This window comes from Falco biarmicus, chromosome 15, assembly GCF_023638135.1.
Source record: "Falco biarmicus isolate bFalBia1 chromosome 15, bFalBia1.pri, whole genome shotgun sequence".
NCBI lineage: Eukaryota > Metazoa > Chordata > Aves > Falconiformes > Falconidae > Falco > Falco biarmicus.
Window position 1 is genome coordinate 15,339,422 of NC_079302.1, and position 71,315 is coordinate 15,410,736.

Below are 71,315 nucleotides of genomic sequence, written 5' to 3' on the forward strand. Positions count from 1 at the left end.
GGGGGCGCGCCCCGCCCGCGGGCGGCGGCGGGCAATGCGGGACGGCGGGGCGGCCCGGGGAGGCCTGTGGGTGCGGTAGTTCCCTGCCCATCACCTGACGCTGTGGGCAGGCGCAGCCCCGGCGCTGCAGGAACTACAAAGCCCGCCAGGCAGCGCGGCCGGCCGGCGGCTGCTGCAATCCGCACCTTCGCACGCCTCGGGGGGGCCGGGGTGAGCGCTGGCAGGGGCGGCCGCCGCCGCTGGCTCGGGAAGGATGGTTGTACCCGGGACTCCGCCGGAACACTAGCGCGGGCACTTCTGTCGGGGACGGGGGTCTGCAGCGGGGCTCTGATGCAATGGTGGGACCTATTGCTCCTGTGGTGGCATCGCAACACTGCGAGATCATTTGTGCCCATCGCAATTAAGTTTGCAGGATCTGGACATGGGAGGATCGAGCGTGTACGTGTGACTGTGCCTGCTCCTCGGCATTTCTCCTGACTGCATCTCTTGCTCGTGCGCGGCTTGCTAGCTCCCGGTTCTGGCTACAGGGTACGCCGATCCTCAGCACTAGTATCCTTATTCTTGCTTCGGGAACTACCTGGAAGACCATGCATCGTTTTGTCTCGGTTGCCAAGCAAACTGCGGCAAGCCTGGGCTGCGAAGGGCCGGGGGTCTGCCGCGGCGGAAGGAAAGCCATGGCTCTGCGCTGCGCCGCTTCGCTGGCGGCCGGGCGTCAGCCGCGGTGTCCCTGTCCCCGGCTCCCGCGGCCGGCGCGGGCGGGCACGGTGCGCTGGAGCAGCGCTGCCAAGGCCTCCGCGGTGAAGATCAACGAGAAGGCGAGCAGGGAGAAGATCCTGACGCTGGAGTCCATGAACCCGCAAGTGAAGGCGGTGGAATACGCGGTACGGGGCCCCATCGTCCTTAAAGCCGGCGAGATCGAGAAGGAGCTGCGGAAGGTGAGGCGGGGGCGGCCGGGGTGCGGGCAGGGCAGGGCGGGCAGGGCAGGGCGGGCAGGCAGGGCAGGGCGGGCAGGCAGGGCGGGCAGGCAGGGCAGGGCAGGCAGGGCACATCAGGCAGGGCACGGCGGGCAGGGCAGGGCACATCAAGCAGGGCACAGCGGGCCGGGCAGGGCGGGCAGGGCAGGGCACATCAAGCAGGGCACAGCAGGCAGGGCACAGCGGGCAGGGCAGGGCACAGCAGGCAGGGCAGGGCGGGCAGGCAGGGCACAGCGGGCAGGGCAGGGCAGGGCGCACTCCCCGCCGCTCCGCTCCGCGCCGCCCGCTCCCGCGGCGTGCCCGCCGCCGCCCGCGCTGGCCCTGCCCCCGGGGCACTCCTCCGCCGCCGCCGCTCCTGATTGGGGCGCCGGGGGGCTCGGCGGGGCCGCGGCCGGCGGTGGGGCCGACGTGGCAGGCAGTGGGGCCGGCGGCGCCGCCCACGCCCCGCGGGGCCGAGACGCGACCCCGTGGAAGCCTCGGGAAGGCGGGCGGGCGGCCGGGGGCGGCCCGGGGCGGCGGCGCGGCGAGTGCCGGTGTAGCGCCTCCCTGCCAAGTTACGAACTCGCAGACCAGGAGCGGCGTCTCCCCCCGTCCCTGCCGCTGCCCGAAGCCGTGGCCGGCCGCGCTTTCCCCGCGGGGGGCTGCGGGAACGGGGCCGGGGCGTGCAGCCGCCCCCCGCCCCTGCGCTGCCCACCCCGGCCCCACTGCGCTGTGCTGCGGGACGCCCCCCCCGCGCCCCTCACACGGGAGGCGGGAGAGGCACAAAACAAAGAAACCCGCCCTCCGGCTACTGTTTATCTGCTGTCACGGATTGCGTAAGGCAAATACGGTATAGCCCCGTAGAGCAGTGTTTACATTTCTTCAGCCACTGTGACCCCCCCGGTCCTTTCTGGTACACGACCACCTCGCACCATCACAGAGCGCTTGGAGGCCCGCGGGGATGGCAGCGGTACCCCCTGGCCGGCCCGGGACCCTTTTGAAGCCGGGAGCCTCCTGCCCCCCACGCGAGAGGGACCCGGCTCTTCCCAGCGCTCCCGTCCCTGCCCCTGGGCTCTCCGGAGCCGGGGATGCTGTCCGAGGGGGCGCCGGTACTGTGCTGCTCCTGTTGGACTGCAGGCGCCGAGGTGCTTCAGGACAAGCCGCCAGAGCACAAACCCGCTGTAGCGCTGCGCAAAGTTTTTGGTGCTTGTAGGAGCTCAGGCAATGCGGCCTGACACGGGATGCTCCCGAGAGCTTGGGCCAAAATGTGCTAAATAAAGCATCCAAGTCAGTCTGCGCTTACATTCGGTTCTTCCTAATATTATTTTTTCTTATTCCTTACCTTAATACTAAGACTTCACATTGGAAAAAAAATCCCAAACACCTCCCCCTCCCAAGCCCTTAGCAATTCAGGCATGGCTTTTTACTTGTACTGCTCACATCGCAGCTTCCCCTGCCAGCACCAGGGCTCGCTTGTTTTTGTTCTGAATAAAGCATCTGGCACGGTTACTCTTCTATGATTTCAAATATCATTCCTTGCCTTCACTGCTTTAGCAAGTCTTGCTAATATGTTATTACAGGTACTGCAAGACCATTTTGGTTAGTGTATGTAAAGTGCTTTGATCAAAACCAATGCCATAGCAATGCTAACAAGAAACAAGAAGAGATTATTCTTTGGACTTTTGTGTTAATTGGTTCCCCTTGTTTTAGAAGGTGAATAATGTTTTTATCTCACTGTGTATTACATACAGCGATTACTTATGTCTACCGCAATAATTGTTAGAAACAGCTCCTTTTTTAGAATCCTACTTAAAAACTTCAGAGTGGTGATGGAGATTTCATTTCCGAACATTTGGTTTGATTTTTGCCTTATAACTTGCTTATAAAGGTGTCATTGTCTTCATGCAACTAGGTTCCCTGGTGGGGTGCATTTTCCAGAGGATGAAATCTCCCAGTGTTCTGACTGAATGTGTTGTTTTTCAAGTTAACCTCACAGGGCAGGAGATACTACTTGACAAAACAAACATAATGTGGTCCTCACTAACCCCTCCCAACTCCCCTGCTTCCTTCAATTACCAGCTGAGTCACTGGCAGAGAGTCATCTTCTGTGCACTTTTTAAAATACGCAACAGCGAGCCATTGCCAATTGCTTTATTAAAAGATTGTTATGGCAGGTTTCGTGCCCACTGAGGCGACATTTTCCATTTTAAAGGTTTTTTCTTGCACCAGTCTCATGGAATTGTGGTAGCCATTATCAATGGCTACCAGCATTCATAGACATGTGACTATGCTCTGGGATGACTAAAGCAAACAAAACCTTCCCAGTTGGCAGGGGAGGAGGAGGGATTACTGCAAAAGTTGAGACAATGTGTCTGCAGAGAACCCTAATCAAGGAACCAGCTGAAAGCCTTCATTTTCTTCCCTACTGCTCAAGTTACTCAATCCTCTTTGCCTTTCTGATAAAAATACTCTTCCTTCTATTGTTTAATCAAACTGGTAAAGTAGCCTTGTATAACGCCTACGTTCCTTATCACTGAAACATTACAGATTATCTAAATGAGGGGTTTTGGTCTAAAATTTACCTCTGTGAGATCACAGGTCAATGGCACTTAATTGTTCCCTTTTCATTAAAACTGGACAACTACTTTTTTCATCTTTCTCAACCTTGGCTCACAGAGTTAGGTCAGCCACTGCTGGCAGAATTGACACTGCCTGGTGAAGTAAAGAGGCTGAAGCAGTTGCCAGAGAAAGGTGATGCCCCACAGCTTCTCTAGATCAATGATTACTCTTCACTGACAGCAAAAGGGTTGCCCCATAGCAACTTTATTACATATGATGGGGAAGGAGCTCTGCGCGGGCATGAAAGCATGGACTCTGTAGTATGTCAAGGAAGCGCCGCACTGGCTAGTGGTAGCAAGAGCAGGCAGAGGTGAAGCAATAATAGTAAATCTGCATTCGTCCCATTCTGCCAAGATGCTTTTGGGTCATTTGTCTCTATAAACTAAAAGCATCTTAAATGCAGACGTTGTCTAATCAGGTGCAATAGAGGCTCTCCCTCTTTAAACTTGGTTCAATTCAGTTAAGAGTTCACACTTGCGTAACTTAGACAGCTTGTTATGTAGACTATAAAATAGCTAATTGAAGCTGCTTGCACAGTGTAAGCTTTCATCTTCTCCAAGTTTTGTTCTGCTGCCTCAGATTCTGAATAGCAGTCCCTCTCTTATTCTATCTGGCACTTGCTTCTTTTGTATATTAACTGCAAATGATTACAACTCCACAGTGCACAGCAAAATAAGGACTAAAATGTTACTTGGGAAGTCTCTGACTAGGCCACTGAAGGGATAGTTCTTTAAAAAAGTAAATAAAAATGAGGCATTAATTAAGCAGTAATTTTAGCTAATGTGCCAGCGTAAGACAAGTTAGAATACTCTATTAAAGGAGAATAAGATTGATCACTTAGGATTACAGATAGGGCATGCTGTACTTGGACTTTTCAAGTCTTGTTGGCCTGTGATCTGTATTTATCTAGGTGGAAAAATGAGGTTTTCATCCATATTAAGTCTTTCCAACTGGAAGTCTTTATGCAAAGTCACTTACTTGAATCCCCTCTCTGAATATTTTTTTAAAAATAATTTTGAAATTACATCATGCTTCAAAAGTGAAAACCTGGTTTCTCTTCCCCTTTGCTAATATCCATAATCAGCTGATTCTGACTTACTAAGGTGATATAGGGAGAAGGAATTAACTCCAGCCATTTTCCTTGGTGTTTCTGGAAACTTTTTAAAGCAAGGTAGATCAAGAGGTATATCTTAATAAATGATTGTGCTCTCAACAGAACTCAAAACAAATAAGACCTTTTTTCTGTCCCCGTTTTTTAGACTTGCTAGCAGATGGCCACCATATCAAGTACTGACTTTAATTACATTTCAGACTAGAAATTTTAGCCTGCACATGGATTCAATGCAAGAATAATGTAATCTCTGGACAAAGCCCTTCTCTTTACTTAACTAGTAATAAACAACCTAGCTTTATCTTTACACAGGCAGCATGCATGCCTGATTTGTTACTTTGCACTTATGCGAATTTTAACTGACCTTGTTGTGGGAAGTTCCTTCATATCTGTTACTCTGACATCTCTCCCCACTTACAGTCTCCCTTTTTCCCCATTTCCTACTTAGGTTTTACACAATGTCAAATTGTATTTCAGGTTAAGTTGGCTTACATGCACTTGCAAAGCATGTACATATTAAACAGCATTTTAGGATCCACAAGTCAACTTGTGTAACATTGGAACCTGTGCCTGGGTTAGTGTAAGTGGGACAACATTGGGTCCCTGTTCAAAACTTTCAAATGACAAGAAAGAGGACAGAAGGGGGTAGAGGGATGGTATGCAGAGGTGCATTGGTACCTTGTAGAAAGTTCCCTCAGATCAGCACAGGTGGTTAGCATATTCCACCACTGGGTCTGAACTATGTGCCTTTAATGGCAATATGCAGTCTCTACACACTGAAGCTCTTTGGTTTTTTTGAACAGCCACTGTAGTCTGACTTACTTTTACAGTAAAAGGGTTCTACGCTCATCTCCTGTTCCCATGCTTTTCATTTGCATAAACTACTCCAAATAGGTTCCTGTTGCACATTTGTTCTTCAAGTCACTGGTTCACTCCCTAAATTTCTGTTTAGATAATAAAACTACCAAAATCCCTTCTGCTTATGGACCTATAGTCTCAGGTGGCTTCTGCTGAAGTATTTTGGTTAAAAGACTCTTGAGCTTTTCTTTTTCTTTTCTAATTCTTCAGGCTTTTAAATTGAATTTAAAAAAATCTGACTTAGAATCCAGACTTATTTGTAAATGTGAGTTGACTGTATCCCTGGGAGTTGTAGAAAGATAAAACACAGTTTGGACAATGACATGAAGAAATATAATTTGACATGCCAAGAGAAAGATACAAGATTGACTGGTACACCCAGTAATGAAAGATGTTAAGCTTAAATTACCATCCTATAATTTTCTGCTTTGAATACGTGACTGTGTGCACACTAAGAAAGTATCTTCCAGGCAAGAGCATCTGACCTCATTAAGACAGAATGGTTGTTCCTCAGCTGCCTGTACATGTTGCATATGGAAGGGAATCTGTCGTAGATGTTTTTTAACAGAGTGAAAACTTCTGCAGATGAAGATGAAAGAAAACAAGTTTTAAGAGTATGATTACCAAAATCATATGTTCAGAAGCACACAGTTCACAAGATCCAGTTATTTGATCTTTTCTTGTTGAATACACTAGCAAAATCTGTTCCAAAATAGCCCTTTTCCAATAGGTCTTCAAGTTAAGAGGGCACTGATGTCTAATCTCCTTCTAATGAGCATTATTTTAATTCCGTCATTTACAGTCACATTAAAATCTAGGACTTCATTCATACAGGCAAAATTTCTGGATGCAAATGCACTTTGAACAATGTATAAGGCAAAAGTAACTTGGCGACAACTCCTGTTCTGTAATCCCTGAATCAGATCTGCCAATTAATGGTGATTGTCCCATCTGATCCTAGGGAGCGTGCAAGTCATCACTGCCATATCAAGTCAAAATCCAGAATTTGCCTTCTCTTTCCTTCCAACAACAGTTCATGTCAGCTTGAATTACACATGCATAGCACAAACTCAAAGCCTTACTCTGTGGTAAGCAGGTCAGGTTTATTTTTTTGCTGTGAGCTGTTTTAATAAAAAGATTGGAATGCTAATTCAGGCCTTCAAGTCGCTATTAGTTAAGGCCCTCTGGGTAGTGCTTTCTCGGCCCTTTGAGAGAGGAGCGGGGGAAAAAAGCAACTTGGCTACTACAACATAGATCTCAACTATGCTGAAATGTTTGGTTTTTCTGGCTCTCTTATTATATAGCTTGTTTGTGCAAGTCACGGCAAAACCAGACTCAGCTTGCACTAGGGAAATAGCACAATGTTTCACAGTGTGATGTTACTGCCTGATAACCGCCAAGAGGAGACACAATGCAATGGCCTTGAAAATGAAACAATGAGGAGCAGTCAAAAGTCAAAAGTCAGATTCTGAAATTCAAAAGTAGTTGAAATACCATGTTGCTTTTCTGGGATTACAAGCACCTCACATTTTCATGGCCTCCTCAAGGGAACCCTTTTCAGTTGTCTCCTACCACCATTACCAAATCCAAATCATGCAGACGTCTTTACAGACTGAGGGTTTTCCTTTGAAATTTGCCGAAGACTTTAGCAAAGACGGCTTTAGGTCAGTTTTCACCCTTCTTTTTCTGGGCACGGTGTTATTTTGCAATTTGCCATCATTCTCAGATGGCACCATCATAAAGGGAACCTCCAGGCATGCTAAAATTTCTAAGAGACAAACCAGCTCCTGGCAGTGTACGCCTTCTGGTTAGTTCTTTGGGACAGTGTATGTTCTGGCATCATATAGTTTCCTTAATCAAACAATTCTCCCAACACTTCTCACATGGCGACTTTCTCCTTGAGAGACAGCTCATCATTTCATGCTGTACTCCTTACTGCTGGGTTTCTCGAGGCTGTGGGGATGTCTAGGGGAAAAGGAAGGTTCTCTAAACCTGGTGAACTACACAGAGATTTGTATTGACTCTGCACCAATGAATTCAGTTCATATATGAAAATCCATTCTCCCAACTCTGAATGATACTTAGAACACTGATACAGTTGTTAGAACAATCCTGTCTGACCTGCGTCAGGTTTCAGGGGCTTTTTATCTGGTCTCTTAAAAAGACTGCATTTCCTTTAAGAGGAGAGTGACAGAAGTACCAGTTTCCGAAGAGCTTATTCTAAACCTGGGAAGATACTTTTGTTCCATCCAAATCCCTTCATTATCAAGAAGACAGCAGCTGAGACAAAAAGCACACATTTTTATATTTTCTGATTCACATCTGAATTTGAAAGTGCAAGATGGCTTCTTCAGCTTTAAACATGGTTACTACAATGAGTCCCTTTGCCAACAGTTTCAAAAGAACGGCAGAAGATTGGCTTTGTTCCCAAGATCAAGATGAATCATGTTACAGTGGTTGTTTTGTAGGGCTGGGGATTGGTTTTCCCCCTTGATGTGGTTCATACCCTCTTCAGCAGACATGAGGATCTATCTATCTGGTACTTACTGCTCAAGAGTTTGTTATTAGAGCTCCTGTTCTGCAAGCTTCACTTCTCCAAATTTCTGACTGCTGGCAGAGGCCAGTTACAGCCCAGTCAGACTGCCTCTAGAACACACCTTGAGAACCTGCACATACGGAGAGAGAAAGAATATGAGAGAGAAAATGAAAGCATGAATGAGAAAGCAAGAGCGAGAGTATGAGAGAGAGAATATGAGAGAGAAGCAGGGTGGGGGGCAGTTCTCCATCTAGAAGAAAGCAAAACGATTCCATTGGCCTACTTTCTGCTCCCCTTGTATGTTCCTTGTTTTGCCAGGGACTTACATTGTCTCAGCACAGGCATGTTGCTGACATTGTCAAAAGACTGCTTAGCCTTCTGCAGTGAAATAAGTCTTGCCCTAACAAACTATGTCCTGTTGCAGCACTTTTCCTTCAGTTCTGCAACCTGATGCTGAGGTTATCAACTTCACACTCACATGTCCTCCTTTTATACAGATCTTTTAACAGACTTTCCAAAAAGTATTTGACATTAATCTTCCCTTGGATACCCATGTGCACCAGTGCCATCACCACAGGAGAAACCTTGACACAAGTAATCAGTGATTAATGCCACGCTGTCTTAAGGATTTGAATAGAATTCCACCTTGAACTCATCTGCAGAGTCATAGGCACTGTCTAGAATTCCCTTGATGCCAGCTTCTGATATCCTTGCTTTGAAACTTTGACTCATTAGCATTCGACATTTCTTCTTGCCTGTTACTGCTCCTGTTCCTTCTTTCTGAAATGGTAAGATGGGAGTTTTTGTTTCTGGAAGAATCAAAACTAAATCTGAACAACTTCTGATATTCCTTCTTTCAATAGGAAAACTTGAAATCAAGTAATAGAAAGTGATGATAAAACCCCTAAGTAGTCATAATAACTTTTTCTAGATTTCACTTGGAGGGGATACAGTGAATCTCGTGAAGACAGTTCTAAATAATTGCTGATATTAACTCATTGTCAGGGAAGGCAAAGGCCCCAGTTAACTAAAGGCATCTCTCTTTTGAAAGACAAAAAGAGCAACAGCTCTTGTGACTGAGAACAAGAAATATAAGTTAGTCAGGAGGACCACAGGCCTTTAAGCAGATATGTGAGAAGAGTGTTGTACAACACAGAAAACCTACTTGCTCCTTCTCTACCAAGTTTCACGGTAAGGTGACTGTTACGTATGGTTTGCTGTTTTCTCCAGATCAATTATTTTAGTAGCAAAGGTAGAGTGTGGTTTACGGAGTAGGTGATGATTATACACGCACTTGCAGTTGATGCCCAAAGGCAGTGATGGCATAAATGCTGAGTTTGGTGCTAGGAAGAGATCTGGATGCTCTCAATACTAATAAGCTGCAACATTATTTACAATAAATCTGACACAGACACCAAAAAGTTCTGTTACCTTTGTTGTAAAGGCCGTAGCACTACAAAAACTCCCAAGGTACATTATGAAATGCAGGGTATCTTTCAGCATTTCACTAACCTAAGAAGCAACTATTTTTTTATTGCAGAACACAATAGTATTTGTGTGAAAACCCCATCTAAATTGTCTTAACAGAATGTATCTATGCTGTTAGGGCTCTTGTTTGTTCTGGTTTTAATCTGGTAAAACAGGGTATTTCTATTTCATCTTACTGCTGAGAACTGCTATGTTGTTTTAGACTGCCTGACTTAAGGCAAAGAAAGTATCATCCCTTATTCTTTAAGAAATCTGTATTACTGTGCAAATCTAGTGAGACTGAATCAGTTTGCTGTAAGAAGGACTGAATGCAACCAAAATCTGTGGGAATTTTTCTTAATTTCAAGCTGGATTTGTTCTCCTTCTACATGCATCTTTCTTTTCCTGCTTATCTGTAAATTAGAATGAAACCATCTTGTGCTATCAGCAGACCCCAGAGAGTTTGAAGAGCATTTTCTAGCTATTTGTATTACTCACAGATTGCTAAATTTCAGCCTCAGGTACCTGTAATCTTTATCCGATATCCCCTTACCCTAATTCTTTATTTAAGGTCAAAATACTACTTTTATTGAGGCACTCACTTAGATCAGTAAACATGAGGAAATGACTTGATGGAGTCAGTGTGTCACTTTCAATTCTAAGCGAACATTTTTTTGAATTCCTGCTAAATTTAAGGCTGTATGAAATTGACCCTTTTGAGTCGGAATCAGCTGAGTCCAATTGTCTTGCCATTTCTACCTACCTATTTAATTTCAAAAGAAATAAATAAATGCTATCAGTTATATGATGGAATGGGTCTGTAGTGGGGATCTGAATCACATCCCATAACCTGCCAGCCACGTTGTGCAGCTGTAAACCTTGAAATCGTGGCATAGCTGGGCATTTATGTCCCTGGTGACTACTAACATTTTGGTCATTGTTATCTTTGCACATCTGGGTTCCGGTCTGTCGTTGAGGTCCAATACATAATCCATTGTAGAAAAGCAAAAATTAGTTAAGGCTTGCCAGCCACATATTCTATATCCAAATCCAGTAAATTGCTGTAAATGTATAGGCCAGGAAGAGGCTTTGTGAGTCCACAGTCCACAGCCAGAGCAGGTTGTTATGGGTAATTCTGTACAGAAAACTAATTGGTCTAATTTTGCAGTTCATTAGTCCACGTGAAAATCCTGTCACTATTTGAAGGCCGTTGTTAGAAGGCCACTGCTATATAGTAGGGACTGCTGTCTCTTACACTTAAATATACATTAGAAAAGCTATAAATTAGTTCTTGCCTACCTCATTTATTCTTCTTGTTATGTTGGCTTTTACTTTCAGTTAATCTCTTTTATTTAAATCAATGGTGTTTTTTTCCTAGCAATCAGTTCCTTGGCTTTTTTCCCTTATTTTATTTTGCTTTTTAAAGAGCTGTGATTGCTAATCAACATTCATCAACTGTTTTCCCTCTGTTCTCATGATGTATTCAGCTTCTGACAGAAAAAATGGCTGGCTGTTCAGATTTCAGAGATTAGGAAGCTTTTAAATATTCATGGTGATTATTTAGCACTTCTGCTGTTTATCGTATAGAACCTCACTACGATATACTTTGTAAAACATCTGTAGATGGAAAAGTGGGGTCATCACACAATGAATATTTAATCTAAATAGAAAATAAATAAGCAAGCAGTACTTTTACAGTTTTTACTCTAAAAAGTATTGAAGGTCTTGAGGTTTGTTTTGTTAGTGGATTTCTCAAATATCCTCAAACCTTTTTTAGCTTCTTGACTGATCCATCCCTCCCTTAGGTGTCTCAAACATGTTGCTCTAATACTGACAATTCAAAACGCCTTTTTAATCTTTTGTACTTCAACACATAGTTTCTGGGCAAGTCAATCTCTTACTTGTAGCTAGCAGAAGAAAAAAGCCAGACTATTATTTAAGAATGTGTCATAGTCAGCATAATTTCTGTAAATCATTTAAGATTTACTCGCCGTATTGTAGAAGAAATGCATGAAGCTTTACATTAAACACTCTATCTGTTCTAAACAGAGATTAGGCACTGTTTAGTTACAGCCGTATGACAGATACCAAAAAAGAGGAATTCCTTATCACCTACTTCAGCCTTAAGAATACATTGTGAATTATCTCTTTTTAGGGAATCAAAAAACCTTTTACTGAAGTAATTAAAGCCAACATTGGAGATGCACATGCAATGGGACAGAGGCCAATCACTTTCCTCCGTCAGGTAAGAATATTGTAAAATGTTATTCTTGATTTTTTATTAGATTACCAAGAATGCCTTAAAATCTGTCTGATGTGTGTATTAGTATAAATGATTCCCCAGATGCACTAAGACTTAAAATAATTATTTTGTAAAGAACTGCCAATTTTGATTTCTGAGCCAAAGTCCTATACCTTGCTTGTTAAGTGTGTTCTTTTTCAACACAGTAGATTTCCTTACTTTTCATATCATTCCCCATCCATAATTTTTCCTGCCACTTTTCCTCTACTGTCAATAATGCACTTCAAAAAAGAAAGTGGTTGTCTTCAAAGAAAAAAGCAAATGCCTTTCTTCATCTGACAGTATACTTTAAGATCTGCACCAGTTGGGTGTAACTAGTTATACTGTTGCCGATTTTGCACATTCTACCTTTGAGAAAACTAATTGGTAGGTTAACTTTCAGAAAAGACTACAACAAAATCCACATTTGTATATTATTCCTAAAACACAAACAAGGTTTAAAACTAGTGTGACACTATTTACTGAGCATCCCTTGTAATCATCCCTTTACACGTGTACACACATGTAAAATCCTCAGTCTATAATAATGTAAATTCAGAGTTCCAGGACAACCCAAAGCCATATCAAACTGGGGGTCCACGTCACAAGATTATAAAATTGAGCTATACAGCAAACGGTCAGCAAACTAGGAGGACTGGAGCTTCTTAGAAATTATTCAGACCCAATGTTATTAAAGAAAATACTGGGTAAATGGGAAATCTTTTCTCCCCATGACTGTGTGCACACATGGATTAATTCTTTAGTCATTGTCCCACAAGATGACAACAGCCTATCCATATTACACCATGTAAGCATAAAAATGAGAGACTGGGACAAATTAAGCTGATCTCAAGCAAGACCTCTAGATTCTTTGCGTCTTACTTTCCTTCATAAACTTAATTCTGCTAGGTCATCTTTCTACTTTTACTATGTTCTATATCACCACTTCTTTTTTAATTAAATATTTCCCACAAATTCAAATTAGTAATAGCTATAAGTTATTTTTGGGAAGGATTATTAGAACATGCAACTGGGACTTCAAAATTTGATGATATTTCTCAGTTCTGCTCCATATTTAAACTCTTGATTTCTTGTCAATAAAGTGGGCTAGTAATACACAGAGACTGTATAACATACGAGTAATTAACTGTGTTTTACTGTGTTTGCAGTGCATAGCTTACTTGGACTCCAATCTTCACTGTCCATAATACAAATAGTTAATAATTCTATAACTGTTTTTATCAGCAGAACTTGGAACACAGTAAGACTTCTGTACGTCACTTCTGTAAGCACTAACCTTAAAAAAACAACTGCAAACTCTTCATCAATAATCTTTGGTTTAGATTTGTGATCTTCATTTCCAAGGAAAGTTAACAGTAATATAACCAACTTAAAATAAACATTGAGAAGTGGCCAATTTACATTTTCTTGGCACTCTAGGTAGTGGCACTGTGTACATACCCAAACCTGTTGGACAGCCCAAGTTTTCCAGAGGATGCCAAAAAGCGAGCCAGACGGATCTTGCAGGGTTGTGGAGGAAACAGCTTAGGTAAGCACGTGTTTCAGTTGCTCCTGTTGATATGAGAATCAACAAAGATAGTTTCAGTTATCTGCAGTGCTGAAATTTCTTAATCAAGTTTTTTTATATGATTCCAGGTCAAATGGGAGCTGGCCTAGGGCAAAATGATCGGGGCAGGATTCAATTGTGTCCTACCAAGCAGTGACAAATGATGTGAATTTTGGATGAGGCTTGTCACAGGAAAGGACACAATGGGCATTATTAGAAAGCTATGGAGGCCTCTCCACAATAACACCTAGGCGGAACCCTAAAGAGAATGCTGAGCTCTTTTATATTAGAAAAATGAGTGGCAGAGAGTGCTAGTGAGGCTTTGTTACTGTTCTTACAACATCTGTTAATCCTCGACTCTGTGTCTCTTGCTAAATCTAGGTGGGGCTGTTTACAATTTTATCATCTTTAGGATGTTTCCCTGCCAAGGAGTCTATGTCCCTGTAACGATGGTATCAGCAAACAACAGATGTCCATCTCAGCTGATCCAGTTCACAGTCCTGTATCTCAGTTTTGAACCATCAGTCCAAGTATCTTTGTCAGGATGTGAACTGGCATATCAGAAACTCAGGTACCAAGACAATAAAGCTCTGCAAAGGGAAAGCTACACAGCTGAAAGGTGGTAGCTTTTTACTTATCCAAGATAGTTTTAACTGAAGGTGTCAAAACCCTGAAATAACCCTTGAGAGAATTAAAGAACTCTGTTTTCAACCACCATTCCTCCAAGAGTATACATACACTATACATGTAAGGAAGTACAGACTTTATGTAGTCAGTAGGGGGGAAATGGAAGAGACAAATTCTTTATTGTGTGGCAACTGTACTGCCTGCTTCTAATTGGGAATGCCACTAGGATTTCTACTCTGCAGATAGTGTTACAGCTGCTGGGTACAGCAAAGAATCTGGCACACTTAATCACCTTCTTTTAGGTAGGCTCACAGTGACATATTCAGAGTATGCATTAGAGTAATTGGCATATTTCTTAAGCTTTGTGGTTGCAGTGCCTGTTTGCACTGGCATATTTTGAAAGTAGGCTCTGTGAAACTTAGTAAGATAAACAAAACCTAAACAGTGGTTATGTTAGCGGTATTTCAGCCTTGGACTATTCCTAACAACACAGCCTAATACAGAACGTATTTTATCTTCACCTTTTTTTTGCATTGGTTTTGCTTCTATATGTAAAACATTAAATGCACATTTATCAAAACTGAGAAGTTCCTCTAGCTCCATTAACTCCTCTTCTGGCTTACTTTTGAACAATAATTTGTCATGTAGAGTTACTGGGAACATGTTTGAATTTTGCCTCAATCTTCCTTTGTAGCGATTTTCACATCCAGGGACATGGTAAGGGTGCTCAGAATGCTAGGTCTCAGCCGCATGCTGCAGTGAAATGTAAGGAATTCAGCCTTGCATGATATTTCAGAAATATGTTGACTGTACAAAATCCCTTTTCAGCAGATCACGTATTTCAAGTAATTTGCATTAGCTCAGTAGGCGCTGAGGAAGTAGGACTGAAACAGTTGCAATATTCAAGTAAGATGATCACTCTGAATACACCCTTTTAATTTCAGTAGAGAAAATGCAGTTCTGTAAGTAACTGGAGTCTAAATTATTTTTTTTCCTGATACGATATGTACCAAAACCAACTGTCCCTTTAAATTCCTGAAAACTAAAACCACTGTAGACCTTACCAATCTGCTGTACTGGTTTATACTTTCTCTCCACCCTCCCTGTCCCCAGTATCATATATCAGCCCCTTCTCTTGGCCTCAGTTGCTCCTCAGCCTCTGTACACCATCCCATAAACACACAGCGTGCGGCAAGTGGATGTGCAGCTGAACAGAAGTTACTCCTATCACTTTGCTGGTAGTTTGACAACTTACTGCTGTTCTTTTCGTGGCTGAGAAGGAGAAACTGGCTTTCTTGGGAAAAAGCAAAGGTCAAAACCCGATGCCTCCATGTAGCTTTAAGTGCAGTGTTGTGTTTTAATAAAACCTTATTTTCCAAACATTTGTCAATCCAACACAGAAGCGGCTTCACCACATACGATCGAGCCCTTTGAAGTGTTGTACCCGCATCTATGCCAGCCTATTTAAATGTATTAATTGCAAAGCTAATACGACCTTCTTGACCTGTGGACATGAACTAGAATAACCTTACTTCCAATAAACGTCCATTTGGCAAAACCCTACTCATAGTATTGAGTCTTGTTACTCCCAGACCAAGTATGAAGGCTCAGATATGTCCTCAACTTCTGTTGTGTTCAAATACTCTGAGATTCCTTTGACGTCACTTACTTTGCATGTGGGATAACTGTCACATCCTTCCAGGCAGCTGAGAAATTTACCTCTCTGCTACATTTGAAAATACCTAATACATGCACATGCGGCTTTTTGGGTTGGGTTTGCTTATTTGCATTACACAGTGCAAACAGATGGGTTCTAGTCAAAGCTATCAGTTGAGTACAATTAAGTGTAGAAGTCCTGAAAATGGAATTCTGGCCTTCTGCATCTCCTCACCGAGTCACGCAACTGAGTCCCCGGTGGAGCACAAGACAGAATGACAGCTTGGGTTTGTTCTAGTTTAACAACAGCTTCCTAGCTGTGGTCAAAAACCCATGTATAGACCCAAAATACCTTTTAGTCCTGTAAAAGTAAATGTTTAGGATGTCAGGGAACTTTGTGCCTGGAATTACCATCTTGTCCCATGCAATTATACAGTACTTGCAAAGGTTCTTTGTCTTTATAGATTACACTTCCACAGAAGTATTATCAGGTAGACCACCAGCATGTAACTGAGTGCTGAGAGTTAAGTCAGGCACAATTATTCCACTCCACCCAACAAGCAAAGAAGATTCTGCAGCTTCATGACAGTGTTCTAAATTAGATGTACACTTGTCACTTCATTGTCCATCAGTCTTAGGCTTCATAGCTTGAATCCATTCCTGATTTTGGCTTAGGCTTATTTTTACTCTTTATTTGTTGCACACGCTCAGGAATAATGCACACAGGCATCTAATACCTTACTTTATTTATTATTAGTTGTGCTCTGTAAACTGCACATAAGGCTTATGGATTGGGGTGACCCTAGATGTTTCTGCTGCAAGTAACTGAAAAGCAGTTGTGGGAGATGCTGTGGGGAGAGAGAAGCAGTTTAAAATTTTGGGGGTTTCAGACAGTGGGAGAAAATGGCATGGTATTATTTTCATATTGGAAATAGTAACCTTATTTTTGTCATGGATTTGAAGAAGTTATTTTCCTTTCTATTGCACATGCCACCTCAGTACTTAAATAGGTGTTGGTTGACATTCTGAAGTGGTTTTCAACATAAAGCAAGCAACTGGAAGATAGTCAAAATGGGATTGCTGCCCCAGTTTGCAAAGTAGCCTTTAAATCCTACTTTTTAACAATCCAGTATTTTTTTTTTTTTGTATTATAGTAATACTTATGATATTTGTCTAATTCCAAATGAATTCTTTTGCTCAATGAACAAACCAACTCTTTCTTACTCCCCCAGTTCTGGGGATCCAAAGCCCTCAGCTATAGAAACACATTCAGACAATACTCAGGAGTTTTGCTACCGAACAGAAAATCTGATGTTCGTTTTACTCAATTCTCATCTCATTCTCTATTTGTCACAGGATCTTACAGTGCCAGTCAAGGTATAAATTGCATCCGTGAAGATGTTGCTTCATATATTGAACGAAGAGATGGAGGTGTTCCTGCAGATCCAGATAACATATATCTTACCACGGGGGCAAGTGATGGTATTGCTGTAAGTGTTAAAATTAAACCTGTCTTTTCTTGGTATAAACTATAATTTATCAGTTACCTTTGGAAATACAGATCTCTTGTCGAACATCTGGTCTCAGAAACTCCTGCAAATTTGATCTAACAGATACTGAAGTCACACGAAGTGGATATCCGATACCCAGAATTATGTGGATGTGAGATGCCAGCTAAGAAACAGGTGTATGGAGACAAAGTCTCTTAATATACATTAACTTGTATCTTTTGTAAAGGCCGTATAAACTACATAGGTGCCTAAATATAAATCTAGGAGATTCAGACCATTCAGACTAAATAATGGTGTCCTCAGTGGTTGAGACACATTAGCACTGCAGGTCAGAGGGTATGAATCAGTGGCAGAGGGAAAAGGGAATGACCTCAGAGGCGAGAAGGATCAGCAGGTCTTCTTCCTAGCAAACTCTCTGCTAGCGCAGATTAATGCCAGTGAAAACCCCAAAGATCTATTTCAGTAACCAGCTTGTCTGGGAAAAACTTCAGGTTTTGGCTTCAACCAAGGTGCGAAGATGGCCTTCAGTTAAGACAGGAATAACTGTCTCTATTAGATTTTTCCTTTACACAGACACATTTACTGATATTACAAGCACCAAAAGTTCTTTGCGTTTATTAAGGCAGCCTTTCATAGCTTGTTTGTAAAAGGTTGGTTTTTTTTTTTTTTTAAATGACATCTAGTGGCAGAGTTCAGAATGACAATGTTTGCCATGAACAGCTCTCCAGGTGTCTTTAGCGAACTGGCTTTCCAGAGTTTATGATGCCAAGCGGTTGGTGTACTGGTAGCTTGTCAGGAATGGCAGCGTAGCATATCAAATCTGTACCATGCTTATTTGCTTTCACCAGTGATGAAAAGTCAGCAGTACAAGTCTCATTATTTGGCACTTCCAAGGATAAAACAACTTTTGTTTCCTAACTTGGGGGACAGAAGGCGTTAAAGTTTTTAAATTTGCATTTGGTCCTGATTATACATTTTGGATGCTTGGTATTTTTAAACTAGTGGTGGGTACAAAATTATGCTGATTATAAATCATTAGCTTAGCAGCTGAGTTAGTATGTGATGAGAGGCACAGAAAGGCAGATTTTGTTCTAGAACAAATGAGAAACTTAAAAGGATACCGCTGTTATACTTGCAGAGATGTTTTTGGTTTGGCACTATCAATTACACGTTGATAAGGATGCTGCTTTGATTGCATCTGTACTTCTGTACTGCAGAGTTCTCCCTTGATTATTTGCCAAGAAATCCATCCACTTCCTGCACCAAATGCACTCTTTCATTTAATTCACGTGTAAAAAGCCTACACATAGACACACACAGACACACAGCTGCTGGGCACAGGTAAACCCTCTGGACTGACCTTAGCACAAGCATTACATTTCTCTCTGTATCTTCTGGGAATAAATTACATAATTAGATTTCCATCCCAAGACATGGAGACTTTTGGTCTCTTCTGTTACTTGAAAATGAAACCATCATGTGAGTCTCTAGCTTTGTTCCACCTGGCCACAGTTTCTCCTAATCTAAAATAGGTCTTTCTGTTCCAAAGGAGAACCTCCACAGGCCCCAGTTTCTAGCGTCTGGTTTTATTTGTTGGCCTCTTGTGTTTAGTGAGATAAATGAGTGGAAGGCAACAAGCAACAACAAGCTGAGGCTTCTTTGCTTACAGCTGGGTGCAGTAGAAAAATCATTATCTTGATATTCCTGTTTCCAGCTTTCCCTCTAGCTTTGTGCTTAGAATGTTTTTTTGTAAGTTTTGCAGGTGATCAGACATGATCTCCAGAAGCCGTGACACGCAGAGGAATTCCATTAAGCTGAGTTAGACCATCCTCACTCAGCCAGTAACTTAATAATGTGAAATAAATAAATGCCCTTTGATATGAGAAGATGACTGTATTCTTCTGGAATAGAAATCTACCTTAACTCTAGATTTTTAAAGAAGGAAGATCAGTAACTTATTCTAGCATATACTATTAATGCTGGTGTGTGACTTTTTTTTTTTTTTTTAAATTCCTACTTTTTCCCCAGACAATTTTAAAGATCCTGGTCTCAGGAGGTGGAAAATCCCGAACAGGAGTGATGATCCCTATACCACAATATCCCTTATATTCAGCAGCCATATCTGAACTAGATGCTATCCAGGTGAACTACTATTTGGACGAAGAAAATTGCTGGGCTCTAGATGTGAATGAACTTCGCCGTTCCTTGAATGAAGCTAAGGCATATTGCAATCCAAAAGTCCTCTGCATCATCAACCCTGGAAATCCCACAGGTATATAGCAATTTTATTTAATTGTTGGGCTTTAAGACGGATTTTTTCCCCAAATTTTTTCATTCATTTGACATTGCAGGCAAATCCTAAATACGTACCAAATATGTAAAGCTGAATTCTAGAGATCAGTGCTCTAAGTAGGACAGTATGTCAAACTTTTTGACACTTATTTTCAGTATCATGGAACTCCAGGGATTTGGGAAGAGAGGAGGGAGCAGGTTCACTTCACTGGATCCCATTTGAAGCCACAGCTTCCACCGAACTTTTGCAGACTTGTGGAATGACTTTCAGTCACTTCTGGTCTTTGTCACAGATCTTGTCTCTGACACGGCCTGTAGCCTCTGAGAGGCAATGCCTGCAGATACACTGAGGGGCAACCACTGCCTCCCTCAGAAGAATCTAGTTTTTCAAGCAGTTGAGGGTGATGAGTGGGATAATAGCTCACACTTAGCCATCATGCATGTGAGTATTTGCCATGATCTGTTACACACAGAGTACTTTTAGTAAGTTACGGATTGATTACTGTATCTCACACTTCCTTTGCTTGAGATAGACTAAGTTACCTTGAACCGTAATTCTTCCCAAAATGTTCCTTTATGTCACACTTAATGAATTAAATTCTAAAATCCAATGGCACTTTTTTGAGGACGAGCGTTAGCTTATTGAAAAGCTAGTAGCCTGACTAGGTCTGGGCAAAAAGATTTGTATATATAATGTTCCACTAACTTTCTTCTTGCTTTAAAAATCAAACTATAGGACAGGTCCAAAACAGAAAGTGCATTGAAGATGTGATACACTTTGCTTGGGAAGAGAAACTTTTTCTTCTGGCTGATGAGGTAATGGAATACTCTGTTCTCTCAAAAGCACAGCTGAAAGTACACATACGAGGTGTAATTTTGTTCCATGTCTGGTATTGATATTTTTTCAGTACCGGGAACAGATTCTTTAGTATCATATTAAGACATGAACAAACAGGCAAGATTCTTAATGTCAGAGGATTAATATGAGAGGTGGCTTGATCTGGATTTGAACTAGGGAGAAAGTGTAGGGAACACAAGCAAGGAGACACAAGGAGGAGCTTTTCTGGAACCGACTTAAAAACCTGTGCGATACTCAGACCACTTCAAATGAAAGAAACAAAAGGGAAAATCAATTTAAACATAAAAGTAAAGCTTAAATTACACAAAGAAGATCGCTTTCTTCCAAAGGCTAAACTATTAATTATGGCCGCATGAGATAAAATGTATCATTACAGTAACTATTACTTAACAAAGCAACTTGTGTCTTCTAAGGGCTTTAAGTTTTGAGTGTTGCCACTGTTTCTTCAGTTCAGATCTGGCTCTCTAAAAGGCCATCTTTTATCCTTAGTTGAGGGAACAGAGCACATTAATGTCTTCTGACTGTTCAGGTTTACCAGGACAATGTGTACTCTGAAGGATGCCAGTTTCATTCTTTCAAAAAGATTCTGTATGAGATGGGACCCGAGTACTATAACAATGTTGAGCTGGCCTCTTTTCACTCCACCTCTAAGGGATACATGGGCGAGTAAGTCTGCTTTAGTTTTTTTTTTTATCTCATCTTCCTCATTAATCTGGTTGGACAGCCGTTTCATGCTAGTGACCTGAAGGTAATCCACTGTCTTCTATGAGTTTTCACTAAAAATTATTAAGAAAAGGAAAACGAGCATTTAAAGCACAGAGTAATGGATTAGCTCAGTGGTTTTCAAACTACCAAATAATAAGTGTGTTTATTTCAGACACTTAATGCCTCAGTTCCACAAAGGTGAAATCCTACAGTCCTAAAATACTGTCTCCAACATTCAAGGGAACAGCTCAAGAATCACTGGGATGTCTGATATTACAAATGTTTGGGTTTGGTTGTTTTGGGGAGGAAGAGATGGAAGAAGAATAATTTTCTGATGAAATGAATGCCATTACAGCCATATGCTCTTGCTCTGAAGAGCACACAATCCAAGCTAATTGTTAACTTGCCTGAAGGGAAGCTGCATGTACACCTTTTTCCCTGTATAGGATACTAGGGCTTAATGACATAGCATTTAGCTCCATCTTAAAACGTTATCAGTATAGCAGCTGTTTCAACAAGCTGTACGTTATATATTGTAAGATGCTCATTAATTGTCTTTCCACTTCTGCAGTCATTTTCATTGCTTTTCCAGTGTTTATACACTTGAGGTTAACCAGTCTTTTCTGTTCACTTTAATCACAGATGTGGCTACAGAGGAGGTTACATGGAGGTCATTAACTTGCACCCAGAAATTAAAGGACAGCTTGTTAAGCTGCTTTCTGTTCGCCTTTGTCCTCCAGTCTCAGGACAAGCAGCAATGGATATTGTAGTGAATCCTCCAATACCTGGAGAAGAATCTTATTCACAGTTCATAAAGGTCAGCAATAACAAGCTTGTTCTTTCGTGCTTTTCCTAAACCTAAATATTGGGAACTCAAAATATGCACAGAGACCAGTCTTCTTCCCTTTCTTCTCGGACAGTCCTGTAATAACACCAGTTTACAGAACTATGCAGGGTATTTTAAATTAACTCAATATGACTACCTTTAAAAATATTTTTTATCCCTTTTATGGCTCCTTTGTTTAAGAGCCAAAAAAAGCTAAGGCGGCATTACCAAGTCAGCTTTCCTGCTGATAAATTCCTTTTCTCCTGTTTTAGCACGACATAAGAAATCAATAAGTTTTGCTTTTACTAAAATCTAAACAGGACTGTAAATTCAAATACAGTTATAAAAGCAGCCTTGCTCTTAGGTATCCAGTGCCTCTGTATTCTGAACAACATGGTAGTCTGTATTAAAGTATACATATAGTTTCTCACTTGTAAAAATGAATTTGGCTTAAGAAATTACAGTATTGAGTTAGATCAAAGGTTCAGCTACCACGATCTCTAAAGACAGACAAGAGCACATGCTCAGAAGAATGTAAGAAGAGGACATGCAGACAGAGACTTCTGCAGGGTATTGTCTAGCTACACCACTTTGCAGTTGTATCCTGCTGATGCCTTTTTGCATTGCTGTCTTTAAGGGTATGACTGGAGTTGGGAACCTCATTTGTTCCAATCGCTCAGCAAAGCCTTCAAAGTGCTTAATGCGGGCAAGGCTTCTTGAAGCGTCATAGTTTCCTCTGACGTTTTTATTGCCACTTCAAATACCTCAAACTGAACACCTTTCCTTTTAAACAGGAGAAGGAGTCTGTTTTGAACAATCTTGCCAAAAAAGCCAAACTAACAGAAGACATGTTCAACAAAGTACCAGGAATTCACTGCAATCCACTTCAAGGAGCTATGTATGCTTTCCCACGGATCTTTATTCCTTCCAAAGCCATTGAGGAAGCAAAGGTCAGTCAGTCAGTTTTACCCCAATCCATTTTAACTTTCACACACTTGTGCCTGCCACTTGTAATAATGAACTTTTATCCAGAGATAGAGTAAGCTCATGTAGTTACACAAGTGGTACTTCATTGACTATGTATGATCTTAAATACAACATGATCTTTCTTTTAAGAGAGGAAAACAAAATAGAGCGTGCTGTCCCAGTGGTAAGGCTTCCAGGTTGAGAATGTTACCCAAGGACATTGGTGTTAAATAGATTAAGTCATAAGGTGGGCAAGTAACTGGACCTGTGCAAATTCCAAACTGCTGCCTGTGCCAGCACGTGCGACAGGGGTTGTGATGGCAGTGTGCTACTGACCCTGCAAAAGAAGCCCCATTCAGCAAGTGCAGGGAAGACGGAGGGAGGCTTCCCTAAACAAATTTTACCTTTTTGCATTTGAGTCAGTAAGCTATATTACTAAATGAAAAATCTTTTCCTTCCTAACTAGAGCTCTCTTACCTAATGTGGAATATTCATTTTTTAAAGAGAGTTTTATCAGCATAGCTGAGGACAAAAATAGGGCTGTTTTTCAGCTGATTATTTGATTAGGCATATAACCTGCAGTATTTAAGAACTTCCATAGTTATTAAATCAGGGGACTTTCCAGTCTGCAGATAATTCAGGGGAAAAAAATAGTAACTGCCAACAAAACTGGAACACACAGCTCTCAAATTAATTTCATCTTGTCAAATGTCAGTGGCTTAGATTTTTGTAAGTACAATTTTGAGAGTTTGGACAAAAAGTTACAAGCAAGTCAAGGAGAAAAACAAAAATACCTAAACTCTTTTTTTCAAAGCAAGCGTTTCGTGTAGGTTCTTCAGCCTTGCTCCTCAATGAAGTACTGTTAGGTAGTTCACAGTACGAACTGTCCCATTAGCAATTGTTCTTCATCTTCTTCAGTAAATAGATTAAGAAACTAATAATCTAACAGAAGGTTACAGAAAGAAAAACAATTGTGAAATTCTATATATTCGAAATATTTTGACTTCAATAATTCCAAAACATCCATTCCCTTAGACTCATAAAATGGCACCTGATATGTTCTATTGCATGAAACTTCTGGAAGAGACCGGAATATGTGTTGTACCTGGAAGTGGATTCGGCCAAAGAGAAGGAACCTATCATTTCAGGTACGGTTTCTGTTTGTTTAAAATCAAATTAACTGTAATAAGCTAAGTACCATCCCAGTACAGTTCTTTATCTTCTGATTAAATGTAAGGATTTTTATTTCAGTTTATGTTGTCTCACTTTCTACTGGACATTTTCTGTGGGCTGACAGCTAGGTCAAAGACCTGGTCTGCTAGATAAGCTATTCAGGTTTTAGGGTGTTTTCATAGCTTGCTGACATAGTTTTATTCTATTTTTATACACTGACAGTTGAAATGCCTTCTCCACAAATACAAACAGTAATAATAGCTTGTACTCTAATCTTAAAGTTGGCTAAGGCATTACAAAAACTGCCCTGCTTTCTTCTGGGGGGAGGGAGGATAAAACTCCATAACGTTTCCATATGGAAACAAAAATGTTTCCATATGGAGAAACTGCGTGGAAGATGCAGTATCTTCTCTACAAATGTGCTCTGTAAACACACTGAGTAACTCTTCACTTTACCAAAAGAAGATGTTGGACTAAACTTTCCAATATCAAAGCTGTGAACATAAACTCTATTGCTTTTGCTTCCAATAAACAGCGCTTTACTCCAGCCGAGCCACTGACAGCTAGACTTTTTCATGGAATTTAGTCTTGTTCAGTCTGAAGCAACGTCACAGAGGGTACCTTTAGCCGTGATAGTTCTGCAACAGAGATAGCAGCGTGAGATGTCTGGGTGCATGCTGCTCCAGGAAAAAGCTAGTGTGAGTCTATTCCTATACCAGCGTGGGAAAAACATTTTGTTCTGTAGGTCTTGCATACATACTCAACATGATTTTCAGATTATGCAGAAGAAGGAAGAAAGGGCCCAAAAGCTGCAGTGTAGGGTGTTGCATTGTTTTAACGTTTCTGAATTAAGTTTTCAATTCAAAAAGAAATCTACATTTACTCAGAGCTGCCCACCTCCCAAGCTCAAAAAATGGGGTATAATTTGGGGTAACTGCACCAAAAATGGAAACTGAGTTGCTGTTATTTCTTACTTCTCACTCAACAAAAAATAACAATTCTTTCCTGTATATTAACCAACTGAAACAAATTGCTCTAGTTTAATAGTATAGTTCAATTAAAGCACAAATGCAGAAAATAAGAGAAACACATCAAAACAGGTACTAAACACGTTACTAGCTGTGCCTGGAGATTAATCAAGAGCTGTGCAAAGATCACAGTTTAGTTTGTTTTGAAGATCATGTGGGTTGTTTTATTTCTTCCTTTAAATATTATTTTTCAGAATGACCATTCTTCCTCCAGTAGAGAAGCTGAAGATCCTACTGGAGAAAGTGAAAGACTTCCACATAAAGTTTCTTGAAAAATATGCATGAAACTACTGTGGCTTTTTCCCCTCATCCCCTCCCCTTCAAGGCGAATGCAGAAAATGAACAAAGATGTGCTGAGAATGTGCTGTTCATCTAATCTAACTAAATTCAAAATAGAACCAATCTCAGATATTGTTACAACCTATCGGACTATTCAATTTAATGTCTGGTATAGAAGACATTGTTACACTAACTTTTTGTTTAAGGGGAAGGGGAGAATGTGAAGAAAGTGGTGAGAAGAAAGTCAGTAATTGATTTTGTGCCTTGATTGGAAGTTACATTTGTGAACTTTTGACTCAGTAGGTTGGGGAAGGGAGCTGCTCATTAAAATTACTACTGTTGTGTTGTTTTTTTGGGGTGTTTTTTTACAAAACAGAAATGTCAAGAGCAATTGTTTAGCTAGGAACATGGTTCCCATCTTGAAATTCTACTAAACAAAAATTCAAAACCTGCATTATAGATACTGTTTGGTTTGATTTTTATTGTTGTTGTTAAGTATGAAGTGTTCTCCAAACCTGATTAAGCATGTAGGTACATCATGCTTATTAAAAAGAAAATTTTGGCAGATGTGCGCAGATACCTTTGTACTTCTGTTAAAGAGAAGTCCTGCCATCACAGCATAATGAGTGGAACATGCAGGTTTGATCAGAGGAGTGAACATGGTGTCTGCTTGAACCCTATGTTTAAGAAGCGGGAACATAATGAGGAATATTAGTTTCTTACTCATATGCTGTTCAACACATTATCCCAGCATAAGAGAAGTTCACTGAACACTTCCTCTGGTAACAACTCCCTGAGTCTCCTGTTAGCTCACATCTTTTACATACATGGAACATAGCAAGTTACTGTTTCAAAGCAGATCTGAGTACTGTAAATACTTTCAAGCAGGGTAAAATGCAACACTATTTCAGAATCCCTTTATCTAGGGAGAACATTTGTTTGGAACCACGTGACTGAGAGGCCTGTTATTTGGCCAAAATCCAGCTTGAACTGGCATGGACTAACAGATGTTGTTACCAGGAGAAATGCTGGGGGTGGATCCTAATGAAGGAAAAGGTATTTAAAGGAAAATTTCTTGCACCTGGCATAAAGATAACGATAGCCCAGCTCACTCTTAAATCTTCCACAGTCATACTGCTGGCTGAATGATCCTGCGTGCTTATTGAAACCCAGCTAAACCAGGTCACTATCTAGCAGTACAGCTGTATTACTCTCCTAATCGATGCCAGTCTCCCTGCACAGCAAAAGGCAGCTTCTGTTTCTCTAGAGAGGGAAGCTGGACACCTGCTAGCACTGATAAAGGACTGAAGGAACATATCTTCCAGTATTCAGACATGAAAGCATTAGCATTTGTCAGGCTTAGGCTTAGCATTTACAAAGTTTATTCATTAAGAGTATCTCATTTAATCTAATCACTGATTTTAAGTTATTATTTTGAAATAAACTCATTTTAGTGTCTACTAGCACTTCGTTAGGCTGCCTGTGTAGCTAGTTCAACATCCTACGCTGATCCAGGTCAGTAAAGCCAAGGGCTAGAGAATCACCATACGGATAAAGCCTGTGCCAGTCTACTACGTGTGCAAGACGAGATGTTGCCAATAGCTGTCCTTGCAACAGCAGCTACTAGTTTACAACATAGTGTTAGCAGCTGGTGTACTTCTCACAGTTCCTTACTGAAGCCCATGAGAAGGATTTAGCACCTCTCGGTCACTGCCAGCAGTCACAGGTTCATACATGAAAATGGCATGCTGCTTCACAAAGTTACTATGGAGGCTTGAGGTAAAAAAAAAACCAAACTTTTATCCTTGGAGAAATGGATTTCTTGGAGGACAGCAGGCTGAGAACACTTACGTTGCTACTATCCATTGATAAATACAACCTTTTATCAGTTAGCGCTCTCCACTGGGCATCCTTAATATGCACTAATAAAACAAATCCAGAAAGCAAAACTGTACTAAGAGGTCAGAATATTGATGTAAAAATAACACAGACAGCACTTTCCTATTCTGGGAGTGTGTCCAAATCAGATCTGGCTTTGGACTCGTGATGCAGCGTAGATTGAAGCTAAGATCTAACAATGGGAGTTAGAATATTTTTTTATATTTTTGTAACTACAGCTTTTTCATGGGGTAGTATTTGTAATCTAATAAGTCAATAGATTTTATATTTGCCTTGCATTTGCACCTGATACTTCTGGAAAAAAATGTAAAGGTTTACAAGTTTCTAATGATAATTTACAGGTGTGAAAGGCTTTTTGTTTTAAGTCGGGACAGCAATTCTTACACTTTTAAATCAAAAGACAATGGCATAAACTGATTTTTTTCTAAACATTCTATTATGGTGCCTTTTATGTTTCAGACATTATAAGGGATAACAATTTGTTCTTGATGCATCTCATATGGAAGGGTGATGATTTCTATTGTCCATCCACAATATTTGTATGTACCGTGATAAGGTTAATGTGCATTTTTGTGGAACAATCCTGTAAAGCTAAGGAAAGAGGCTTATTTTCAACGTCTTTGAAATATTTCATTAATAACAGACAATCCTTACTTTCAAATGCATGCTTCTAGGTTTGATTTTCCTACAGGTGCTCCTTATAATGGTATTTCAGATGTATAAGACTTCCAAATAATAAAGCACATGTTAAAAAAAAAAAGGTACTAGTTCTCCATTTCCTGTGTCACTGAAGCAACACTTGCTGGATTGCACTATGAAGCATTTAATGGCACGTTCAAACTAGTATTTACTTTAATCCATGAACCTGATAATTAATTTCTGCATCACTCCAATTTATGCACTTGAAATTTGTCAAATTTGTTAGCACAAAGCAATTCCCTGTCAGTGCAGGACTATACATAGAGATGGTCTTAGGCATGTTTTATGCTCATAATTATTTATACCTTTTTATGTAAGGAGATGTAACCAGGAATTAAGCAAGCTAGACTTCTTTCTTCATAAAAAGCGTCAATCAGTCAGGCTGATCAGCTGTGGCCTGAAAGCTTTAGTGAGGGGGTTGTTTGGTATTGTCAGCTGCTTCCTTTTTAAAAAAAACTTATTACGTGGCTTTTATAAGATTAAACTTACAAAGGAACACCATCTTGTCTTTTTGCAGTGACACCTCAGAATGACTTCAGTGGTGTTTGCTTGGTAATTCAAAACAAACTGAAGTTCAGGGAAAGAGAAGTTCGTTCTGCTTCCCTAAACATATGCATATGCCAGCACCTCTAAAGAAAAGCAAAAGCAATCTATTCTCTTCTTCGTATCCAGTATCTGAGTGTTTTCTGGAGCAGAAATGTTTACCTGAGGTTTTGTGGGAATATGCTGTTTGTTTTACAAACAAGAACGTGGTCCGATATAAAATGATTATATTACCAATTGTCAGTCTGATTTTTTACAGCTTTTTTTGAGTGATGTAGTTTGTCCCATCTGGATCAGTAGATAAGGATGCTGCGCCAGATGCATACGGTACAGAAAAAACTATTAACTTCAGGGAGCTTGCCACATGAACCACACAGGCTGTGTGAAAACCACTAGTATTTAAAAACATTATTTAAATCCCTTTTTCCACAGTTCTTTGGTCAATAAAGAATACAGGGTTGATCGGTTGTACAAAACCTGAGACACCCATGCCTCTGGCATGATTTTTATTTGGATGCATGTTAATACAGTAAGTTTTTGCAAGGAATTCTACTTTTAAGGATACAGCTTTGGATGTTTTTAGACAGTCAGTACTATGCCTAGCCATGCCTTTCTCATGTTCTGCGTTATGACGTGTTTATTAAATACTGTCTTCACCTGATTGTAATTTACACACCCCGTAACCCTTTGCATCAGGCAGAACAGGTCGGTCACTGCAGCCAAACAGCCAAACCCAGGCAAACCCAGGCAAACCCAGCCGCCAGCTCCGCAACAGGCTCCCCCCGACGGCGCACCAAGGACCCCCGGCCCCACCGGCCCCGCCGCCCCCCGCTGCGCGCCCCGGGGCGGACACGGCTCCCTGCGCCCCACCCCGCGCCGGGGCCGGCAGCGGCCGTTTCACGTCAATTAACGAAAAAACGTAATTAACGAACAAAGCGCAATTAATTGTGTTCCACCGCGAGCACGCGCGTGTGCGGGCGGGTACGTACAGGCCTGCCCAGCGCAGCCCGCCCCAGGGCGCAGGGGCCTGGCTTTGTGCGCGTCCGGCCGTGCCTGAGCCCACCGCCGGGGCTCCCCGCGGTGCCCGCCCTCGCCTCCCTTCCGGCAGGGGCGGCCGAGGCCCCGCGGTGCCCTCCCCCCGCCCCACGGGCCGGGGCAGCCCCCTCCCCTCATACCCGCCGCCACTGAGAGGGCCGGGGCCGCCCGCTCCCGCCGCCCCGGGAGGGTGGTGTCCGCCGGGGGAAGGGGAGGGGAGGGGAGGGGAGGGAAGGGAGAAGCCCCGCTTTTACTAAAGCTTCCCGGGCGAGGAGCGGCGCGTTTGCCCCGCGGGTGGCAGCCATGCCCCCGAGGAAGCCCGCGGGCAAGCGGCGCAGCACCGACTCGGGCGTGGAGCCCGGCCGCGGGGCCCTCTCGCAGGAGAAGAAGGACCAGCGCATCGCACTCTTCCTCAGGGACTTCGACCAGCAGGGTAGGGTAGAGCGGGGGAGGGACCTCGGGGCTGCCCCGGGCGGGCACAGTGGCGGTACCGGTGGTGCCTGCCCTGCCGGCTGCTTCCCTGCCCGCTGAGGGAACCGCGGCTCCGGGCCGGGGCGGGGAGCGGGGAGCCGCTCGCCCCGTCCCGTGAGGGGCACCGCGCCCAGCCCGCGCCGGGCCGGCTCCGTGGCGCCGCCGTTCCGGCAGGGGGCGCCCTGGCGGCGCCGGGGGCCGAGCGGGCTGCAGCGCCCGGTGCGGGGCCCTGGCCCTTCCCGCCCGGGGCCGCGGGTCCCAAGTCCGATTATCCCGGGTTGGTTTGAACCCTGTTTTGTAACGCAGCCTACCAGTGCTTGGGAATCTGTGACACGTATGGCAGTAAAAGCCTGTTTTGTTTTAAAGCCAAGGAGAACATCCAGGAGATGAGGAAGGAGCTGGACTCGCTGCTGCAGACGGCCGAGAAGGCGTTTGCCGTGGAGCTGCTGAAGATGCCGGTTGCCGTCAGGAAGATGCGGAGGAAAGACCTTCTCGGTAAGCGCGGGTGGCCCGCGGCCCCGCACGGCCGGCCCCGCACCGCCGCGGTGTGTGCGAAGCGGGTATAGGGTCAGTGGGTGACACGGTACAGAGCCTGGAGCCTTCTTTTGTGTGTGCTTCTAAGGCTTATTTATGTGGCTTATTTAAAGCCTGAAGAGAGGAGGCATCATGACAAGGCTGGCGTGTGCTGTGCGTAACAATTCAAGCACTTCTTCCCACCAGAATCTGCACCTCCAGAGATTTTGTCTTTCTGTTAGTCCCAAGTCTGTTGCTGAGCCGTTCTCATCTAGTTGTTTACCTGCAATGACGAGCAAACATGTTTAATTTTAACCTCATGTTTACACAGCAGTTTCAGCTGTGGTGCACAGCCAGCATCAGTTCCATGCTCTGGTGAGAACTGATGTTTCGGAATCCACCTTGCAGCTGGAAATTGCAGGGGCCGCACAGAGGCCAAACCGAACTCTTGAAGAACTTTTTACTGTATGCCTTTGCTGAGTATAAATGTCAGTATCTTTCTTGAAAACTTATGCCTAAAATCATTACCTTTCAGCAGCACAACATAGGGGGCTTTTTTCTTTCAATTCAGGTTATATACTGCGTGACTATGCTTAGTATCCTTTCAAAGATTAAATGCAGTGAAATGTACATAAAAGCATTACCTTTCAGCAGCACGACATAGGGTGTTTTTTTTTCTTCTTTCAATTCCAGTTATATACTGCGTGGCTGCACTTAGTATCCTTTTGAAGATTACATGTACTGAAATAGCCTAAGATTTATTGTTGTTTTGTAGGAGTGACTGTCTTAGGCTTGGATCCTGTTCAGATGCAGCATGTATGTTAGCTAAGGTTAACTATTTAGGGAACTGTAATCCTGAATTACTTGTTCAGCTTCATAGCACGTAAGGTAATTATGTGAGTAATTGTATGTAAACGAGTTATACTTTCTTGAGTTACAGACTTGCCAAGAGGGGAGGAAGTGGCTCTTGCTGCTGCAGTGGTAAGTGTGTGTTTTCAAATTTTGTCACAGCTTACAGAATGGAAGTCTTCTCTCCCTGCCATAAACATTTCAGGCAAATTATTTTGCTTGGCTGTCTGTTTACATAGAAGATGATATGAAAAGGCTAGACAGCCAGCTATGGTGCAGTTCTGAATGTCACCTAAAGCTTTAGTGTCATCTGCTGGAAGAAATCCAGATGTTTCTGAAAAAATAAACTGGTATTTAGCCAATCTCATTTCTGTCACTTCCTTTTATGCCCACTTGGTTCACTGCCTTTTGTAGAATAATATACGTTTACTGGGCAAAAACTGCTGACTTTCCCTTGTTGGATAAATTTTTTTAGACTGACTGCTCTCTAGGAGACGTACCGAATCCAAAACTGGTGAAGACCAACAGCAAAAAAGGCAAGTCAATCTATTAATATATAGCTTGTTTGTTAAATGTTCAGGTTTTGTTGTGTGGGTTTTTTTTTTCCCACTGGTTTGGTCTGAGCATTTATAAAGTGAGTGATAAGCCTGAAGTATACGAGAGGAAAAAGTGTATAGCTAGAAGTACAAGATACAGGTCCCCCAGCATTCAGTGTGGAGGATGATGAGCTATGCTATTGTAGAGGTACTTCAAAACATGAGATAAGAGTTCCTGGCCTTTGGTTTGTCACTGAAAATGGTGAGAAGAGACATATTTAAGTGACTTGTCAGTGCTTTATGGTATAGCAGGAGAGCTATGAAGTTTATCCCGGTTTTCTCATATATTTGCCTTTGACCTCCTGCACACTGAGGTTTCTTAGGAAAATAGTTTCTCTTCATACACCAAAGTATGCAGTAAGAAGGACACTACCACTGAAATGCAATTCTGTTTTGTCTGGGTGTTGAGGGGTTATGTGGTGTCTTTTAATGTGTGTCACAATGTGACGAAGACACATAGTTTGCTTTGAACCCTGTCCCAGGTGAATGACCGTCAGATAGCAGAACCGATACATAGCTGTCGGGGTAAACAGGCTTCAACCAAATCCCTTGGAAGCAGTGTTTTTTGCTCTTCGTGAGATTTTTATTTTCCTTGTCTTTCTAATCTCTATTTCTAGTTAAGGTAACTACAATTGTTGAATATGAAGATGGCAAGCATATTTCTGCAAAGAAAATCTCTAAAGTAAGTTTTTTCTGAACAACCTAACAGTTCTGACCTGCTGTGAACCCTGCTAGGTCCATGAGGAGACAGGCCAGTGGCCTGCTGTTTCTTTGAAAAATCAGTTGGTTTAAAGTCAACAAATTTTAAGTTAAGCAAGGCGAAACTGTATAGTAAGTTAATACCATAATGAAACATGATATTTGAGGTTCTGGTAACTGATTTCACGCAGACTTGCATATGCTGGCATAGTCATTCTCCCTTGACTTCCCAGTAAGTCTTAATGGTTTGTGGAACCATGTTTTGTTGACTTTTTTAAAAAAAAAAACATGCTCAACTTCATGTTTTAATACATGCTCTTCTATATTTGAATGACTTGTGCGTTCTTGTCCACCTTGATCCTTAACCAAATAACACAAGTGTATTAATGTTATCACCTCATACCATCTGTGCAACGGAGTGTCTCAGCCAGACACTGAAGTATGTAGCAATATGACAGCCAAGACAAAAAGATTATATGTGGAGTCACAGGCGTTAATTAATTATAAGAGGGCTTAAAAGCTGGAGGGGTGTATATTAGGAAGGTGGTTGTTCACACGGGACTTCAGTATGGACAAAAACATTCTGACATTATGAAACTCTTGTTTGGAATGTCTATTTGCCATTTTATCGACGCGCAGAACTATATAAAAGGCAGCACTATGGGGCTTAAATGTTCTTTTTCAACCGGGAATTCTTACAGTATAGTTCCCTGGAAATATATTATCGTTTTGCCTTAAAACGCCACTTCTTTTAACTGTGGTCTCACATCTATGTTTTCAGACTTCCAAAACCAAGTCGTTGGTTTCATTGGCCTCTGGTTTAAATAGTGAACTGAACCATCTTTCTAGGTAAGACTGACCTTGATAGCTTATTTAACTCGCCTGAACTTATGAATGCTGAATAAAATGCTTTTCAAATAAAGTAGCTGAGACTTGAGCCCAACGGGAATACAGTTGATAAAGATGTCTTCCACACCACCACAAAACATCTGATTCAGGTTATGAACTCTGAACAAAAAAGCACCCCTAGCTGGGGAAGGGAATGTAGCTGTATCTCGCACTCACTGAATGGTGCATAGTTCTGAATATATGTAATCAGCAGAGAATTCCAAACAATACTTAATGGAAGAGTGTATGTCAGGGAAACATCTTTGTTGCTGTGTTAGGACTAATGAATTGTTCTGCAACTTTTCCCTGTCATACATAGCTGAAAGGGAGGTGTCATTAGCAGAAAAATCCACACTTGCAAAAACGCCTTAAAGCTAATCACAGTTATGATGGACCAAATTCAAGTCTCCCTATAAGACCTAATGGCTTAAAAAATTGGTGGATACCTGCGTGAAAATTTTTTTGAGAAGCTCCTGCTACACCTACAGCTCCAGTGTACATACTTGTACCCACTGGCACTTACTTTGATACATTCAGTTTGTCTTCAGGGAAATGCAATTTAAGTAACATATTGGTGTTTAATGTGCTTAAAAGAAATAAAAAAGAATCTTAGCCAGGTTTAGTTACTTTCTTGAACTGGGATTAGAAAATTATTGGCTCAACAAAATCCATCTGGAGAAGGCTGCTTTGCCTGGGGAAGTCTAACCTTTCAGGTTTTGAAGGTTGCTTTGATTCCAGTATGTGAACACTGGGCCAGAAACACATGCCCTTACAATATCTCCAAAATGTGTGTGGGAAGAGGGAGATGAGGAAAGAATGAGGTAAACTTCTGTCATCGAGATTTCTGTGAACTGAGTTAAAATCCAAAACTGGAAAAAATTTGTTCTCTGCATTCAGGTCAACCACACGGGACAAATATTGTCAGAACTAATCTAGAAAAATGAATTCCTGCTGAAAAAGGAACTTCCCAAGAAACTTTTTGCACACTCACATAGAAGGCTGTGGATGTTCCCTTAATTATACCCAACTTCGGTATTGCAACCCTCCCTCACCTACTAACTTAATCATTCTTTCATTCTGCTACGGTGGTAGGAGGGTTTCACGTGTATATATACTAGATCTGTCACGGAGCACTTCAGCATTCTGTAGTCCGCCTTCTGTCCATCTTTGTCCTAGCTAAACTTTACAGTAGAAGTAGATGAGGAGGAAATGGAAAAAAAAACCCAAAACCACACAAAAAAACCCCAACAAACAAAACCAATAACCTCTGTGTTGTTGGGTTTTTTTTGTCTGTTCACTCCTCTGCAAATGTGACTGAGGCCATTCTCTTCTGATTGCAGTGCCGCAGATTTCAAAGCCACAACAAAGGTATCCAAAAGGTAAGGGGTTTTTTGTCTTGTTCTTAAGAAATAAATTTGTTAAATACCAAGACACTATGTATCTACATTAATACCAATCTAGATGGTAATTAATCATCAATCTAGATTTAATGGATCTTCTTGGTCTGCCACTAAATTTGGTTGTGAGGATGTGAACCAGTCACACCTTCTGCTTTGAGTGTTTACTTATGTTCTCATGGAGGTACAGGGCTTGGTGTCATAACTAAGCCAGTTTAAAAAAAACCCCAAGAGATTTGGAGTGTAAGTTCTATTCCCACTCACTTTGTTTTTTAAAGGTTTACAGCTTAAACTAATACTTGGAGCCCAAGTTTGATTAAAAAGTCATACTGCTGTGTTCTAAAAGCCAGAAACAACCCCCCAAAAAACCCCAATCAATGAGAGTCATTATAATTTCTTTGCATATTGAACAGTTAAGGTTTTCAGTTATTATTGTTTCCCATACTCTACAGAGTCTGGTTTTGGCAGAAGTAATCAGCTGAAATGAGGGGTTAAAAAATTTAGCAACAAATGGGTCAGGAAACCAGCAAATGGCTTCGTTTCACCTTGGCCTGCTATCAATGTCAGACTAAATTTTTATTTTTTAAGTGGAAGAAGAACAATTGTACCATGAAAGAAACTTGGGAATTCTGTATGGCATTAAGGCATGCCCTGTACCTCTGAGAGCCAGCAGCTTTGGTAATTCTTGGTATCTCCCTCTGTAGCAGACAGACAGAGCACACATCTTATCTTAAACCCTGAGGCATGAAGTTTCCTCTTTCCAAAACTGTAAGAATTCACTGTTGATATTGGAGGGTGGATATTATTGTTACCGAGTGGTCCAAATGTCAGCTTGCTCGCTGGCCTGTAACACAGGCTTATGAGGCTACTATAGTGTTTCAGGGTCATAAAATGTTACTCAGTGGTGCTAGTAAAAGCTGCTGGTGGTTGGATTTCACGTAGTCTTCTGGTAGAACTGGAAAAATTTAAACATTTAAAAATTTAAACAAATGCCTTTCTATAAGGTGCGTTTGCTTCATGCTTGAAAATTTCCTGCAGAGCAACATTTTTTTTTTTTGTATTCTAGTGCTGGATTACAACAGACTGTCTCAAGAACTGTACCTACCAGTGGAAGAGCTCAAGGAATGTTACCAAGAAGTAAATCAGTACCCCAAGATAAAACTGTTCCATTTGTAAACATTCCCCTGGCTGATGGAAAGGTATCAAACTTTTTTTTAAAAAAAAAAAGAACAACCCACCATTTTCAACTTAAAGTAGTTGACAAACTGTGACTAGTCTGATAGTGATAGCTTTTGCCATCCCTAAATGAGTTGCTGTTAAAACAAAAAATGGTTGCTTAAGTTCTGCAGCGTAGCAGGGAAGCACATGATTTTCAGAAAAGCTGGTCATGCAAGTAAAAACTTTCAGAATAGTTTTTGTCTTAAAACTGTTTGTCTTAAAACTGTTTTTCTTCATGTTTAGACTCTTTGTATGGCTGGTGGAGAGCTCCATAATATTGATGTGCAACTACTAAATCAAGATACAGTACAGCATATTCATAACTTAGTGGTAAGCTTAAAACTAGTAGGGTTAAATTTTCAGACACCTAGTCTCAGGTTTTCACGTCGGGTACTGTCATGAATGCAGATTCTAAGTGCTTTTAACTCTTCTGATGTTAAGCCTAAATTGATTGGCATAAATTGGAGGGAATAGGGCAAGGGAGGAGCAGGGAGGGGAGAACTGCTGCACACAGCGTGTAAAAGTTAATGCACTTAAATAAGCATGTGCGGTTTGGTAATTGCCTGGGAGGTAACAGAAACATGAATTCTTCCTTCTAGATGGCTCTGGTGTCCCTCTGTCTCATATTCACAAAGGCTTACAAAGCTACAGCTATGTTTCGGTTCTTGTTACAATCTCGCTATTATTGTATGTCCCTTGCTGAGTAAGAGCTATACTCCTGTTAATTCTCTGGTGCAGTTGAACAGGAACTGCCTTACCTTTGGTTCAGGGAAGTAAATTGTTGGGAAGTGAAGTTGAACACAACTTTGGAGCACATAGTGCCTGACTCTTCTCAAGATCAGTGTACCTGGGCTTCTGGTGAAGTCATGTGCAGCACCAGCAATCTGTCTAGACATAAGAAATATTAATCAGTTTACAGTCTTTTAGACGTCAATGCAGCTATTGGAGTCAAGCTAAAGGTGTGCAAGCTGTTTTGGATTTTATAACCTGGACTTGCCTCTGTAGGTAGACGGTGGAGGGGAGGGAGCGCTTGCTCACTGCTTGCTTTAACAGTAGTGACTTTTTCTTCTGAGTTCTGTTGGTTCGCTTGAACTGAAATGAGTTTTCCCCCCCTTAGAGTGAGCTGACTGTACTGTGTGGAAAGGCGACAGCTAAACCAAGTTAACGGAACTGCCTGGTGCCTTCAGAATATTCACGCAAGGTCTTGCCTGCTGCCTCTCAAGTGTTTAGAGAATGTCTATAATGTCTTAATAAAGTTGTATACTGCCCAGTAAGTGGTTTTATATAAAAAGCTTACAATGTGATGTGTGTTATTAAATTCCTGTTACCTCTGTGAAGGATACAAAAGCGGAACAAAATTCTACTTTTCCAGTACAATGAACAGTAATAGGTTGTGTGTAGGCAGCAAGTTTTAACTGATATTCTTAACAGGACACTCTGGGTTTCTTTACATAATTAATTGTAAGTATAGAGCTCTTAATGTCATTCTTCCATGCGTGCCAAAGCAGAATGTAATGTTGGTTTATTACTCGTGTTTAGTCTTCCCGGTATGGATTTCAGCTTAATTCCAGAGTTAAGATTCAAGGAGATCAAAGTTTCTAAATTCTTGAATAATGTTTCAAGGCATGCAACTTACGTTCTGTGTGGTATATAGGGATCTGACACAGAAATAAAACTTCCTGTGCTGTGACAGGACAGCAATGTGCAAAATGACAGGTTGTAACCCAGACTTACTGTAACTTGTGGTGTCAACCTGATTTTTCTAGTAGTGATATACTTTGGAGTAATTTGTAGGAAAGGTTTTGACATCCTTGCAGGTAACTATGTCAGTCCAGCAGTCACTCTGCTGTGGGCGCTATTATTATGCGTGTAGTATTTTTCAGGACTTGAGGATGCACTTGGATTTTACTCGGCCAGTGGTGATTTCAATTAAAGTGTTTTCACTGTGGTCAAGGATGGTATGAAAGACTCCCACATTCTCAAAACTAAAACATTAGTTTAAAAATGAAATGTAGATTAGTTTTTCTTCTGTTCTGCTTCCACCTTTGCTTGCTTGAAGAAACAAAGGTCATAAGTATGACACAAGGAAAAAAGAAAGCTTTCCAAGGCATGGGAGATGACTGCTAAAGAATGTGACTGCACTTCACACTTCTGTTCGCCTGAGGCTAGAGTGGAAGGTTATGGATTAATAAACAAATGACAATTTTTCTACTGCATCCTGTTTAGAAGGCTGAGGAATGCTGCATGTTAACAGGTCTTTGACATGTTTCATATTTTTTCATACAGGAGTAGTCTTCCACTGATTAATTCCAATTTCTTTGCCAACCTATTTTTCTGAAGAATATAGGCTCATCATTGATGTGAAAAAGCTGAATCTCTTTTTCACTGTGTCTTGTAAATAAGAACGTTGTGAACACCTTGGTAAATTAAATGCAAACAAGAGGACAGAGATTACTTTCCACAAAAGTCTAGGCCGGTTTTACTCCCTGCATACACAGAAGCAGCTATGTCAAAAAAATAACCTAGAGAGGACTTCTTGCATATTTTTTTTTTCCTTTCACGTTCTTGAGGCCAATAGTGAAGATGTAAGAAAGTGGCAATTAAAAACTATTCCAGTACATTTTCTTCTTGCCCCACCATACAAAATACTCCTTTGGTTATAGTACCACCTTTAACAGAAGTAGTTAAGTTGCAGCTGTTTATTACTGAGAACACTCAACTAATGTTTATCTGGTTACTCACAGGATAGGTCAAGTCACATTGGCCCACTTAAAGCATTAATAGCTCATGTTAAGCATTAAGCTTCAGCAGTAAACTACTGAAGAATTAGTAACTGCAGTAGTATGTTACTTGCCACTTAAATATTGAAAGCAAGACAGTAAAGACTGAATTATGTGAAGTTTTTCTACGCTACAACTTTGTGAAGGGATACCCTCTTACTAAAGCAGGAGATACACAAGGGCAACTCTCAGGAAGCAGCCACTCATTGAAAGATGCTGCTGTGTGGAGCCTAAATTAACACAATCTCAGGACTGAAACAGAACTAGCCTAACTCACACTACAGCATGCTCAGCTTCCCCTCCACCCATCCATCCTTCAGCATGCTGCCCAAATCATTACCACAACTCCCTTCCTCTAGAACCCCTGAATAAAAGCAATCCTAAACTATGGAGATAAAAGCAGCAGATAACTGTTTTAATTGTTGAAGCATTGGAGGTTAAGATGACTGCCGCCTTGGAGAAATTAATCAGGAGAAAGGACCAGTATGTAACCATGCCTTCAGGTTGCTTTTCATGAAGTTTTAATAAATGAAAATAAAAGATTCACTAGATGAGAATGCCACAGCATAAGTCATCAATACTGAAATACAGGTCAAACAGTATTTATTCTTCAGTTTTAGAGTCTGTAACAAGGATGTTCAGCAACAGTCAAATGCCAGTGCCTACCCAAGTACACAGAAACCCTTGGAGTTTGTCCCTCCAACCTCATTGGTAAAGCATCAACAACTATCTGAGCAATTATTAAACAAGTCACACTTCAGATTTGTAAATAAAAAGTAGAGGCATCTTTCAACTTTGTCACTTCAACAGGGAGAAAAACCTTACTATAGAGAAGCAGCTTACCAACCAGAGTTCATGCACAGTCGCTTAACATTGTAACAGAATGCTTAGATAACTGTACCCAATAATTAAATTTAAGGTCACATTTGTGCTTTGTTGTGGTACTTTTTACCAAGTAAAAGCATATAAAAAGGAACAGAACTGAAGCTGGAGAACTTAAATGTCTTAATAGTCTAAATGAAAACTACTGGACAAGTAACAAAACCATCTACGCTTAGTATGTTTCCAGGTAAAAAACTTTTTGTCAAGTACAATACTCATCTCATTGTCTTTACAAACTGTGTTAATTCAACCACAAGTTGCCAGGCATAACATTCATTTTTACAAAGTGGTTTGTTTTTTTTTTTTAACTGGAATTACTTCTCTGGGAAGTCAGACTGAATCAGGCTTTGAACTGGATTCAAAAGCCAAGAGAAAGACACCATTGTTTTGGGATTTAATCATCTTCCTTTAAAAGGTTTTGTTATCTTCTGATTGAAAGCAGATACCCTTATGTTTTCTTCATACAAAAGGGACACGGCTGCAGCCTTCCCCATGCCCCTTTAGGCATATCTCATTTCAAGAAAAACTTTTCTATGTGGCACGCAATTGTTACCTAACTGCTACCTAGTCTGAAAGCAGCTCCAGCCTCCCTGTTTACAAAATGTCTACCATCTACATAACCTCTTCATACACAGAATAGTTAAAGCCACTGGAAAATTAAGAGTTACAAGGCAAAAGAAATATATTATACACCAACTGCTTTTATTTAATTTCAGAAACCGTTCACAAGATGGTAGAAAAAACTTACAACCACTTCTAATTCAGTCTTCCATTGTTCCCAGTCAGCTCTAAACCCATTATGTGCAAAGCCCATTTACCATGCATCTAGATGATAGATACAGGCTATGAAATTCTTTATTCTACTTGTAGCAGCTTATGCAGGTGCAGCCAAATACCAAGCCTCAGGACAAATTTTACACAAACTTTACAATGTAGAATTTGAATTTAAAATATGGAACTTAAAATCTACACAAAACTGGTAAAAATCAAGCACAGATACGAGGACAAACTTAAAACCCATGTGAAAAGGATTCTCGTCTTCCTTTCAAGTGCTTTATTCTGCTACACAGTCAAAATGAAGATGTAAGCTTGTGGTTAGTTTAAATTACACTCTGTAGATACTATAGACCAATTTAAAAGTTACACATACAGCAATAGATGTCCATTGGTTCATCTGGATTACTTACACAATCCAGCTGGATTGCTGAAAACAAGTCAGGCAAAATTTGAAAGAAAATCCTTGTGCAACTTTTTAGACAAATGTTTACTGATGGGCACACTGTACCCCAGGTCCATGATGGCTGCTTTCTTCATCAGAACTATCATTATAAGCTTCACGTCTCTGGCCACCACCTGAACCACGAGTGGTATCAAATTCCTGAAGATCCACCTCTTCTGCGTCACCAATTACATTGGGAAATTCTGGTCTAGCTGGCAGAAGATCTTCAAGTTCCTGCGCCAAAAAAAGAAGCGTATTCAGTACTGCATCTACAACTGCTAAATGAAGTGACCATTTTCCGACAACATCAAGACTTCCTCTCAGAGCAGGTCTGGTTTAGAAGTCTAAGCTGATGTAAACCTTGAAGTGCACACTCATTCCAAAGTATCCAAAGTATTTTTATCAACTGGAAGACAGCCCTTAAAGAAAGCCAACAGCTCCACATACCATCAACCAAAAGTGCAATCAGTAAATACAGTTGCACTCTGAAAACTTATCACACAGCAGCAGGAAGATGCTTCCTCCTGCCCTCATCTGCCAAACAACTGCATAGCTCTTACATACAGGTTCCATAAATTCATATTCCAGTGGGTATTTTCAAGTCACATGTTGCCCATAAACAACGTTAAAAGAACAAATGGACCTGCACCTAAATTTAAGCACTGAAAGCAAGCATGAGGTACAACACACACACCTTGCACACGCTGTTAAATAAGACCATCACATTTATCCTTGAAAGACTACTTACTGAAAGCTTTTCTGGGCTAATCCAGTTATTTTCAGGAAACTGAACGTCAAATTTAATGTAGAGATCTCCCTTCTCAAAAGGATTGCGATACTGTGGCATTCCCTCGCCTCTGACTACGCGAACACAACCTGTAATTCAAAAAGAAGCAAGCTGGAGAGCGATGCTTCAGAACAATTCTTTCTCTACACAATTCTCTTCATTTCTCTAGCCTAGGTTCAGTTCACAGGACAACAAGAATGAGATTAAGTGTTAAAGAACCACAAAAGCATAGTCAAAGTAGTCCTTATCAGGTCAAGTTTACCTGGTTCAATTACTTTTCCAGGAGGATATTTAACCACAATTTGACGTCCATCAAGGTGCTTAAATGTGAACTGAAATCCACACAGTGCTTCAACAAGTCCAATCTTGTGCGTCATATGCAAGTCATTCCCATCCCGCTGGAACACCTATAGAACAGAAACAGGAGATGCCTTTTCTAGTACTATGATCGTATCTCCACCAGACTCATTATTTACACTTCACTATTATTTATCCTTAAAATTCAGTGTTAAAGCAACAGCTTTTATACAAAATTTACTTGATTCCGTTAATTCAAATAGCTTAATATGCTTGGAAAGTTTGTGCATGATGAGCGTCATGTAAGATAAAGACAAACCACAGTACCTCATAGTATGTAAAGTTCAAATTAAACAAGAAGGCCTGTATTAACAGCAGTGCTGCCTTACCCTCTAGATCTTCCATGCAAGTGCCATCGTTTAACCCCAGCCAGAAACCAAGCACCACGCAGTTGCTTGCTCACCCCCCATTCCCAAAGGATGGGGAGTAGAATTGGAAAGGAATGTAAAACTCGAGGGTTGATATAAGAAGAATTTCATAATTCAAAGAAAACAGGAGGAACAAAAAAAAACCCCAAACAGTAAAACAATAATGATGACAATAAAGAAAAGGCAGAAAGGGACAGGAATAAAATCCAAAAGGAAAAACAACCAAACCAACAAGTGATGCACAATGCAGTTGCTCACCACCCACTGACAGATGTCCAGCTAGTCCCCAGGCAGCGATCTCCAGGCCCCAGTCAACTCCCCCAGTTTATACACTCAGCACAATGTTCTATGGTATGGGGTATCCCTTTGGCCACTTTGGGTCAACTGTCCTGGCTGTGCTCCCTCCAAATTTCTTGTGCCCCTCCAGCCTTCTTGCTGGCAGGGCCTAAGAAACTAAGTTGTCCTTGAGTTGGTATAAACATTACTTAACAACAACTAAAGACACCAGTGTGTTATCAACATTGTTCTCATACTAAATCCAAAACACAGCATTCTACCAGCTACTGAAAAGATCCCAGCTGAAACCAGGACAACAAGCAACCTATAAACAAAACTTAAAACACTTTGACACTACTTCCCCTGCACTGGAGCACAACCCCCCCCCACATGTGTGTTCCTCAACATTAAACTCGTTAGCTGAAGCAGATACGCATGATGACTACCTACAGCAGGGCTTTGATCAATTAGTCCACAGCTGTCAGTAAGTGATCTTTAAGCCCTATCATTCAGGATTCTTAAGCAGTAAATGTAAGCTTTATCCACTGGCAGAACCATGACTCCCACCTCAAGGGAAATTTTACGAACACTAAAAGTCTCACTAAAAGTCAGTCTAGTTTTACTCACTAGAACACAAGGTACAGTATTTTTCAGCATTGTTAATACTGTAAAACTAGATGTAGTTCATTAGAAGACTAAGAAGGGGCATCCACCATCTGGAATTTGATGCTGTCATGCACATCTGACTGTTCTGTATGCTTACAGGCTGCTTCTCCATTATCATTGTCAAAATCAGCTGCGATGCCACTTTTCAACCAGTATTGCAGAATAAAGTGTAAAAAGCTACACAAAACTGATCGACAACTAGCAGTCCTTGACACAGCTTTGAAAAACTTACAAAGTACCTAATTTTTAGATAACCAGTGTTATATCCTTAATATATCACTGGAATTTAAATATGTACCCAATACTATTCTTTGTCACAACAGAATTTCTCCCCCCCCGCCTCCATTCCATTCAACATTTTTTGCAGAATGTAACACACAAACTATTTCTTACTTCATCATAGTAATACCTGTCCTTTCCAAACAAAAGCATTCAAAAATTAAAAAAAGCAGTCACCTCAACTGTCTTGAGTTTTAAATACAGAGAAAGATTAATTGCAATATTTAATTCACAAGTGCAATGTATATACTCCAGAAGACACTAAGCATAAGCCTTAAACTAGTATGAAATAATAACGTTCCTTTGTAAAGTGAATTAGTAACATCACCATTCTGTGTTTTATTGCCAGAACCACAGTAGCAGAAAGAGAAAGCACCGTCTGGGAATTCTAAGAATTCCCTGCCGTATCACAAGACATTGGGGGGGGGAAGAAAAGAAAAGGAAAAGAAAAAAACCCACAACCAACACTTAGCATTTTGTTAGCATCACAAGCAAAGCAGACAGAAGTTAACATCCTGAATGGCTCTTTACTGTCTGCTGTACCAAAGCCAACCTGAGCTTATCTGAGAAAGCTACCATTAGCACTAGGAAGCACCAGAATCTGCATGTCCTCTGGCTACAGACTTGCAAATTTTTTTCTGGCTCACCATGAAAGCCATGTTACTGGCTACAAATCTATTGAAAGCTATTCACCATCTCTCCCAGAGCTGCAACTATATGAATGATTTTAAAATGAACAGCCATCCTATCACTTCAATATTAAAGACTAGGATAAAAGGCATTTAAAATACGATCTCAAAAAGCATTACCTCATTCTCCTTTTCTTGGAGTAAGAGGACAATATCACCCGGTTCCACACCTGGAGCCTGATCTGCTTCGCCACTGAATGTAATTCTTTGCCCATGCTTCATGCCTTTGTCTACATGGACTTCAAGTATTTTTACCTCTTTGATCACCTTCTTCCCTTCACATTTTTTACAGCGGTCTTTTTCATTAATTACTTCACCTGAAGAAAGACACAAATTTTGAGTTCAGATTTCCGTATCCTTGCATCTGTTTCTGAAGAAAAACTATTTTGAAGTAAGCTCAAGAATTCACGCAACACAACTAGTAATTCAGATGTTGCTTTATGAATTCCTCACAAGAGAAAGCCAGGCTCAATTTATGCTACCTGGGAGAGGGGGGAAGTAAAAAACAAACAGGAGCTGGGGAGGGAATACAGATAGGCATAACCTTCAGAGCTGTCTTAACAAGAACTCTGAAAAGTCAAGAGTGCTTTAGAGAAAGGCAAAACAAGACTTTGTCTACAGCTTCTAGTGCTTCTTAAGTCTTGAACTGGCTCCAGTATCCTTACCACTCAACTTACTACTCTTAAAAAAATTTAACAACCTACTTTTCCATTCCTTGTTACGCTGGAGGACAGCAGCCGCAAGAGAAAGGATGAAGCTAAACCAAACTGAAGCATCTCCCTCCCTTAAAAGTCAGAACACAAATTTCAAACTATTTAAATGAATTGCGAAAGTTTAGTTCCAGTTATTAACAACAGTAAAAAAAAGGATTACCGGGTTCTGTTCACCGACAGCCACATTTTCCAGTATACCACAACAAAGTACTATGTAAATGCAGCCAGTAGAACCAGAGTCTGGCATACAAAATGCAGCTGGTCAAATCAGTTTCATTCAAGAGCAATATACAGGTTTTTTCATGGAAAGGATCTAACATTTTCTGGCACATAAGGCATTTCACTTTTATACTCTGAAACTGAATAGTTTTTCACACTGTCCATCACCTCCAGCAAGGCAATTACTTTTTTGAGCAAACTGAATGATGACTATCCAAACTGGCTTCAGTTCTCTCTTCTACCTCACGTTTGTTCGGTTTTTTTCCAAGTAAGCTATTGTCTTTGTACACAGTAACTAAAATATTAGGCCACATGCACTGTACAACTTCAGTACTTATTTCCAACGTTGGTCTAAGTGCCACAAGCAGATGGACTTGACTTAAAATTTTCAACTTGCCAGCTTAAACCACCTTTCAGTGAAACAAAGCATAACATCACGATGCAGTTGAAACTACTAAATATGTAGGTTATGTAAACTGAAAACAAGACATTCTAAGACAACACGTATGAAATGTTTTGACTAGTCAAAAAATACAACTCTAATTTCCAAGTACTGTGAAGAGTAGAATCATCCACAAGGTGACGTTACTGCTGTGCAAACTGCAGAGGATCTGGAAAGGAATCACGTGAAGTGCAGATCACGTGCTGAACTTGTTCCCCCAAACGCAACCTATTCAGCAAAAGCCATCTTCTTAATTTGAAAAGTTAAAATCCAACTTGAGGTTTCCATTCTTAACCTAAACCTGTCTTTGGATATTAGAGGACTGCAAAAAGACTAACATCACCTAAAACACAAAATCTTGGCTTTTATTTTAACACAAGCGTAATAGCAATAAGCAATATTCACATTTAAATTTTTTAAAGAACAATCAATCCCTACTCTTCAGGCTCCCAGGCTGCTTTTCAGTACATTAAACACTGTAAATCTTGCTGCTGTTCCGAGTTAAATGATTCCTCCACACAGACATAAGATTGAAACCCAGCTGACTAGATGGGAACAACGCAGTCCTGGCTAAGTCCCTCCTAAGATTCAACTAGGAAGTTAGACCCAACTAAATGCATTTAGTAACACAGAATAGCTTGGCCTACCTTCTCCATTGCAGTCAGAGCATACAGACTGCATCTGCTGAACCATTCCAGGAGCCAGCTGTCTGATCATGATACGTACACCTCTACCCCGGCAAGCATTACATTTCTGAACAGCTCCAGCCTTCCCTCCCTGCCTAGAATAGAAAGCACGAGTTGCACGAAAAGTAAGGTTTTCAGAAACATATGACAAAAAAAACCCCTACATCAGTAGGTTAACATGCCTAACTGCACTGCCAATTATAATTAGGTTCTCTCCTCCCCCCTTCCCCCCTAAACAAAGCCCTTGAATAGTTCCAGTTCCATCAACAGTATCATTCAAGTTCAACAATTTTCTAGTCTGAAAGCAGGCTCCAGTAAGTCAAATACTGATAAAAATCTGACATAGGAGATGCTTCATTACACTACACGCCAACAAAGCAACCAGAGAACTCAAAAATACAAACTTACCCATTACACGCACTACAAAGGACATTCTTGCTAAGCTGTAGTTTAGTTGTCTTTCCATTATACAGATCTTCTAAAGAGACTCTAAAAAATAAAGCATTTCTCCTGGGTTATCATTCGACAACTTATTTTCCCCATGTAACTAAAATACTTGCCTAGGACAAACTAAATAAACCCAAATCTTCATAAAAACTCTAAATCTGCTATTAAAATAAGATTTTAAAGCACAACTTTAACTTTCACAGTCATTAAAAACTATTCCATACATATGAATATACACACGCAATCCTGAACATAAACCAGAGAGGATTGCTTGCATTTCTCAATAGGAAATAAGCTGATCCAGCATGTTAGTTTTTATTATATAGTGATAAGTTGATTTTTTTTTTCCAGTTGTAACCAGGCAGGTGATAAACAAACCTCTCTAGACAATATTTACATCATGCATACCTAAACATAAATACAGAATACTTACTACTCTATCTACTGTATTGGGCTTTCCTCATGAAATAGTGGGGAGGATTTCGCCACTTATTTCTTTACATTTGTTCCTGCTTCAATTTTTTTTTAGAACCACTAGAATACACTATCGAACTCCAATAATTTTCATACATTGATACTTCATGAACACATTTAGTGTTTCTCCTAAAAGCATGTTAGTAGACAGAAATTTTAATTCAATGTATTGAAAAAACAGTTGCCTGGCATCAGTGTTTACAAATAACAACAAAACCAAAGCTAATTAATAATACAGCATGCAGTACTAGCTACTAAACTAAGCAAGCATGTAAAAGTAAACAGACTTCGCTAAGCAGTTCGCCAGCCTCAGGAAAGATACGCCTTAAGGACTTCGAAAGGACCTGCTCAGCAGGCAGAAAGCCAGTCACGATTGCAAGCAAACATGTATAAAACAATCAGATGTTACACCCAAGCATCGCTTAAAACAAATCACTAGCAAAACCAAACCCGCCACACACACACTTTTCCATTAATTATGCAGTTCCAACTTTAGTTGCAGCTGGTGTCACGCTATGAATCCAAGTCAACTTAAGTCTTTCCAGAGCCTTAGTACCTCTGCTTCCCTGAGAATCCAGCTGACGAGTAATACTTGGTTATTAAATGTGTTTTCAGATTAGAAATTCCAAACATAATTAAGGAGCAAACCCAAGGAAAATAATGCTAACAAAGTATATACGGGCTAATAACCAGGCAAAGCAAAGTATCAGGTAGTCTGCAACACAAACCAATCATAAGAAGTAACTCAAGAGGACTGCCTTCTGGGCTAAGTACTACATGCAAACTGCAGAATATCTCAAGTGAGAAGCATATAAAGAACATAAACCACCAGAGTCAGGTACTGATCAGGAAAGCTTGAAAGTACAAATTGTAGTATCAAGGTACTCACTTGAGCGGATGCATCATATCTTCTCCTCTTCTTCTACCATTACGACTTCTACTCTGACCACCCATGAAATTGAACAATCCACCACCAAAGATATGGGAGAAGATATCGTCCATTCCACTGCTTCCACCACTACCTTCTCGAAGACCCTGTTCTCCATATCTATCATATAACTCACGTTTCTCTGGATTTGACAATACTTCATAGGCAAAGCTTATTTCTTTGAACTAGAAATGGAACAGAGTCAAAACAGTGCATGATAATTTAGAACTTCAAGGGAGCATTTTACTACTGTTTCTTGCCCAGCATGAACAACCATTTCAGAAAGTACGGTTTTCCATCCTTATTCTAATACGCAAGACTTAAAAGTCAGGCTTGGGCTTCGTTGTGCTACCTCTTAAAATGAAATGACATTTTATTGCAAAACTTCATTGACTTTGTTCTTTACTGTGCCTAGCGTAAGACAGTTTTCTTACAAACAAACAAAATCCAACCGAAGAAGAAACCCCCCAACTATGCAGTACTGCAGTAGCCAGCAGGCAACACCCCCCCCCAGTAGCATACTAATGGAAAAGACTGTGAGATACGTTAACGTATTTTAAGTGCCTAACAATTGAGCAACTTATTAAAATGTGTATTAATATGGTTGTCCTCATAACAAATTCATATATTTTCATAGTCATCCCTGCTCGTCTCTTAAGCAACCATCAGAACTTCAGTTCTGTTAAAGAGAACCCGCAGAGTCAATTTAAATGACTTTTTAAATTGCTATTAGCATAACAAATCAAATTCAACTTCCCAGATAGTAATTTGTTCTATGCTGCAGCAGTTTCAAGAACCTCCACATATACATTTTTCCAGTTTGGAAAAACTTGGAAGACTTCTTTTTCAAATACCTACATTGATGTCAATGCCAGCTGACATCATCTCAACAGATGAAGAGAAGCAGTTCTTCCCTCAGCATCACCTTCTCCACCAATTTGACTCAGCCAGCTGCTGCATTTTTTCCACAAGGTACAGTGGTAGATTTGAGATTGGGAAGAAGTAGACAAGATAGGGTTCTCTCTCACAGCTGTTTTTTTAACAACTTGTAACAGCAAGCCCTTAACACCTGTATTGGGTTCCTTGGATGCTACCCTAATAGCAAAATTCAGGAATTAAAATAAAATAATTCTTACTTTGTCGCCTGCATTTGGATTCTTATCAGGATGGTACTCCTTGGCCAGCTTTCTGTATGCCTAGTTGAAAGAGGTAAAAAAATTAGTTTAGATTTTGATTAATCAGTTCTTTTCTGAGAAACTCAAGTAGCATCTTCTGGAAGAAAGAAAAACCCTAATAAAGCAAAGCGAGAAAATGAGTGGTTTTAAATCACCCATACATTCAAGTGATACATAAGACATTCTGACACTGCTATATGCATAAATTAACTACACTTGGACTCAAACACAACTATAGCACACAATAGCTAGAACTAGTTTTCCTGCTTATCTTCATTAACTCACAGGAAGAATCACACTGGACCTTCATTAAAAAGACTTACTCTATAGAAACCACTCAAAACCTACAGTGTGACGATTTTAAGTTTCAACCCATTTGTCTTTCGCTTCAATCACAGCAATGCATTAACAACAAAATGGCTGCCTCAGCCTCTCATTCAACCCTATCTGTCAATCCTCACAATAATAATTTTATTCTTCCTACCTATCAATAATGGGAGATTTCATCTCACTTTGAACGAAGTATGTGAGTAACATGTGTAGAATGTACAGATAATAGGTTTTACTGAAATTCATTATTCTAAAACAGTAGGAGGAGTAAATACAGCCAGATGTCCAGAAGAGATTTTTCAGAACGCCTTTTTTTGACTACTACCTTGACTCTCAGGACCATTTTTCTACAGCAGTACCTCATCTGTTTTGCTTATACTTTAGAGGATCAAAGCACATAACAGGACAGACAGAGACCTTTCCTACAGAGTGTTTTTGACAGGAAGGACCTCAACTCTTCCCCCACTCCACCTCAACACTCTCCATTAACAATCAGGGGACAGACATTAGTAAGTTACATGGCACACAGTCTTTTATTTTTTCAATTATACATATAAAAATCTACAGTGATGCAACTGCAAACAATTGGAACACTGGTTTTCAAGAGTGGATTTTTCAAAAGCTCTGTTTCTGTAGAGCCAAGCATCTAAACTAGCTCTTTAGAGCTACATTAAGAGAGCTTTACACACAAAGCTTTATAGAGATCACAATTTTGCATTTTGTACTGGAACAAGGAAGATTCCTTTTTTTGTATCTGCACAGTTACTCCTCTTCACCGATTATCTGGAAACACTCCATATTTCTGCATGCAATCAAGAAATAAAAGTTTGATAAGGAACTAACAAAACAAACCCAGAACACTGATATTACAAGCCGAATATATGCTGAACCACAGCACGCGTTAAGAACATACGCCACAGGTCTGGTAGGACAAACCACCCATCAGTAACAAAGCATAATCTTCCACAAACCTACACATTCTGTAATTATAATGACAGATTTCCCCCTACGTATTTCAAGGAGTGTAACCAAGTAAAACACCTAACAGAACAGTGAACTGAAAACCTATGTATCGTTATCTAATCAGGAAAAAAGAAGCCTGCACGGCGTTCTTTAAAAAGAGAAAACAGTCATGTCTTTGCTGATAACAGCATTCCAGTTTAGCGCAATTCTTAGGGACTACCCAGGGTCCAAAACAAAGCTACTACTCTTTATGTAATCAGGAACAGATCCAGATTCAAGGTCTACACTGGCACCATATTGCAACTTCAATAAAAGTTAATTTAACTAATCAGTGATAAAGCCTGTTCTCTTGGCCCGTTTTGACTAAACTATTACCTATTTGTTTTCACTTTCCTGCACTACTATATAGGTTAAAACATGAGATTAATAAAGCATCCGTGTAACCTCTCAGTGACAATAAGATATAGATGAACTTCTTTCTGTTAGACAGTGGAAAACTTTACATTCCAGGGTAAATCTAACCTATAGCTATTAATATTGAGCAACACAGGTTATCCGAATGGCAAACCGCTGTCAGTTCTTCATTCTCACAGGACACAGAAAACTTTTAAGAAATGCAGTAAGAAAAAATATATTCTAGTTGATCGCATTGGGTATACAGCATTATCTTCTCACCGCACGCTTTCCACCTCTTAACGCTATTTCGACACTGCAATTGCCTATCCCTGCACAAATTAGGCTACCGCATGCGTGATGGGTAACTCCGAGCTGCTAATACCAGCACCACCCATCAGCGGAAGCAGGTCACTGCTAGTAAACTGGCTAGTTAATTATCCCCCCTCACGTGTAAATGGGCATCGAGCGCTTTGAGAAAAACGTGGTTGATGCACGACGGAACGAAAGGGACACAGAGAACTGTCGCACCGATGACCCGGCTCCAAGTTTTCACCTTGCTCCTTTGTTTACCTTACCTTGCGGCTGCGGGGCCGGGGGGATCGCACACACGGGCAGAGCGGAACCTCGCTGAGGCCCACACGTGGGGCAGACAATGGCACCGCTTAGAAACTACTGGTCCCTCACGAGGGTTTCTACCCCCAAAAAGCCTTTCACCGGCCGCAACGACCTCTCTGCGCCTGCGGGGGCGAGCCGGGCCCCGCCGGCGCCCGGAGCCAACGCGGGCCCCGCCGGCGCCAGGGCCCCGGGAAGCACGGCCGGGCCCCGCGGCTGCCCCCTCCCGCCGGCGCCCCCTCCCCCGGGCCCTGCCCGCGGCCTACCCCGCGCCGGCAGCGCCCGCCCGCAAGCCAGGCCCCGGCGGCGCGGCCTACCCCGGCGGGCTGCGGCGGCACCGGGCGCCTGTACCGGGCGCCCTCGCCCGGCGCCGCACCCTTCCCCCCCGCAGGCCGCAGCCAAGCGGACGGGCGGGCCGTCGCCGCCTCCAGGCCGCGCTCCCCGCGCCCAGGACCTGCCCCCAGCTGCCCTCCCCGCGCCACCCGCCTCGGCCGTCCCGCGGGGCCCTGCCCGGCGGCCAGCCCGCCCCCTCCCCCGCAGTGCTGCCGCCCGGTCTCCCCGGGCGCCGCCGACGCCCTTCCCCCGCACCTTCTTCAGCTCGTTGTCGGAGGCCCCGGGCGGCACTCCCAGAATGTCGTACAGCTTCGTGTCGGCCACGTTCGCCATGGCGGCAGCGGACGGCGGGCGCAGGCCGGAACGGGCCGAGGGGCGGCGAGGGCGAGACCGGGAGCAGGACGAAAGCCGCCGCGACGTCACGCGCAGGCTCCCGCGTCACCGCGCCGCGCCGCGGGAGGAGCCCGCCCGCCCCCTTCGCCCTTCGCCGGCGCGGCCCCGCCCCCTCGGCCCACTTCGGGCGCCTGACCCAGTTCCGGCGCGGCGCGGCAGGGGGCGCTCCTGTGCGGGGAGGGGTGCGGAGGGAGGCGGTGCGCGCCGCCGCCCGCCGCCGCCCGCCAGCGCCGCGCGCGGGAGGCGGGAAGAGGCGCTGAGGAGAGGCGGGAAGAGGCAGGATGGATGCCTGCGGGCGCGGAGGCGCCAGGCTGTCTTCCCCGGGCACTGGGGGGGGGATAGATCCCGTTTTGACGTTTATACCATCGTTCCGGCAAAGAGGAACGTCGCACGTGAAAACAATAACCTCAGCTTTCCTCCCTGCCATTTCGGAGCCCCAAATTCCACCGCCTGTGTGCGTGCATCCCCAGAGGCCGCTGCCTGGTGTCGTTTCTCCTTGCTCCTGATGTACGGCACTGAAGTTTATGGGGCGAGGGGCACCCACCTGCTGTCTAACCTCAAGCACCAATGTATGTTTCTTTAGGGACATATTGCTAAGGCTTCAGTAGTTATAAACAGTATTGGTACCCATCTGCTCCATTTTTGTGTTTTGCTTCACTTCTAGCATCTTAAAGAAAGCACTAGTTGCTATGCTAGGCCTAAAGTGACTCACAGGAGCAAAGTGTACTTGAGTGGCACAGTGGCCCTGAGGGCCTATAGTTAGACACCACTTTCGGCAGGCAAATAAAAAGCCAGTTTGTGTCTAATAAGAAGTTTTATCCCTCAAAGCCCAGCCAAGAGAGCAGCTACTGAGCTTCTCCTCAGGTGTAGTTTACTTGGTCATTAGTCCCTTGTTAGGCAGGGGGTGCCGGAAGGCTTTCAAAGCTGTGGCAGGTGGCTGGCTGAGGAAGGGGGGGATGGGGTCCTTGTAAGAGCAGAAAACAAAGAAGACCTTGGTTTCTCTGTGGATAAGTCTAGAGCATGCTTTGGAGAGGGTGCTTTCTGTGAAAGAGGTGAGCAAAGCCGAGCCTGGAGGAGAGTCTACTGGGAACAGATTAGCAGCTTGGCATGTGAGAAAGAGTAAAAAAGGCTCTTTGAAGTGATGAATGGATTTGTGGGGATAGAAATTTTAATAAGCTCCTTGCCTGAGGAGAGCAGATCTGTGCTTGAAGGCTTCTTCCCTCATCATCTGTAGGGGTATTCTTCATCTTTAGTTCCTTGACGTAGCTTGTGGTTGCGATGGCTGTTCTGGGAAATCCAGTGCTGGTGGTTTCTCTGCACCTTCTTAGGCTGGTGTGTATGGGGCCTTAAACTCCATCATTGTGTTTATTCATTTTGGCATAGTCTGATTCAGTAGGTGATTGAAATACCTACTTCGGGTGTTGTAAGTGTGGCAGTAGTCAATAGCTCAGAAAATGCAGACTAGTTTTGGAAGGAGAAAAATAGTGGCAGGGCAGACAATAGCTACTGGAAGGACAGTCACATGGAATGTAGTTTTTAGCTGGGTTGAGAGATGTACAGAAAGAAAAAACAACTTGCAGGGAGAGGTATGTTTTTGGAGTCTGTGTGTACAGCCTTTGGTAACTGTATGGTTCAACATGTAGCTAAAACCAGTGAGGCTTCACAATTTGATTCACCTGTGTTTTGCACTACTTGGCTTCATCTTTTATTTTGGCAAGGCTGAGTTCAGCTAGCTTTAAAAACTGTCTGGCATGCATACTTGGCTTAACTATTTTGGATTGTGCTCACTTGCAGATTGATATGTTTCTAGAAAAGATTTTCTTTGTCATACAGGATTTTCTTTTTAGCTGGCAGTTTGGTAAGAAAAGTTAGGAGTGTGTGGAGGAGTGCTTCTTTGCCCTACAAGTCAGACTTGTAATCTTAGACATTAAGCAGAATCAACAGGACTAATATAAACAGTATTTAAAATACCGTAGGATACCATTTATATGTGTCTTTGCATTTAAAAAAAAAAAAAAAAAAAAAAGAAAAGCATCTGAAGGGTAAGCTAGCTCTAATCAGTGGGGTGTCATTCTTCTCTGTGCCTGTAGGGATGGAGTTCACCAAGGATATGATTCAGCCCAGACTTACCTGTCCTGTGATCTAAGTGGCTTGTTTGCAACTCAAGCCAGAACATGGGCCAGACTGATGGATAGTAGGAAGGGTAGGTGAACTTGGTGTGTCAGCTTGAGCCCAAGCTAAGGAGGCAATTTAGAACCAGTGTTTGTATGCTTCCTTCTCCCTTGCCAAAACATTCCTGTTACTACAGGTCTGTTCTGTGTCTTATATGACCAAAACATGCAATAAGTAACAAGAAAACTCCTCTGGGATGAAACTTTACATTTTCTCTTCAAGTGGAGCTTAAGAATCACAGGCTTGGATGATTAACTTTTTATTAAAATGCAAATGAATAGCAAAGTAGAGTTTTGTCTTCCTGCATACTGCTTTTACAATTGACTTGTGAGTTGTACTGATAGAACATGTTAGTCATGCAGCTGAAATGTTGTGTCCTCCCCCACTTTTTTTAACACTTGCACATTGTCTTTGTTTTCTTTGTATTTTTCCATCTTTTTTATTATTTCCCTCTTCCTCCAGGCAACAGGTTTTTCATTTAGTTTCTAATGTTATTATCATACAATGTGATGAAAAGCCATTGCTATATGAAGTTTTGTTTTTAAATAGACTGCACAATTCTTAGCTCTTCAGGGTCATGTTTTGGCCTTACATAGGAACTAAAAGGGACCATTCAAATTCAGTTCTTGTTTCAGACCTTTTTTGCATTTTTTATATAAAACAAATTTAATTTTTTTTTAAGATGAAGCATTGTAAAATGCTTCCTTAGAAGTCAAGTAAGTATCGATTATGTTTATCACTGAATAATTAGGAAGAAATCAGTTTCAAGATACTGCAAAAGAAAAATTCTGCTGCACATTCTATGAAAAATAACAGCTATGTAAGAAAAAAATCTTCATTTTAAAACAGATCATGAGAATTTTGTCTACTTTTAATTAATCATTAAGTGGGTTTTGTGTCTTTGGAAACATTAAAAACATTGTCTAGCACTAAAGCTGCCTTAGCCCTGCTCTGCACATGCATATGTGACAGCACAGACTGACAATTTAAAATCAAAATAAATCTGAGCCAGTAATTTCTGTAGGTATAAATCTAAATTAAGTAGTCTATATACAGAAATGGAGAATGCAGAGCCTTGAATTTTACAAGGCCTTCAAGTGTATTTATCAAACTATATGTTTAACATGGTCTTAACATGAAAGTATGAGGAGACATTGCTGACTTCTGCTTAAATCTAGTGCTATACAGACAAATTTAAATACTCCTGAAGAATGCAGTTGTGCTGTAAAAAAAATTACAGAGCCTGCATGGCCATTGCTTTGAACCTTTCTGGTATCAGCTTTCATCAGATAAAGCAGTTGGTGTATTGTGCGCACCGTCTGTCTGATTTCTAGAACTTTTCAACTATGGAAAGAGAGCAGGCCAGTAAAGAACAAAAGAAAGAACCTGAAACTTGTAGAGAATTTTGAGATTCACCCACTGAAGAGCCTGTTAGGAAGTGGGTAGCTGCCTGTGCTGGCAGGTGCAGAAGGCACAACAGCTAGGGCTCTTGTGCCAGCCAGTTGTTCCCTTGCTGGTCAGGAAGAGCGCCCTGTCTGCCCCTGTCCCAGTTGTCCTGACCAGGGAAACAGGCTTGAGTTCTGTGATATGGTCAGAACAACAGGTCTGGTTTGTTGTCCTGCCCCAGCAGTGGTGACGAAACCCAGGGCTGCCTGACAGGTACCTCTCCGTGCAGCACCAGTAGTACGAGTTGCACACTTTATTCATTTTGCTCTTTCCTCACCCTCATTTTTGCTGTCCTCACACCTCTTTCCCCATCCCAGTCTCCTCCAAAATAAACAACCCATCCCTAATTACTTATTCCCCATTGGTCACAGTTTTGCTACATCTGTACAGAGATTTGGGTTATTTGGATAGTGTTACTTAGATAGTCTCTGTCTTCTATGGAATTGCTGATATGATTACCTAGGTGCTGTCGGCCTTGTGTGACTTTACTCCCTAAAAGGTCCCTAGCAGCCCCTTCCAATTATCTCTGATGTCTAGCAATTTCTTCTGTAACTCTGCCTTAAGCACCTGTGGGATCCAGCCACTCGCACAGCACTATCTGTAACTTTCCTTGCTGTCTCAATGTTATTTTAATTCCGAAGGATACTTTTTTGTTATGTCCAATAGTTTTCCACATCTTGTTCAGTTAACAGAATCTCATGCCAAAACCTAGTCAGTGGCTTGTCATTTGCCTGCAACCCTAATTAAACATAGGTGATGGAAAATCAGAATTTTAAATACTTTTATGAGCACTATGGATTATTTTTTCCATTAGGAAATGAAAGTAGACATCAGCAAAGAGGGGAACATTGGCAGGTAGTGTGCTAACAAGCTCGGAGACTACTGTGGGAATCTGTTAAGAGGGAGGGAGATAGCTTAAGGGATTTTCCTTCTGAATTAGCAAGAACAGCTGAGGAGTTCCATGCTTTTAAATGGCAAGTTATCCAGGCAGTTGGGCTCTGCTAGATTTTTCCATCTTCATGAAGGGTATGTGACAAATCTTTTTTTCTTGCAAGAAAGTAGAGTGTTTTGAGTTTGGATTTAGTTTTTTTCTGTGCACTGTCAGAGATCACAGAGCAACGTGGGCAGGGTGGGAAGAGGTTTAATTTCCTCCTCACTGAAAGAGACTTCTGTGTGATGAACAAATAGTGTTCAGTGTTATGTATAGACTTTTTGAAGATTGGGAGGGGATTGGAAGAAATGTACAAAGAAAACTAATCAACTTCATCTTTTTTCTTCCCAATAAACTCTTGGTCAGGCACTTTCCTCTGTGAGCCAGAGCAAGATAAGTTGAAAGTTTCAACACTAGTTTGGCATACAGTTTCTGAGATAAAGTTATGAAGTACTGTTAGATTATCAGGCTGAATTTGTAATGGTCTTTAGCAAGATGGAAAGCCTTTTTTTCTAAGCTAGGAGAAAGCTCAAAAGGATTGTTATTTTATCCTATACTAAGAGCTGGATGAGTAAAGAATGCCTCCACCCCACGCTACTGCATGTGTGTATGTATAAAAAGCAAAAAAGTGTGTGTGTGCATGTGTGTCGAAAAATTGACATTGCAAGAAGTTTCCCGCTCCATTTGACTTGCAGCTGCTTGGAACCCGTATCACAGATTTCTTTGTAGACATTGTACTAAGCAATGTCTTGCAACAGCCAGTGTATTTGCATCTGTACCTATGTCTTAACAGTGGATAATGCACTAGAATCTTAGTATGTTAAATGCTTATTCTAAACATAATTTTTATTATTTGATACTTTCATTGCTTTATGTATTTGCTTGGGTTTTCTTATGTGCTCATGTTGTTCTGCATGTGCTAGAATGGTGCTTTGGGGAGGATTTTTATGGATTGCAGAGCTTATTGCAACAGAAGCATGATACAAGTATGTTAGATGAATGTCAATACTAAGCAAAGGTGTTGTGAAAACCAGGTTGGTTAAGGAATCAAAGGCTTAGCTTTGAAATGGAAAGAAGTGGTAGTTTAGAAATTTTTACTAATACCTTTTAAAGAGTTTCATTTAAGACTTGAGAATGTCTACGGGAAGTTTTCAGTTGGAAAAACAACCTAAACTTGAAAAAAAGTTAATCCAGTGGGAAAGAAATGCCACTGGCAGAGATCAAGGGGTGAAGAGTACTAACATTTATTCACAACTTAAATATACACTTAATCTTTGACAAAATAATTTCTAAATTTGAAAATCATCATTTGAATTAAAAAAAACCCTAACAACATGAAACAAGCTAAACCAAAACAACTTTGCTCAAATACAATTTTGGTGAAGAAGGAAAAATCATCAAAATCAATGCTGAAAAAAATCAGCCAGTCCTGTTGCGTTGTCTGTTATTTAAATAGCTGAATGAGGTCCAGCTTTCTTCTTTTTCTAATGTGAAGATCTCTGTGTTTCTAGACAAAATTGTTTTTAATAAGGTTTGTCTTTGGAAAAAGTGTTTAGGTTGAGTAGGGTGTATAGTGCATGTAACAGCTGAGATGTAAAGTCCTTTACATGGTATGAAGGGGCTTTGCCAACTTTTGGTTATCATGGGGTTTAGTTATCATGTTTTGTAATATAACCGAGTATATAATAGGTATCTATTATAACTGAGTGCTTGTGTTCACTATTTTTATAGAAGACTTTCCCTTTTTTTCCAGTGTGCAGCAAGTCCAGTAGTATTCAATACAAAATGAGTGCTTGAACTGTAAGTATCTGATTTTTAATTTTACTAACAATTTAAGTTCACTTACGTTGAGAACTCTTGATGTGTGTTACTTGGAAGGCCTGCTGGTTGCGTGAACTTTTGCCCTTAACTCTGTGTGGAGTGGGAACCAAAGGCATTCTTAAGGGTTATAATTCTGTAAAACATGTGCAAAACCACAATCTCTGTATACAAAGACAGAATTGCCAGGTGTTATTTTCATACTTAAAATTTGGATGCAACTCAAGTTTACATATTCTTGAACTATACGCTTTTAAAAAGCTGTCCTATTAGGTCCTGTTTTCTGTAATATGGGCAAATACTGTGAAGAAAAATATACTCTATGTCTATTTTTAATTGAAGGCCTGTTCTCAGCAAATGGCTTCATTTCAAAGGAGAGTAACAAGGATATTTTCTTGTCGTATAAATGTAAAGATACTCTTGTTGTACTCCTGTATGTTGCACTGTAACAGAATAGACTAGTCCCTCTAATTGTGGGGTGAGAAGGCAACAACCGTGAAGCTAGGTGGTGCTGAGCAGACTGTACAGAGGTTTAAGTGTGGATGAAAGGAACCATTGGAGAAGGTAACTGGGGAGAAACAGCAGTTGTTTAATGTTTACTTAGAAAAGAAGACTTACTTCTGAGAATCATTCATACATAATCCCTAAGCAGTCATATGGGATTTAATTCTCTCCAGATGCAGTTAAAATACAGACAAATAATGACTGGCTTTGAGCCACAGAACTTGGGGTAGTATGCAGCAGCCTTCTTTATAGTGCTGGAGCTACATTGTACTATCATGGGGTTTTTGAAGGAAAGAGAGTGACAGTGTGTGTGTGGGTATGCTGAAGAAGGAAGTACTCACATGGGTGGGGGAAACAAGGCAGAACGGGAATTGGGGGATGAGGAGATAAAGTACAGTTTTATGACTGTTTTAGCAAAAAAAATCCCAACAAAGTAGTATGGCTTCTTGAGGTAATAAGCTGCTGCTGAATGTGTCCATCTGCAAGAGTATATAACTTTCTAGAAGAAAGGAGGCAGCAAAGGTGCAGATAACAAGCTTTTAATAATATTTTAAGGCTAGGCTGTGTAAAATGCAATGAAAGTATTCTGTAGAAGTGATCAGCTATTCGCTCAATAGTTATTTATTCTATAGAAGAAACCACAACTGTTCATTAGCCTACCAATAATCCATTAGTCAGTGGTTGTCTTAAAAGAAGCTGGTCTAGTTTTTTACAGAATCTTGAACAAAATAAACGCGTTCCTGAAAGCTGTTACTGAACTCCAGCCTGATGACGGCCTGTGACTGACAGTTTCCTCTATGGTTTGAGCTTATATTTGTAATTAATCTTACTACAGCCAAGAGTCAAATTATTGCTAGATCAACACTTTGATAGTAAATGTTTAGGAAACACATAAGGAATTTATCAGAAACTATTGAATATCAGCTTTTTGTAAATATTTTCCATTGCATATGCTGTCTCCAGTTATATTGTGTCTCAGATAAATAAATACATGAAATATTTCACTGCAGTTATTTCCATGAGTGTGAAAACTGCAAAACAACTGGGAATAATGCTTCACCTTTAGTTATGAAAGTATCTCCATTTCTTTCCTTTATATAGCCAAAATTTTGATGTCTAGTTATGTGTTATTTTGGAGAGACAACATCTGATAAAAATTAGATTTTTGTGTTTATATAAATGTAGAGGATTGTCACATTTGGAGCTTTCCAAAATGAATCAATTTTACAAGCTGGGACAGTATTTCTTGACCCATTTAAGAGTGCTATTTCAAAGTTGCACACTAAAGGGCACGTCTGTCCTCATAGAGATTTTTATGAGTTTGTTTAACGGTCCACCGGTATCTATGACACTATTTGTTTTAGTTCTAAAGGTTACTTCATAACTTTAGGTTCAGTCTTGCTCCAGTTGATCTGTTTTACTGTTGATTTCAACAGTAGTGAAAGTCTGGAACCTTACCAAATGTCTGTCTAAGCTTTGCCAATTTGAAACATGTTTGAAGAACAAGTTAAAATGGGAATAGCTTTTTATCTATCACTGAATTACTAATGTGGATAGAGTACCTGAAAGTATGAGATGTCTGCCTTTCAGCTACCAGCCAACTCTTTAGCCTTTGGGAACAATGTGTGACTTAGTGGAGAGAAATATTAAAACTGTCTTGCAGATCCTTTCTAGTATTAAAAGCACAAGTTGTTTATTCATGTATCTATTACCTCTGTACTCTGGGAAAATGTAAAAAATAACTGTGTTAACTTGTCACCATAGTCCTTCACTCAAATAATGACTTATTTCTAACTCCTTATGAGAGGTTTGGGAAGGGGGAAAGGTGAGGAGATAGAATCTCTTCCTGTGTTAATTAAGAACCTTGTTTTGTAATTCAGTGGGGGAGAAAATAAGGCCTGAATAAGAAATGAAATTATTTTTGAGAAACAGTAATACCTAAGATTTTCAGACTTACAGCCCTCAAAGATGGCTCTGACTGATTTGGTCACATGGTTCATGTAGAAGATTGGGAGATTTAAGATCATCTAATTAAACTTTCCCTAAAGTAAAGACTAACTTCCCTCATTCTCATCTAAGACTATTTGTGGTATTGAGCTGCTGCTCTAAAGAATTTGCTCCACTTACATGTTTTGGCTAGTACAGAGCACAGTAGTTCTCCCTTTCATGAGATAACCTGTGGTTTAACCCCAGTTGGCAAGGAAGTACTATGCAGCTGTTCACTCACCCTCCCTGCAGGATGGGGAGGGGAACTGGGGAAAAACCCGTTGGTTTTTAAACCAACAATTAAATAGGAACAATTTAATAATTGAAATAAAAATAATATTGTAAAGAAAAGGAGAGAGGAATAAAACCCAAAAGAAAAAACAAGTGATGGATGATACAATTGTTCACCACCCACTGACCGATGTCAATCCCTGAGCAGCGATCAGCCCCTCCTGGCCAAGTACCCCTCAGTTTATATACAGCCCATGACGTTCTACGGTATGGGGTATCCTTTCTGGCCAGTTGGGGTCAACTGTCCTGGCTGTGCTCCCTCCTGATTTCTTGTGCCCCTCCAGCCTTCTCGCTGGCCGGGCCTTAAGTCGTCCTTGACTTGTTGCTAAGTAATGTTTATACCAACTAAAAACATCAGTGTGTTATCAACGTTATTCTCGCACTAAACCCAAAATCTAGCACTACACCAGCTACTGAGAAGAAAGTTAACTCTATCCCAGCCAAAACCAGGACATAACTGCAGTGTCTTCAGCTGAAATGTTAATTGCAAATGAAACAGGAAGGGGGAGGAGTCCAGAAAAAAGGGGACTGCCAAGAGAGTCTGGCTTTTTTTCTGTGTGCAACTTTCCTGTCTTTTAAACGTGGTTTAAGTCATAAGTATTGTTGGACATGCAACCTAACATAACAGCAAGGTATTGGAGATTGCTTCCTCTCTTTCTTTTTTTCTCTTATCTCATGTCTGTAAGGAATAAAGGAATTTTGCATCAGATCCCCAGTGAAGAAATCGGCAAGAGAAAATACAGAAATGCCTAGGGCTACGTTTATTTCTGCAGGTAGATAGATACCTGTCACACCCCCCTGCAAGTTTGCACCAACATCCTGGCTCTGTTTCCTTGAGCCTAGCTGTCTCTAGGCAAGCACCTGCAGACAGGTTTTTGTATCTGAGCCCTGTTGAACTGGAGATGGGGGTTGTTTACAAAATACCTCTTGTCTACTAGAGGTCTGAGGCTTGAGGAAGGTAGATTTTTCTCAAGGCCAGAGCTCTTCCTGGAGTGCTTTCTCACCATCTCTGATTAAAGCCAAGAACCGTTCTCTAAGATCAAGTGCCAAAAAGACTGCCATCATCAGGGGGTGTGCTTTGTGTTATGTAGCATGCTAGTGGCTCCCTTTATGAAAAATCTGTGGTAAAAGGCTTTAACTCTCATCTTTCGCTGCTTGTTGAAGAACTTTTTTCTAGATCTCAGAAATTTGCCATGTGGAAGTTCAGCAGAAGCAAACTGGCTTTGTGTTGAGAAATGTAGATATTCCGAGTACTGTGTCAAATGAGGTAAAGTACCGCTGAAAATAGCGTAGGGTGGCCATGCTGTCTTGCAGAAATCTTCCTGTTCAACTTCGGTTGTCAGAGCAGCAGTCATCCTAGTTAAAGAACAGTTATTGTGGGTCATCTTGGGTATCGTCAGATAAACTTCTGAACTTTGAAATCTGTTATTTATATCAGTAAAGAAATTAATCCCCCTAAAGCAAGAGGAAATGGGCATACTTAATTTCTGAATAAAGCTGAAGCATGTGGTTCAAAGAATATTTTTGTCCTTTCTCATTTTTACCAGTGAATCTGGAAGAAAAAAAAAAAAAAAGGGAGAAAAGCCCGGTATTTAAAGTGTTGCACTTTTCCAAAACTAAGTGGTTTTTGTTGGTGGTTTGTTGTTTGGGGTTTTTTTACTATTTGTATGTGTTGTGATGGTTTGGGATGCTGCTGACCTCTGAGTTAAATTCAGTCGGCTGAAGGTTACGAACTCCCTAGTCTTCTGCTTACTGGTTTTCCCCTCTTAATTCTTGTCCCCTTTCATGAAAGGAATTATTTTTCCTCAGTGTCTGTGTCCGGGTAGCTGGTCGGAGAGAGAACGGCAGCAGGGGACGGAGCGGGGCTCAACCCGGAGCGCCGTCAGCGCGCCCCCGCTGCAGCCCCACCGCGCCGCCATTCCGCCGCCAGAGGGCGCCCCTGCGCGCTAAATGGGGAGTGCCCCGCTCACAAGTTTTCCTAAAAAACAAAACCACCCCAAAATCTGCACTTATTAACCTAAACAGTTTTCATTAAAATTATCATAACTGACAGAATCTCAGATGAGTAGAAATATCAGGATGTTGAATTGTTTCCATAATAACTTGAAAATAGATGCTTAGGAACACAACCTACTAAACTGACAGTAAATTACATTGGGAATAATGTTGGTAATCATAGTGAGTTTGGTGTGACTTCTGTGAATTCAGTAGTGTTCGTTTGAGCAAAATCTGCTCCATACTGCCTGGTCAGACAGCGCTGGTGGTTGGCTATATTGTACTATGTGGGAAACCTGACCACAACCCAATGCTTTAAAAAAAATATTGAATAAGTATAGGTTTCAATTATTTATTTAATTAACAGTTGAAAAGGAGGAAAAAAAGATTTGTAAATGGTAGACGTTTAAATTGGAGGCTGACTTACGTTTGCTGTCTATCTTGTGGTAAAAGGGAAGTTTAGGTAAGTGCCGTGTTATGACGAGCGGCAGCCAAAGCTACTTCTGTTTCATTTAATGCCAAGTGTAACCATTTTTTGTATCTCATAAACACAGCTAGTACTTGTAACATTCTACCTTTATCTTTTTAGTAGAGAGCACAGCTTCACATGTTAAGGGATTTCTTCCTGATCCATCACTGAGGAAACAAGGAAAAGCTTACTCCTTTAAGAAGTATAGAGATTATAATCTAGGGAACAAAAAAATAACTTAATGAAGAGGCCTGTATCTCCCAGTTTCCTCAGCTGCTCCTCATTAAGACTTGTTCTCCAGACCCTTCACCAGCTTTGTTGCCCTTCTCTGGACACACTCTAGTACCTCTACATCCCTCTTCAAATGAGGTGTCCAAAACTGAACACAGTATTCAAGGTGTGGCCTTGCCAGGGCTGGGTATAGGAGGACAAGCACTGCTCTTGTCCTGCTGGCCACACTATGTTGGATACCAGCCAGGTTGCTCTTGGCCACCTGGGCACACTGCTGGCTCATGTTCATCTGGCTGTCAACTGGCACCCTCAGGTCTGTTTCTGCCAGGCAGCTTTCCAGCCTCTTTGCCCCAAGCCTGTAGCAATGCATGGGGTTGTTGTGACCCAAGTGCAGGACTCGGGACTTCTCCTTGTTGAACCTCATACAGTTGGCCCATCAGTCCAGCCTGTCCAGATCCCTCTGCAGTGCCTGACGACCCTCAAGCAGATCAATGCTCCCACCCAGCTTGGTGCCATCTGCAGATTTACTGAGGGTGCACTCAATCCCCTCATCCAGATTGTCAGTAAAGGGATTAAACAGAACTGGCCCCAGTACTGAGCCCTGGGTAACACCACTTGTGACTGGCTGCCAGCGGGATGTAACTCCATTCGCTACCACTCATTGGACTTGGCCACCCAGCCAGTTTGTACCCAGCACAGAGTACACCCGTCCAAGCCATGAACAGCTGGTTTCTCCAGGAGAATGCTGTGGGAGACTGTGTCAAGGCTTTACTAAGGTTCAGGTAGACAACATGCACAGCCTGTCCTTCACCCACTAGACGATCACCTTGTAGAAGGAGATCAGTTTTGTCAAGGAGGACCTGCATTTCATAGCCCAGTGCTGGCTGGACTTGATCCCCCAGTTGTCCTGCATGTGCCACATGATGGCACTCGGGATGATCTGCTCCATAACTTCCTCCAGCACTGAGGTCAGGCTGACAGGCCTGTAGCTCCCCGGATCCTCCTTCCTGCTCTTCTTGTAGACAGATATCACACTGGCTAATCTCCAGCCTGCTGGGACCTCCCCGGTTAGCCAGGGCTGCTGATAAATGATGGAGAGCCACTTGGCAAGCTCCTCCACCAGCTCCCTCAGTGCCCTCAGGTGGATTCCACCCAGCCACATAGACTCATGCGTGTCTAAATGGAGCAGCAGGTCACTGACTGTGTCCTCCTGGACTTCGGGGACTTCATTCTGCTCCTCATCCCTGTCTTCCGGCTCAGGGGGCCGGGTACCCAGAGGGAAGCTGGTCTTGCTGTTAAAGACTGAGGCAAGAAAGCAAAAAGCACCTCAGCCTTTTCCTCATCCCTTGTGGTAATGTTCCCTGCTGCATCCAACAAAGGATGCAGATTATCCCTGGCCCTCATTGGCCATCAAATTAATTATTTAAAGCACAGAAGAGACTGAGAGAAACTTTTCCTGTACTCTTTTTGATTGTAAGAATGTTGTTTTCATTTAACAGAGGTAAAGCACTCTGCTGTCAAACCACTGGATAGGGGAAACCAAAAATTATAGAATAAAAAGTCTGAGGACAAAAGAGGATGATGCAGATTTAAAAATTTTGTTACTCTGTGTGTGCATTTTAGAAAAAAAACAGAGAAAGTAACAATTTCACTATTATTTTAAAATACCCTATTGAAACCATATTGCCTATTTCTGTCTATTAATATCAGTAGGTGCTTAAGGTAGCTCCTCAATGAGTTATGCTTATATAGTTCACTTAGAAACATGACCTTTTGATTCTAGTGTTACGATATGTGATTTGCTGTGAAAATTTTATTTGTAGGCAAGTAGGTTAGCATCACCACAGGCATAATTTCAAGGGAGTTCAAGTATAGTGGACAGACTTCTAAAAATATGTTCTTTTAAGAGAGTCAGCTTTATTCTTTCATCTTTCATAACCTATATCGAAATGCAGCCAAGATTTGGGACAGATCTGCTTTTTATGTGGATATTCAAGCATAGAACCAGGGTAGCAGTGGTTGCAGACTGGCTTCCTAACTACTTTCCCTGAACAGTGAAGAAGAGCTTTTTTGACCTGCGTATGGGAACACAGTATGTGTGTTGCTACATGTTTGTTACCTTATTAAGCTCTAAAACAGTTTAAGTTTTTGGACAGGGGAAAAACGATCTGAAGGCTTGGGGCCTTTAATTCATTCAGTTCTATTAGCTAAAACCAGAAACAATCACACTTTATCAAACAAGCTGATTTTGCTCAGTCAATAAAATTACAGTATATGGGTTTGGCACACTGACAATTAAGTGAGCAGCTGACTTACACTGAGTATATTGATAATCTCAGAAATAAGATGCCCTGCTGGAGGTAAAGTCTTGCAATAAATACGCTGTTTCCAGATGGAGAAGTGAGTAATGAGCCCAGATGCCCTCCAGCGGTGCTCCATTCTACCTTCAGCATTGCCTTTTCCTGTCAAGTGAAGGAACCTCTGGGCAATAACAGCTCAGTGCTCCTGACAGGAAGCATCTCAGCTAATGATGTATGACAAAGGGGTTTATAGTAGCGCTACCATAACACGTAGGAGAAGGAGAGTTCATTGCCCGTTCTGAGCTGACAAAGAGGGCAAAGTGCCTAGCTACAGCAGAGCATCAAGATGAGCTAAATCGAGTAGTAGTTTCCTCTTACTACTGGCAAAAGCTGTGTCAAAAGAAGGGTGGTACGATTAGAGGAGATCAATAGAGGAGGGAGTCATCCCTTACAAAATGATTTAGAAATTCTTTGGAAAGAAAATATGCTGCGTTAGTCCTGAGAGACAAGGTATAAGGTCTGCTACATAAATGTGTAGAAGGATATTTTTTTTCTTTTCTGTAAGTATTCGCATGAAGTCTTGTGAAGTTAAAGAGCATGCTTACAGCGTGCCTGTATATGCTCCCTGCCACCTCCTCACCCCACTAGTTGGCCAGCAAGGCCTTTTCTTAGTTCTGTATCTCTGCTGAACAGAGATGAAATTACTCTGCTGAACTGAATGTTGCATAACTAGGGTGGCTATCACCTGTGAGGTAAACTGTCTGAGAACCTCTGTCTCTGGAATTCTTGTATTAGCCAACTGTTCAAAGCAGAAGATGGTAATGTGGGTTGTAGAGTACTTCACAAACAAAAGAAGATTTAGGGTTTTCTCAATTTGGAGTACACACACTTATCTCATTGGGTTGTGGTGTCCTAAAGAGGTGACAAATCATAGCAAACTGCTTTTTTTCTAAATGAGAATTTTCAGCCTAGTGTCTGCTGCTATCCTGAACAGTTACAGTAAGTTCCTCAGACCTATGCACTAAGATTCCTGTCACTTCTACCCAAGTAGTATATAACTAATTTTTCAGAACCGTAGTGATTTAAAATAGTTATTGAGGTAGCTTAAGATCTCTTGCACAGCCCGTTTCACTTCATTCTCCACTTCAGCCCAATATCACCATGGATAGTAAGATTTACATCATGTGTATTTGTTTTGTCTTACTATATTCCCATTTTCTTTCCAGTAAAAATAAATTGAATAATGTGAATGTTCTAACCTATACATTGCTGATAAACTTACATTAACACTGCTCAGATTAAAATTTTGCTGGAATTAATAATGGGGAAGGGAAGACAAAGCTATTTCATGTTTTTACATTAAAAATGAGAAGGATTCAGCAGCTAAATGATACTTCCATTCTTGATTTCAGAGACTGACAGCCTAATTTCTCTATACTAAAGCAAAAAATCTAGTTTGAGATTGAGATGTATATACCTGAAAGCAAAAATTGGCACTTATGCATCTTATAATATTCATCAATGAAGTCTTAAAATATTGTAATAGATTAAGCACCAAGTAATTTTTCTTGTTTCATGCATGAGTAGAGTGAGACAAAGAAACCATCTTAAGACATTTTTGAAGATCATGCAGAAAGTTTTTGGGAGAGAAAGGAACTTGGTGAATATTTCTTGTTTCTAGTCCTGCTCCTCTGAACGCTTACCCATGCTAGCTCTTTGTCCTAGCTGGTGAGAATATATACATACATTGCAGTGTGGCCTCTTGGCTGCTTCAAGGAAAATTAATAAATCTGATACATGTACTCTTTAGAACACACACAGAGCCCAAAACTGTCCTGTTGTTTCCAACAGGTTCTGAATGAACCAAGCTTATAATGAAAATATTGGCTAGAACTCTTTTTGCTAGTTACTCTCAGGCTTGGGGTTGTGATGGGTATGAATGGGATTGTAAACCCAAAGAGAATTTATGCTAGTTTTTTGGGGCAATCAGGGTCTCTACAACTGCAAAATTAGGGGGTTGTAACTTGGGCCAAAAGCCAAAAAGAGGGCTGCTGCCTTTGATGGCGTTATGTAGCTGTAGGAATCAAGGGGGGAACACTTTAGAATGTGGTGTTTTTCTAGTTCATTAGTAGACTCCAAATTCTGTGCAGAACCTTAAGGTTTTATTTCAATACTAACATGTAAATCAAGCTTGGTAGTCTTTTAAATATCGAATTTTTAAAACCTCAATGTGTTTAATGGGAAGGAGTGATGTTATACAGATCAGATATATCAAGTGTGGTGCAGGAAAGTCGCTTGGTAAATATCACAGTTACATTGCAAAACTGCACGAAGTTAGAATCTAAATTGCTTCTCCTTAAATCCAAACCAGAATTTTATATAAGCTTTTATATGTGTAATAAAAAACCTAGCTAGTGCCAACTCAATCATGAGTTTCATGTAAAGTAGCTCATTATCTGGTTGATCCTTGGCCCTCATGTCATGTTGAGCCTGACCAATGGAAAAATATAAAAAGTCTTATGGTTGTTGAAGACCCTAGTGGCATGGAGTCTTTGGGAAGGGGGTTGGGAAGAAGATTGTTCTAGAATATTTTAATCTTTTTCTTTTTAATCCGTACAACAAATAAAGTAGTATATGATCTGGGATGGTATTTAGAACTTATTTATGTAGAAAATTTGGATTTTATATAAAAATAAGTGTAATTGTTTACCTGTTTTTCATGTATTATACAGACTGCTCTTGACTGGGCTAATAGCTGTCCTATTCATTTTTAGTTTAGTGAAGAGGTGGAGACTATAGAGATTATGATGATATTTACTTTTTTCCTGAATGTCATATTTTCTTTTAAATACTGTGCAATAACCTTTCTTTCACTGTAGTTTGCTTTGTATGTTAAGGCAAAATTGATCCCTGAGCAGGATTTTTGTGCAAGAGTTACATGCTTCTTAAATTCTATGTAAACTCCACCAGATGCATGGGATTTATACTGATATTTTGCGAAGAGTTGAACTTCACCTTTAAAACCTGGCTAAGACATTCTTAACTTGGTATCAGTAGGCCACTTGTGAGGAGAGGCGTTGCTTAATAAGAGTTGAATCAAGCTTCACTTTTTTTCATGCTGAGTTTCTTGAAATTTCATATAGCATTTGTAAAAAGTAATCGCTATTTTCTCATTGTCACAATACTTTGTTTTCAACATCTGTTACCTCGTATCTACATATGGAAAGAAAATAAGGTAACATCTTTATTTCCAAGGCTATTACCAATCAGACTACCATTGTGTCTGTCCTTACGTCCTGTTTGATGAGATGCCTATAAATGAAGAAACTCCTGAAAAATGTGTACCCTTAAAGGCTGAGTTCAACTATGTAACATTTTGGGATTTAATTAAAACTGGAAATGGAAGTTTTCATATACTTTGCAATCCACTTACGTTGATGCGTATTTTAACTTGGACTTTTACTTGTGTTGTCAGTCAGACATGCTTGATGTGCTTAACTGTTGGTCTTAATAACAAGTTCCACAGCCAAACTATCACATGTTCATCTGAATATAAGGTCAATTCTTAAATGTTTGAAGGAGCTTCTCAGTTTTTGTGTGTTCTTCTACCGTGATAAAATGGGACACATTGTTCTGCTGTTGCACTTGTTTTTATTTGTTGGGATGGGGATCTTTGGTTTCATTATGTTAGTTCTTGTACCTGAGGCCGGAGTTTAGTCCAAAGCTGTATTAGTATTAAATCCAGATAAAAACAGTCTGGAACAAAGTCATGGTTTAGTTCACTTGAAGACTCCAAGTTTCACAGTAATATCTGTTATTTTATTGTACTGTCATTTTTCAGTGCAGGAAATAAATTTTGTGTTACCCTTAAAAAATGCTAGAACAATCAATTATATTACAGTGGCGAAACGATAATATCCGGTTTGGTCTTGGGTTCTCCTAAAACATACAAGAATTTCTTACGAATTTTGTTCTTCTGCAGTCATGAACCAGTATAAACATTGGAAGAAAGGAGCACGTTCCTTTCATCCTCTCGGTAAGCCCCAGGAAACACCAGAGAAAGTAAACTGTTAGCTAATATGGAATACAGAGCACTGAGAATTGGGGAAGAGTAGTAGTTTTGCAGGCAAGAAATTTAGTTAGGACTGAGTTTCAGAAGTTTAGACATGTGCTTGAACATAGGTATACTTAATGTGTCTCATGTGTCATTATAAACAAAATTGCCTTTAATAGATTTAATAAAAGCTAAACTAGCAGTGATGATGACTGCTTTGGTAAATTTGGACAAATGCGTAAGTATTTATGAGTATTTGTAAAAACAGTTCTTTGAAAAAATAACTGAATTTGTAGTTCTGATGATGCTTCTAAACCAGCATTTTTGTGAGTCTGTACTCTCTGATCTAACATTGTCTAAACCACAAACAGTTTTTCAGTCTTCCTTGCTCAACATTGTTTCAGGGCAACCTCATTGCTACTTTACTGACCTTTGTCTATAACTGAGTTCTGAGATAATGTCCTGGAAGGCTTTGTGGCTGATACATCTTTCTGATTTAACAGGATTCCTTTGGTGTTCCAGGCTTTTTGTTTTTCCTTTGAGCTATCCCAGTGACATGTGTACGCCAGCACAGTGCACTTCT

The 71,315-nt window shown here is 41.1% G+C and overlaps 3 protein-coding genes across 4 annotated transcripts; 2 read left to right on the forward strand and 1 right to left on the reverse strand.

Moving 5' to 3' along the window:
* The first annotated feature begins 545 nt into the window (after window positions 1-545).
* Window positions 546-25,656, forward strand: GPT2 (glutamic--pyruvic transaminase 2). The gene is made up of 11 exons (XM_056360231.1): window positions 546-935; window positions 11,700-11,789; window positions 13,266-13,374; window positions 17,032-17,165; window positions 19,215-19,458; window positions 20,215-20,294; window positions 20,867-21,003; window positions 21,685-21,859; window positions 22,663-22,818; window positions 23,870-23,982; window positions 25,230-25,656. Exons 1-11 carry the CDS (start codon window positions 588-590, stop codon window positions 25,318-25,320), a joined length of 1,677 nt encoding a protein of 558 aa, XP_056216206.1. The 5' UTR covers window positions 546-587; the 3' UTR covers window positions 25,321-25,656.
* Window positions 25,657-29,724: 4,068 nt separating this feature from the next.
* On the forward strand, window positions 29,725-37,391 carry LOC130159063 (borealin-2-like). Of its 2 annotated transcripts, none has more exons than XM_056360233.1 (10): window positions 29,725-29,923; window positions 30,328-30,456; window positions 31,415-31,455; window positions 31,799-31,859; window positions 32,537-32,601; window positions 33,400-33,467; window positions 34,847-34,885; window positions 35,970-36,102; window positions 36,365-36,451; window positions 37,239-37,391. In XM_056360233.1, exons 1-10 carry the CDS (start codon window positions 29,794-29,796, stop codon window positions 37,284-37,286), a joined length of 801 nt encoding a protein of 266 aa, XP_056216208.1. In that variant the 5' UTR covers window positions 29,725-29,793; the 3' UTR covers window positions 37,287-37,391. The 2 variants fall into 2 exon arrangements, with proteins under 2 accessions (XP_056216208.1, XP_056216209.1); XM_056360234.1 differs by lacking the exon at window positions 29,725-29,923 and adding an exon at window positions 30,135-30,238.
* Window positions 37,392-40,464: 3,073 nt separating this feature from the next.
* Window positions 40,465-52,593, reverse strand: DNAJA2 (DnaJ heat shock protein family (Hsp40) member A2). The gene is made up of 9 exons (XM_056360232.1): window positions 52,398-52,593; window positions 49,470-49,529; window positions 48,295-48,518; window positions 46,893-46,973; window positions 46,446-46,579; window positions 44,545-44,741; window positions 42,052-42,196; window positions 41,751-41,878; window positions 40,465-41,236 (listed from the first exon to the last, which is right to left on the reverse strand). The coding sequence occupies exons 1-9, from the start codon at window positions 52,473-52,475 to the stop codon at window positions 41,048-41,050; spliced, it is 1,236 nt and encodes a 411-aa protein (XP_056216207.1). The 5' UTR covers window positions 52,476-52,593; the 3' UTR covers window positions 40,465-41,047.
* Between the last annotated feature and the right edge of the window lie 18,722 nt (window positions 52,594-71,315).

Coding starts and splice junctions, on each gene's coding strand:
- GPT2 (XM_056360231.1), top strand. CDS start 588: ATGCATCGTTTTGTCTCGGTTGCCAAGCAAACTGCGGCAAGCCTGGGC. Junction 936..11,699: donor TCGAGAAGGAGCTGCGGAAG/GTGAGGCGGGGG, acceptor ATCTCTTTTTAG/GGAATCAAAAAACCTTTTAC. Junction 17,166..19,214: donor GGGCAAGTGATGGTATTGCT/GTAAGTGTTAAA, acceptor CTTTTTCCCCAG/ACAATTTTAAAGATCCTGGT.
- LOC130159063 (XM_056360233.1), top strand. CDS start 29,794: ATGCCCCCGAGGAAGCCCGCGGGCAAGCGGCGCAGCACCGACTCGGGC. Junction 31,456..31,798: donor TGGCTCTTGCTGCTGCAGTG/GTAAGTGTGTGT, acceptor AAATTTTTTTAG/ACTGACTGCTCTCTAGGAGA. Junction 36,103..36,364: donor TTCCCCTGGCTGATGGAAAG/GTATCAAACTTT, acceptor CTTCATGTTTAG/ACTCTTTGTATGGCTGGTGG.
- DNAJA2 (XM_056360232.1), bottom strand. CDS start 52,475: ATGGCGAACGTGGCCGACACGAAGCTGTACGACATTCTGGGAGTGCCG. Junction 48,519..49,469: donor ATCCAAATGCAGGCGACAAA/GTAAGAATTATT, acceptor TTCCATTTCTAG/TTCAAAGAAATAAGCTTTGC. Junction 41,879..42,051: donor TGGAAAAGTAATTGAACCAG/GTAAACTTGACC, acceptor TTTGAATTACAG/GTTGTGTTCGCGTAGTCAGA.